This window comes from Danio rerio, chromosome 2, assembly GCF_052040795.2.
Source record: "Danio rerio strain M-AB ecotype USA chromosome 2, GRCz13ab, whole genome shotgun sequence".
Taxonomy (NCBI): domain Eukaryota; kingdom Metazoa; phylum Chordata; class Actinopteri; order Cypriniformes; family Danionidae; genus Danio; species Danio rerio.
Window position 1 is genome coordinate 58846265 of NC_141022.1, and position 72089 is coordinate 58918353.

Consider the following 72089-nt stretch of genomic DNA (forward strand, 5'->3'; position numbering starts at 1 on the left):
TGTTAGAGGAGCTGAACACGCAGCGCTGACATGAGTATGTGGTCTAGATGCAAAGATTGGAGAATATGAAACATCCAAGGTTTTTTTTTTTTTTTTCCCTCCCTCCTCGTTTCTTTCTGTTGCCCTTTCTAATATTCAGACCCATCATCGGAGTAAGATTCTGTACAGTAGGTGGCGATAATGCTTTTTAATGAGTTAGTCGCCATAAAACAGAAAGAAGAAGAAGAAGAGTTTGTGCGTGCGAAATTCTGTCGTGCTGCACTGCGAAAAGGGGCGGGATTAAACAAGATGATTAGACATTAAAAAGCGAGCGATTGCTCCATGTTTTAAATTTCTGTCCAGAGAGGTCATGTTTTAATCCTCGATTGGTCTCACGCAGTAAAGTGATGTGATTTCGCTGGTCAGAGTTCACCAAGCTTGAACTTTGCACCAAAGCAACCTGCGAAACTTGACGTTTGACCCTACGTTTCAGGTCTGACACATTCATGTGCGTATGAATGGAAGTCTATAGGAGGAAAAGCCCAGTGTGACCGCATCCCTACTGAAAAATCCAGCTTAAACCAGCCTAGGCTGGTTGGCTGGTTTTAGCTGGTCGACCAGGCTGGTTTTAGAGGGGTTTTGGCCTTTTCCAGGCTGGTTTCCAGCCATTTCCAGCCTGGTCTTAGCTGGTTAGGCTGGACGATGACCAGTTAAAGCCAGCTTGACCAGCCTAACCAGGCTGGGAGCCCAGCCAAAACCAGCTATATCCAGCCTAAACCAGGCTGGTCAAGCTGGTTTTAGCTGGATTTAGCTGGTCAGTTTCCAGCCTGACCAGCTAAGACCAGGCTGGAAATGGCTGGAAACTAGCCTGGAAATGGCCAAAACCCCTCTAAAACCAGCCTGGTCGACCAGCTAAAGCCAGCCAACCAGCCTAGGTTGGTTTAAGCTGGATTTTTCTGCAGGGAGCTTATACAGAAATAATGGGAAAGATGGAAAGAAAACGAAAGGAAAACTAATGCATGTTTTTAGTAAAACTAATATCAGATTTTAGTTTTTTTAAATTGTATGCATGTGCATGTAAAACAATATAACTAGTACAAAACAAAACAACAAATCTGCAATAGAGCAACTACACTTTTGGCAAACACTCATCACTACATCTGTCACCGACTCGGTCCCAGTCATTCCACTCGCTGGCCAGCAGAGGTCACCATCACCGGACTATTGACATTACAGCATCCACATACACTGATTGCAGTCACACCTGATCCATATCCCACAATCAATCACCACACACATATAAGCAGCTCTCACACACACCTAATTGCGAAGTCTTGTTCTGCCCTGGCTAACACTACTGAGTGTTCTCAGCCTTGCCTGCCTTCCCGTTGTGATCCTGCTTCTGATTCTGGCCCTGTCTTGCCTGCTGCTAGCCTTGATATCCAGCCTGAATACCGACTCTGATTCTAGCCGCCTGCCTTTGAACTCTAGCCTGCTTCCCGACTCTGATACTAGCCGCCTGCCTCTGACCCATGCCTGCATATTCATCCTGTGTTTACCAGCCGCCAACCCAACGACTACATACTACTGTGTTTGATGCGAGTTTGCGCACGCACAACATCTGTGTGCTATTGTTTATTAAACTGTGTTTAATAAAATACTGCAAATGGATCCCTCTGTGTCAGCCACTTCGTTACAACATCGTTCATCTCCCAAATGATGCATCATACTATGGTCGCACAGTTACAGGTTATGTTTGATAAATCATGCATCTTAAAGGGCACCCATGGTGAAAAATCTACTTTTCAAGCTGTTTGGACAGACATGTGTTAAAGTATAGTGTGTAGATCGTCATATTGGAGTGATATAAACACACACAGTCCTTTTTTTTTCAATTTAACAACATAGAAACGGTGGACCAATTGGAGCAGTTTTCAGACCGACCACAACTTTACGTAGGAAAGCCCACCAATATTGATTGACAGCCTCGCGTCACGATCATATCAGGGCTTTACATTTAACACCAGCCAACCCGCCAAATGTGGGTAGATTTCGGCGGTGGCGGGTAAGACAGACACTCCCACTAGCTACTTTGGCTGGTGGAAAATTATTTTCCCAGATAATAATTCTTAAAAGCAAGGTTCGACAATAAGGCTGGTCCAATATGCATGCAAAGGCGATCGAGAAGCAACACGACTGACAAAATTTCGTTCGCAACTTCGCGCGAGCAAAGAAGATAAATACCGAATGAGAATCTAATCACTCGCGCTAACAGCTGAGGTGATGCGCGCGACTGTTTATAACGCGTGCACGCTCCCTTTTCCTTTTGGGAAGCAACTGTGTCTAGAAACACAACTGATGCGATCAATTCTCTTTCAAAAAGGGAGGAACGTGCACACACAGGCTACAGTCTTGCTGCTTTCAAGAGTTCCAGAGTTGACTTATTGTAAGCAGCGCCAGTTGCTTTCGCTTTAACCATTCTTTGAAAAGATCATTTATGGGCCTATCATTAACCATGCGTGTGTGATCATCACACAGTATGTTTTTACCTGCTTTCTTTTGCATTAATATGGTTTAATTATCTTTTTTTTTACAATAACATTGCTTTAATGGGAGAATCACTCCCCATTTATGTGTAGTTAACAGGTGATCTGGGACCTTTAGCCAGGACATATTCTGTGCATATGTTTTGATAAATAAAAAGCATAGTATTCAGCTATATTTTGCATCTTTTCACACATTTAAAATGTGTGGCTAAGAAATAATTAACTGTTTATTTATGGTGTGGTCAGAGATAAATTGGGTAAATCCTTCCATTTTGGGCTCTGAAAATTATGAAAACTAATTGTAATATATGAAACCCTGACCCATTTGCTAATGATTATTGAGCAAGCTCATATACAACACACAAAAAGTGAAATGAGTGAGGACATGGGCCCGTAGCGGATGGGCCCGCAGGGCACGCACCGCGGGGGGGCCCCGCGTGATTAGGGGGCCCCACGTCATCGCGATATTCAATAACTGAAAATAAATCCAGAAACCGCAATAATCAAACTCTTGGGAACAACTGTGGTCGGAACCAAAGTTCACAGGTCTGTGTTCTCTGAACTCCTCTCAAGCGGTGGACTACTTCATTCTGATTGCTTGCCGCCGAACCGCGTCATAGCCAATGAAGACGCGCCGCTGTTTCTCGCCGCCGGTTCTCGTTAAAAATGAATGACTTCTGGCTACTTTGATGCTCTCGCCGCTTTCAGGTTTGTGATCGCTCCTCAGTTTGTGAAGGCTTCCCCGCGTTGTCGCTTCACCCCGCCTCCTTTCCCCGCTCCTCAATTTGTAACATAGATATATACACTAGATATCGCATAGGGACCCTGAGCATGCGTCTATAGCGCCGCCACATTGGTACAGTGCTCCCAGGACAAATGTCATTCAACCGCACTAGTCAACACAGTGTTATTACGTGAAGATGCGGGACTTTAGCGCTGTCGACGAGTGTAGTAACGAGCAAACAAAGAAAACAAAGCACAAAGGCAGAACATATCATAAGTAAGATTAAATTTTTTACCTTTTTGTATGTTCTGAAATTTGTGCTAATCAGGTAACGTTATTGATGATAACAGTCACTTACTGCATTAATCATGAGGCAAAGCAGCTCCAACTCGCACTAAACACTCGGCTTATGCTAGTTTTGTTGAATAAATCAGCAAACAATGCAAAAGAAATATGACAACGAGATGCTGCGCTGCCAGAAACTTGTGTAATTGTCGGCTAGTGTACGAGTCGTTCATAACGGAGATTTATTCACGAACAAATCGCTCCCTCCGTCAGTATGAGAAGTGAAAGCAGGAGAGCAGGTGTGTTTCAGGATATGATTAGATCAAATTTAACAGGGAAGGTTGTTAGCGTTACTATTGGATGTGCCCTCAGACTGTCATGTCATGTGTTACCTGCTTCCCATATTTGGACATATGCAAATAAATGTATTCCGGTTCAGCAGAAAACCGAGGAGAGACGTGAGTTATTTTACCTCCGTGTAATTAAGATTATATACCGGTTACCATACACGAAAATGGCTGCGCCAACAGGTTATGGGCCCAGAAGAGATGTGAGTAACCGATGGAATAGATTGTGTTTCGACGGAGATGAGAAAAACTATGAACTTTGGGAAACAAAGTTTTTAGGACACATGCGGTTGCTAGGATTGAAAGAGACGGTGCTATCAGAGGCCTCCGCACATGCTGATGATGATGAAGGACCTGATAAAAATGAAGAAGCGTATGCAGAATTAATTCAGTACCTGGATGACAAAAGTTTGTCACTTGTCATGAGAGATGCCGCGGATGACGGTAGGAAAGCTCTGCGGATTTTACGGGCCTACTATGCTGGCAAAGGGAAGCCGCGAATCATTTCTCTGTATACCGAGTTAACTTCTTTACAAAAGAAATCAAGTGAGAGTGTCACAGACTATATTATAAGAGCTGAAACCGCAATCACAGCACTAAGAAATGCAGAAGAAACCCTTAGTGATGGACTTCTAATTGCGATGATTTTGAAAGGTTTGCCGGACTCGTTTAAACCGTTTGCAATACATATCACACAGAGTGATACAGAAATAACGTTTGCTGAGTTTAAAACGAAGCTGAGAAATTTTGAGAGTACTGAAAACTTCCACAGTGTCGCCAGTGAAGATAACGTGATGAAAGCAAATGCCTCCCCCTCGGGACGCAAGGGGAGAGAAGGGCTCGCATACTCGGACATTACGTGTTACAACTGCCAACAGAAAGGGCACAAAATGCGTACATGCCCTGCCTTAAACTGCAAACGACAGTGGTGTAATTACTGCAAAAGCTCAACACACAAAGACGAGAACTGTAGACGAAAAAGGAGAGATGATATTAAACTGGCTAGCGACAAGAACGATGATGAGGAACACACATTTATCTTCAAAGCCAGTGACTACAGATCATACGAAATACAGGGAAAAGGGCTGATGGTCGACACTGGCGCGACCTCGCATATCATTACTGATCTTAAGAAATTCAAACAGTTTGATGACAAATTCCAACCGGAGAAACACTACATTGAGTTGGCGGACGGAACAAAGGCGAGTGGAGTTGCGCAGAGAAGAGGTGACGCAGAGGTGCACTTGATTGACAGCGCGGGACATAAAGTGAAAACGATACTAAAGAACGCCTTGTATATACCATCGTATCCACAAAACATTTTTTCTGTTAAAGCAGCAACAACAAACGGAGCTTCGATCAGCTTTCAACAAGGACAAGACAAACTGACTCATAAGGACGGTACAAAATTTAGCATACATGAGTACAATAGACTGTATTATCTGAACACTGCTAATGGAGATGGTGATACTGATAGTTGTAACTCATGTTATGATATCCAAACCTGGCACGAAATTCTTGGGCACTGCAATTATGAAGACATTTCCAAATTGCAAAATGTAGTGAAGGGGATGAAAATAACAGGGAAGATTGATAAATCTAATTTAAATTGTGAGATTTGTACACAGGGTAAATTTGTACAGAGCCGAAACAGGGAGCCTGATACAAGAGCTAAAGCTGCACTCGAACTAGTGCACACAGATCTAGCTGGTCCAATTGACCCAGAAGCAAAAGACGGCTTCAAGTATGCTTTAGCATTCACTGATGATTACTCTGGTGCAGTATTTGTTTACTTTTTAAAAGCTAAAAGTGACACTGCAAGAGCAACTGAAAAGTTCATTGCTGACACAGCACCTTATGGGCGCATAAAGTGTGTTAGGTCAGATAATGGAACAGAGTTCACAGCAAAAGAGTTTCAGTCTCTTTTAAGTAAGAATGGTATACGCCATGAGACTTCAGCGCCATATTCGCCCCATCAAAATGGGACTGCCGAGAGAAATTGGCGAACACTTTTTGAGATGGCAAGATGCATGATCTTAGAGAGCGGCCTGCCCAAGATGTTGTGGACCTACGCGGTAATGACTGCTGCAGTAATTCGCAACAGGTGCTACAATAGCCGTATACACCAAACCCCATACTATGCATTGACTGGGAAGGAGCCTGATCTCTCTAAAATGAGAATATTTGGTTCAGTATGCTACGCATACAAACACGACAAAAAGAAGCTGGATGCTAGATGTGAAAAAGGGATTTTTGTAGGATATGATAAAAACAGCCCTGCATATTTGATTTATTATCCAGACACAGGAAAAGTTCTGAAGCACAGACTTGTGAAATTCATAACAAGATGTGTGGCTGATCATCAGACACAGACAGAAATCACAATGTCAGATGATGATTCTCATAGAGAGAGATATGTATCTCCCCAGTCAACACATAACATTACTAATGAGACGCCAGAAAAGACAACTGAGACAGAGAGTCAGAGTAGTGCTCAAACTGAGAGTGGTGAACAATGCGCACGTTATCCTAAGAGAAATAGGAGAGCCCCACAGTATTTGACAGATTATGTATCTGATGTGGAGAGTGATGATCAGATTCTTACTAATGTTGATTACTGTTACAGAATGTGCGATTTACCACAGACTTTTGAGGAAGCTATGAATTCCAATGAGTCTAAGATGTGGGTTAAGGCCATGGAAGATGAAATTAGCTCACTACAAGAAAACAATACATTTACCCTAACTACACTACCAGAAGGTAAACATGCAGTGGGGGGTAGATGGGTCTACTCTATTAAGAGTAATATAGATGAGACAGAGACATACAAGGCCAGATATGTTGCTAAGGGCTATAGTCAAGTGATGGGTGTAGATTACATAGAGACTTTCTCACCAACAGCAAATATCACATCAATTCGAGCCTTAATGCAAATGGCAGCACAATATGATCTTGAACTTCACCAAATGGATGTGAAAACGGCTTACTTACACGCTCCAATAGATTGTGAGATTTACATGGAGCAGCCGAAAGGATTTGAAGTCAAATCAAACAGAGGTGATAAACTAGTCTGTAAATTGAACAAATCACTGTATGGTTTAAAACAATCAGGACGAAATTGGAACAAAATGTTACATGTGTATCTCACTGAAAATGATTTCATACAGAATCTGGCTGATTACTGCGTGTACAGTAAGCGAAGTGGTAAAGACAGGGTGATTATAATAATCTGGGTAGATGATCTCATCATAGCTGCTAGTGACAACAGTTTACTGAAGGATGTGAAAGAAATGCTGACATCAAAATTCAAAATGAAAGATCTGGGAAAGCTCAAACATTTTCTGGGAATTGATTTCGATCAAAGTAAGGGAACTGTAAGGGTAAACCAGAAAAGATACATATTGCGAATACTGGAGAGATTCAATATGTTAGACTGTAAACCCAGATCAACACCATGTGAGCTGAAATTGGATTACGACAGTGATAGTGATCCTATTGATCCTAAAAGGTATCGTGAGGCAGTAGGTAGTTTGATCTACCTAATGACATGTACTAGACCTGATCTAAGTTGGGTTCTTAGTAAACTATCACAGTATTTGTCCAAACCAAACGAACAGCTCTGGTCTACGGTTAAACATGTTATGAGGTACTTGAGGGGTACAATTGATCAGGAGCTATGTTACAAGAAAAGTGATGAAAAACTTAAACTTGTGGCATATTGTGATGCTGATTTTGCCTCAGATCTAAATGACAGAAGAAGCACAACAGGGTACTGTTTCAGCCTTTCTGCAAATGGTCCTTTGATCTCATGGAAGTCAAAGAAACAGTCCACAGTAGCTCTATCGACATGCGAGGCAGAGTATATGGCACTGACTGTAACCACACAAGAAAGCATGTACCTTGTACAGTTATTGGACAGTATGGAAAATGACTGCATGTATATGCCTGTACAGATTTTTGAGGACAATCAAGGTGCCATTGCACTATCAAAGAATCCAGTGTGCCGTCAAAGATGCAAACATGTGGATGTACGGTATCATTTCATTCGATCGGCACTGAGCGATGGAAAAGTGACTATTGAGTACTGTCCCACAGAAGACATGGTAGCCGATGTCATGACTAAACCAGTGACAAAGTTTAAGCTGGAAAAATTCAAAGGTTTTTTGTTTGGTATGTAAATCGAACATTTGTGTTACCATATACAGTTTGTATACTGTACAGTATGAGTGCAAGTGGGGGTGTTAGCGTTACTATTGGATGTGCCCTCAGACTGTCATGTCATGTGTTACCTGCTTCCCATATTTGGACATATGCAAATAAATGTATTCCGGTTCAGCAGAAAACTGAGGAGAGACGTGAGTTATTTTACCTCCGTGTAATTAAGATTATATACCGGTTACCATACACGAAAATGGCTGCGCCAACAAAGGTGAATAGTAAATTTCTGTACACACAAACAATATTTTTGTCAGGAATGCCCGTGCGATCAGTGATCCCCTCAACCCCCCCCCCACCCCCCCACCCCCCTCCTTCAACTGGGGGCCCCCTGGGTGATCCCTGCAGGGGGGCCTCCGCATTTTGCACTGCGCCACTGAGTGAGGAGGCATGTAGAGATAACGCAAACTCTAAATCAAATAATTTTAGCATGTCAAAGTCATATTTATGTGTATAAAATATATTATCCCAACAATAAAATTGTGGCTAGTGAAAATGGCGAGTGGCTAGTAATGTTGGAAAACTACTAGCCACATTGGCTGGTGGTCAGAAAAGTTAATGTCAAGCCCTGGATCCTATCCTCAGTTTCTTGTTTCACGTCCGCCATTTTCAGCGTGTGTCAAAGCGATATCACTAAAGGAACATCCTTGCTCTATTTTCAGATGAAAAGCTCATTGGGCTCAACACGAGATCAATATTCACCACATTATCGCTGTAATTGGAATTATTGCTTGTACCTTTTGCGTGGCACAGTTCAGAGTTCTAGGCGTGGGTTTCTGTGGGGGTGCACGCGGCGGAGCTTCGGGTTGGCAGCTCGGCGGCTGCGGCGCCGTTGTGTTTGCCCTGGTGGAGGCCTGTGTTTGGAGTTCTGGATTGCGTGGCGCAACAATTCGGGACACTTCATGTTTCTGCCGCGTCACTGAGAGTGTCTGGTATGTCGTGTCGCGGCGCATTCGGTGCCTCAGTCAAAGTTAATTCAGTGTGTGTGGTTATCAGTCTCGGTGTACAAGCTCGGCACTTGTACACCGAGACTATACAAACTATACAAAGACACAAATGATTTTGTACTATCTGCTTGGTCTGTCTTCCGAGTTGTACATGTACGGCTGAATGCTGATCCTAGCTTAGCTTAGCTTCTCTCTCTGTCTGTCAGCCTGTCTGTTGCAAACACAGAGCGTAGGAGCTCTTGGCTCCGCCCCCTTGTTACGTTGGGCGGGAAGCCGAAACTGTGAAGCAACACGCCCCTAAAACAACAAACTGTGTAAACGCCATCAACATGACACTTTTTAACACATTATATTAAAAACATCTGAACTGTGTGTTGAACTGAACCTAAACTGGCTCACTCAGAACAACCATAATATTAATATTATATCATAACAAAGAGGTAAACCATGTGCCCTTTAAACAAACAACAAAAATACTCTAAGTAGCATATTGTAGATTTGCAGAAATGTAGTCTTGTATTTCCATTGAGCAGTGTAAGATGTTGAGCTCAGACAGCTGACGGTGATGATGATGAAGATCTTTCTCCAGCTGGACCAGCAGAACAGCTGTTTAGTCTTAAAATAAGTCAGTAATGAAACGATAACATTTTTAAAAGCCTGCTACAACACCAAACACAACAACTGCGGTAATCCAGCAGGGGTGAGTGAGAGATCTGACAGACATCATCTGAACGAGTGATTCATTACATTCATGAGTAAGCATATATATATTCATATATACATACAGTTGAAGTCATAATTATTGGCGGTCTGTATGCTATTCCCCCAATTTTTGCTTAACAGAAAAATTTTCTCAACACATTTCTAATAATAATAGTTTTAATAACTCATTTCTAATAACTGATTTATTTTATCTTTGCCATGATGACAGCACATATAATTGAAACCAGAAGTTATATTGTTCTAAATTTCTTTATTGTCTTTTTTATCTTTTCGCACACACACACACGCACACACACACACGCACACTCAAATTTAAAGTAACACTTGAGAATACTTCTGAAAAAAAAATGAGTTTCACCTTTTATTTCCTATTCTCTGTTTATTTCTGTGCTTTTATGTTTGTGCATTAATACATTAAATATTCTTCATGCATTTGATACAAGAGTAACTCGTCTCCACATGGCTGGCCATATATCAACACACCTCCTTGAGGATTTCTAGATTTAAATAAACACATTTCAGACATTGCGAGAAGTGCAGCGGAGAGAAAGAAGGAGTGTGTGTTTGTTTCGGTCAAATGAAAAAAGATCCTCCCACAGGAAGCGCATCTACTCTCCTCATGGCCTTTTATGGTCAAAACACCCAAAAAAGACAGTGGGCGCCTTGGGAATAGACATATTTAATAGAGTGAGTCAAGAGCAGAGCCGAGGTCCTGAGAATCAACAGCAAATACTCTTATAATGCATTCAGATACATTCATAGTCACACACTCAGGACTTTTATACAGTATGCAAGCGCTGAAACTAAAACCCTTGATAAAAACAAATCTTTCACTACAGAAATGCCTTTCTTTCCCTGCTGAAAAATCCAGCTTAAACCAACCTAGGCTGGTTGGCTGGTTTTAGCTGGTTGACCAGGCTGGTTTTAGAGGGGTTTTGGTCATTTCCAGGCTGGTTTCCAGCCATTTCCAGCCTGGTCTTAGCTGGTCAGGCTGGAAAATGACCAGCTAAATCCAACTAAAACCAGCTTGACCAGCCTGGTTTAAGCTGGACATAGCTGGTTTGGGCTGGGCTCCCAGCCTGGCTTGTCTGGTCAAGCTGGTGTTAGCTGGTCATCTCCCAGCCTGACCAGCTAAGACCAGGCTGGAAATGGCTGGAAACCAGCCTGGAAATGGCCAAAACCCCTCTAAAACCAGCCTGGTCGACCAGCTTAAACCAGCCAACCAGCCTAGGCTGGTTTAAGCTGGGGTTTTTTTAGTAGGGTTGTGTTGTTTCTAGCCTAAATATCTAAAAAAAATCTTAAATTAAGAACAAATTATTATCAAATATATTATGTTTTTCGGAAATAATGTCAAAATTAAAGGAAACCTGTGATGAAAATCATCTTTTGTAAGCTGTTTGGAGAGAACTGTGTGTGGGTATAGTGTGTCCACAGTCATATTGGGTTGATATAAAGACAATAAGATAATAATTACAAAATTTTTTTATTTCCTGCATTGAAATAGGATCCAAATCCCTTCCATTTTGAAGCTGACCGCAACTTGACGTAGGAGTGCGGTTTTCCCACCCACCGAATTGATTGACAGCTGCGTTTTAACATGTCTAAGGCCCCGTTTACACTAATGCGTTTTAGTTTGAAAACGCATAAGTTTTGCTACGGTTACGCCATCCGTCCACACTACGCCGGAGTTCTCGAGCGCCGAAAACGGAGCGTTTCGAAAACGCTGGAGAGGCCGTTTTCATTCTGAAACGCTGCTGCTCCGTCTCAGTGTGGATGGGGAAAGACGGAGACATCTGAAAACGGAGGCGGGGCTGCAGACATTCGCCTCTCTGATTGGGGCTTTTCCTCAATATTAAGTAGCCTAACGTTACACACAGTTCAGTCCTGAATCTTCTCCGTGTAAGTTCAGACTTCGCAAGTTTGATCAAGGCTGCATCTCTTCTTCTCAGTTTGATATGGAAAACATACAGAGGACACGCGTCAATCTTCACAGGGAACAGTGTACTTTATAACTTCATTCACATCACCCTGGCTACGTTGTTTCACTTTCTCAACAATAAAATCTAAACTTGATATAAGGAACTGCCTATTTTTATTTTAATATTAACAACTAAACAGACAGCAGAAATGTTGAGGCGTCGTGCTGCACATATGAGCGTCATCTTCACTGTGTGCATATTTATAACAAAACGGAGCCTATAACAACTGCCTCCTTTCAATTTCAGTGAAAATACGAAACATACCCTCTCTCTTGCTGAATATCAGTTTTAATAATCGATAATGGCCATTATAAAAGTATAACATACAATAAGTTTATACATTATAGGAATTAAAGGCAAGCGATCAGTCAATATACAGAATGTAGGCTACGTGCTTACATTAATCATTAACTTATCTTTGCGCTCAGCCAAAACACGTTACCTGAGAACAAGTAATAGATTCCAATGACCAAAGTCAGGGAATATGTCGTTAGATAAAGAAAACAAGATGAATGAAATATCACTTTTAATAAATATAGTGAGATTAGATCCAGCGGGAGATGCTTGATGAGAAGTCCGACTAGCAGAGCTCTCATCTGGGTAGAAATGCTGGAGCGCTTGCCAAAGTGTGTGTGTGTGGTCACGTGTTGTGCGTTTTCAGCGTTTTGGTGTGGACGGAGAGCAGTTCAGAAACGCTGGGTAAAACGCGAGTGTGGACGCGGATCGTTTTCATTCTAAAACGCCGTTTTAAAACTAAAACGCACTAGTGTAAACGGGGCCTAAGTAGTAACCCATGTAATCATATCAACAACACAGGACGTGGACAAAGCAGCTGGGATTAAAAGATCTGTTGAGCGCTCTGTGATCATCAATGTGATTAAATGTGATCAAGAAGGAGTTTTAATACCTTTTTAAAACAGTGCTAGTTTGAAATGAATTACAGCGATTTTTCCGGCTTTACTTCACCACAGCCACAAGTCAGTACAAATATATAAAAGAAGACGCTTCAATGTTTGTGGTCATTAAAAGTTTTTTTTGTACATCAACATCACAGATATGCATACAGCAGTGGATATTAATGTGTGTCCGGTCACATTTTCCATGCAAAAACAGTGCAAAGTTAAACAAGCATGCGCTGTGTGTGTGTGCTGTGTATATTTGAACTATGTAATGACATTGTGTGTGACTCATCATTGCAGAAAGGCTTGAATTAACTCCGCAACAAACACATCAAATAATCATTGGGAAAGTTCTTATTGTAGTAGACGAACGACTGTCCGTCCGACTGGCTGAATCATTGACTGGGCGACCAGCCAATCGGCAGACCCACCCTCCTTCTCCTTCCACAAACCCAAGCAGTTTTACTGATTGACCCGCCCGCCCACTTACTTCCCTAAACCCAACCAACAATTTACAAAAAAAAGCCATCCAGAATAAGAAAAGCCTTCGTCTGATTTTTCGTTTTCGGATTTCACCACATTCTCACCCTGTTATGAACTATTTTTTGGATTCTGTTTTTGTCTTACCTGATTTCTGGAACCGCTTTTCCCCAGACTCAAACCCGGTCGTTGTTGTCGTCAGCTCCTCTATGCGTCTCAAGTCAGCAGACGTACATGACGAGCTAACCAGACCAACTGGTTGCGGTGGGAAAGCCCTCCACACGTCCCACCACACCGTAGCGTTCACTTAAAAAATTGAATGCAGCCATATGTACCTCCAGCTAGCCACATAATTCGCGGTCTCCAGAAACCTCCGTGGGATTACGTTTCTAGAATGAGACTGGGTTGGCTTGATTAGCTAGCCCAGGTGTGTCTGATTGGGCTTGGAACTAAACTTTGCAGAACACCGGCCCTCCAGGACCAAGCTTGGACATGCCTGTCTTAGGTCAAGTGATCAGAATTTTATTTCAGCTTCTCAGTCCAGACTGAAACGTAGAGGGGACAGAGCTTTCTCTGTGGCGAGTCCTCGGTTGTGGAACACCTTGCCCCTTGAGATTAGAATGGCTCCATCATTATCTATTTTTAAATCACTTCTTAAAACGTACCTTTTTAGCTTGGCTTTTTAAGATTATTTTAATAGTCATTTTCTACTGCTACATTTTTACAGACGTTTCTCTTGCCTTATTTCTACGTCTTTTTATTTTTACCTCGTCTTATGTACAGCACTTCGGTCAGTCTTGTGACTGCTTTTAAATGTGCTTTATAAATAAATGAACTTAAAAACTGGATTATTTTGAGCATATTGAGTATATTTAGAGTATTCAGCTTAAAGTGACATTTAAAGGCTTAGGTTGATTAGGCAAGTTAGGGTAATTAGGCAAGTTATTGTATAACAGTGGTTTGTTCTGTAGACTATCGGAAGGGAGCTAATAATTTTGACCTTAAAATGGTTTTAAAAAATTAAAAACTGCTTTCATTTTAGCCGAAATAGACTTTAGAAATAGACCGAAAGACTTTCCCCAGAAGAAAAAATATTATAGGAAATACTTTGAAAAATTCTTTCTTCTGTGGGAAATATTTGAAAAAGATAACAACTCTAATAATTGTGACTTTAATTGTATACATTTCTGCAGTGTGCGCTCATTTTATTTTAGTTGAGCAAAAGAAACCGTGTTAAAAGCTTTACACACAGCAGCATCTTATTATATCTGTGAGCTCATGAGCTTCCATCGTCCTCAGAGGAGCTTCAGATCCTTCATTCATTCAGGCTTAAAGTTCAGGGGTGAAGAGCAGGGCCGGAGTGGGACTCCTTTTCAGCCCCGGAGTTTCAAGCCTTAGACCGGCCCACCTCAGTTCACGACTATATTAAAATAAGATAATTTCCAATTCAGTTTCTAATTACACTATCTTCAAATGTTCAACAACCTTACAGTTTTATATGTCTTAACAATAAAAGTGAAAAAAAAAAAAAAAAAAAAGAATTACTCAGGTGAGGTTAGAACACTGATAGACAGCGTCGTAACACAACGTGCTGACCACTGGACCACAATGGTGCTGTTATGCTTGGGTGGCCGGAATGATATTTACATCAACATTAGTAACAACGCCCCTCGCGGCCAAAAACGGACCAGCCCACCGGGAAATCTCCCAGTCCAATCCGGGCCGGGTGGAGAGTTTTTCCTGGAGAGGCTCCAGACAGCTTCTGCAGCGCAAGATGTAAAGAGACATGAGCGAGGCCATATATCATTTATTTTATTTGTTTGTTCATTTATTAATTTATTTATTTTTTATTTTTTTGTATTTTTTGTATTTTTATTTCTTTGCTAATTTGTTTTTTAAATCTGTAAATTTATGTGTAATCATTTACAGAGTGGGCGAGGCAGTGGCGTAGTAGGTAATGCTGTCGTCTTACAGCAAGAAGGTTGCTGGGTCGCTGGTTCGAACCTTGGTTCAGTTGGCGTTTCTGTGTGGAGTTTGCATGTTCTCCCTGCCTTCGTGTGGGTTTCCTCCAGGTGTTTTGGTTTCCCCCACAGTCACAAAGGTGTGTGTGTGTGTGTGTGTGTGTGTGTGTGTGTGTGTGTGTGTGTGTGTGTGTGTGTGTGTGTGTGTGTGTGTGTGTGTTCCAGAAATGGGTTGCGGCTGGAAGGGCTTCTGCTGCGTAAAAACTTGCTGGATAAGTTGGCGGTTCATTCCGCTGTGGCGACCCCAGATTAATAAAGGGACTAAGCTGACATGATTTACAGGGTATAGCAGCTGCAAACTTGAAATAAAAACATGATATAAAAGGGTTAATTTATTGTTTACAATGCAAATCCAGTTTGAAACACTTGTTTGGTAAAAAAAAATACAGTAAGTCTTTCATATAATATATCTACTAAAGGACAGTAAGTATTAGCTACTTTACAAACTGTATTGTACATAAATGATCTAAAGGTTTGCATATATCCAGTGATCAGCGGTGTAAAAAAAAAAAAAACTAAATACAAATGCTTAAAATGTAATTGAGTAGTTTTTCTTAGAAATTGTAATTTACTGAGTAGTTTTATAAATGTGTACTTTTACTTTCCCCTTGAGTAAATTATAGAGTACTTTTACTCCACTACTTTCCTTCAACCTGCAGTCACTACCTTATTTTTTCGTGTCTCTGGGGATTTAAATCAGTCCTGTGATTTCTGTCCAATCGAATCACACATAGAAGGTAAATCACATCATAATGAACCACCTCAAGTCATGGGTTATTTATTCAATTCAATTCACCTTTATTTCTATAGCGCTTTTACAGTGTTAATTGTGTCAAAGCAGCTTCACATAGAAGATCATAGTACACTGAAACAGTGTAGTTCAGTTTTCAGAGTTCAAGTTAAGTTCAGTTTAGTTCAGTTCAGTCTCGTTAGTAAGCACTACCGAGAGTCTAAACACTGAAGAGCAAATCCATCGATACGCAGCTTTACAGATCCCGCCAGTGGCGTCAGCGGTGAGGAAAAAATTCACCAATTTGCGAAAGTGAAGAATTAAAAAACCTTGAGAAAAACCGCGGAGAGCGGGTTGCAAGGAAATCTAGAACTTTTTGTCAATTTGGGAAGTTTTTGTTTTTATTTGTTATTTTGGCCTTACCCTCTCATAACTATTTTGGTTAGGAGAATTTTCATTTAAGTATCTCTTTGTTTTTGTTTACCCTTTCTGGAAATGTAAATATATATTGAACTTTGTTAAACAGTGAATAAAAGAAAATATTTTTCTTTTGAAATCTCTTTTCAGAGTTTTTTTTTTATTATTATATCTGAAGTGAAAGTATGCTGGGATAGAGAAAAGGAGATTCTCTGCACACATTATTAAATATTAATTTATTATTAATCAGATCCAATTAAAATTTGATATTTTTTTTAATCCTAATTAATTATTTTTATTTTATTTATTTTTTTTTTTTGTTACTTTTGTCTCCGTACCCCTAGAAAAGGGACAAAATGTAACACATGTAAATGCATCAGCATTATACAGCGTAATACTCACTATACTCACTACTCATGAGTACTTTTGAAAGGGCTTTTTACTCCTACTTTGAGTAATATTTACAACAGATACTTCTACTCCCACTTTTTAGGCAATTAATGATACTTCTACTTGAGTATGATTTTTTAGTACTCTTAATATGGCGGAAAATAATAAAAACAAACTGAATAAATATTTATTTACACACATTGGCAGTTGAAGTCAAAATGAATCGCCCTCCTGTTAAATTTTATTGTAAAATAATCGTTTTATTTTTACTTAGTAATAATTTATTGTGGCTGGAAGAGCATCCGCTGCGTAAAACATTTGCCAGAGTTGTTGGCAGTTCATTCCACTGTGGTGACTTCTGGGACTAAGTCAAAGAAATATGCATGCACAATTTAATAATTTTAATACAATTCATTCCAATTGGGGCTCATAATAATGACCTTAAAAAACAATTTTAGGAAATACTGTAAACATTTTCTTGAAGTGTTTGAAAAAGAGTAAACATTTCACAAGAGGGCGAATGATTTTAAATAAATATATTAAATTATGTGCTCAGACTGTAGGGAAATCTGCATTTTTCCGCATGTGGGCCCAGACATGACTAATAAAATGTAAATGAAATCACTCTCACTGAAATCTCATCTGTTCTTGCTTCTGCTCTGGATGTTGTGAAATGGTGGCTAGAAGTGTTTGTCTAGTCCAGAGAAAGCCTTGTAAGGTGTTTTGTAAGCGGCTGTGATGTGAGTCAGTCATTCAGAAAGAGCTCTGAGTTCATATTACAGTAAAGCTGATGTGTAAAGACATGAGATCTGATGCCAAACACATCACACATACGCTCATACTTACATACTGCATGAGACCCGCATGTCTTTCACAAGCTGCTGATTAATCAACCTCAAATGAAGACTCAGGTTCATTTAGTTTGGTTTCTCAACTGTTCTTTGTGGGTCACATTTTATTTTAAAATTGGTTAAACTCCAGAGATGGTCATATATTAGTATGAATCTAAAAATATATATTTTCATTAGCTTTTATTTTATATACGGAAAGTTACGGAAAGTATTCAGACCCCCTTAAACGTTTCACTCTTATTGCAGCCATTTGCTAAAATCATTCATTCATTCATTTTCTTGTCGGCTTAGTCCATTTTTTAATCTGGGGTCGCCACAGCGGAATGAACTGCCAACTCATCCAGCAGGTTTTTACACAGCAGATGCCCTTCCAGCCGCAACCCATCTCTGGTAAACATCCACACACACACACACACGTACACTACGGACAATTTAGCCTACCCAATTCACCTGTACCGCATGTCTTTGGACTGTGGGGGAAACCGGAGCACCCGGAGGAAACCCAAGTGAACGCAGGAAGAACATGCAAACTCCTCACAGACACGCCATCTGAGCTGAGGTTCGAACCAGCAACCCAGCGACCTTCTTGCTGTGAGGCGAGGTTTTTTTCCCCCCTCATTGTACACACAGCAACCCATATTGACTGAAAAAACACAGAATTCTTGACATTTTTGCAGTTTTATTTCAAATAAAAAATGAAATCTCACATGTCCTCAGTATTCGGACCCTTTTCTCAGCGTTCAGCAGAAGCACCCTTTGAATCTAATACAGCCATAAGTCTTTTGGGGAAAGATGCAGCAAGTTTTTAACTCCTTGTTTTGGGAATCCTCTGCCATTCCTCCTTGCAGATCCTCTCCAGTTCTGTCAGGTTAAATGGTAAATGTTGGTGGACAGACATTTTTAAGTCTCTCCAGCGATGCTCAATTGGGTTTAAGTTAGGGCTCTGGCTGGGCCAGGGGAAAATTTAAGATTTTCATTTTAGGGAGGCTCAGCTCCTTAAAAAAGATATATATATACACACACACACACACACACACATACATACATACATACATACAGTTAAAGTCAGAATTATTAGCCCCCTGTTTATTTTTTCCCCCAGTTTCTGTTTAACAGAGAAAACATTTTTTCAACACATTTTTAATCATAATAGTTTTAATAACTCATCTCTAATAACTGATTTATTTTATCTTTGCCATGATGACAGTAAATAATATTTGACTAGATATTATTCAAGACACTTCTGTACAGCTTAAAGTGACATTTAAAGGCTTAACTAGGTTAATTAGCGTAACTAGGCAGGTTAGGGGATGTAAGCAAGTTATTGTATTGACCTTATTCTCCGCAGACGAGCGGGCGCTGCCATTTGAATCTTTTTGGCACGAGACTTCCGGTCTCATTCACTTCCATTCATTTTTAGACATTAAAAACTGCTCGTTTCGCTGTTTGATGTTGCAAACTGATACTTCCTTGTTATATTATTCTACTTGGTCTGTATAGTCATGCAAACATTTGTTTGTAGAGCAAGTAGTTTGACCGTTTTATGGCGTTTATTATTCCTTGTCATTTCTCCCATAGGCGACTGAAACAGAAGTTCTAAGACAATCGGGAAAACAGGCGCACTTCCACATTTTAGATTAAGGTCAATAACAGTGGTTTGTTCTGTAAATTTCCTTAAAGGGGTTAATAATTTTGTTAATAATTTTGAAATAATGTTTAAAAAATTATTAACTACTTTTATTCTAGCCAAAATAAAACAAAGACTTTCTCCAGAAGAAAAAAATATCATACTGTGAAAATTCCTTTGCTCTGTTAAACATAATTTGTGAAATATTTAAAAAATAAAATAAAATTCAAAAGCGGGCTAATAGTTCAATTCTGACTTGCTCTAAAGTGCAGCAAAAATAAAATTGTAAACTCAGCCAGATCTGTGCCTTGCCACAATTGTCTCTCTGAGCTCTTCAGGCAGTTCCTCTGACCTCATGATTGTCATCTGCACTGACATGCATTGTGAGCTGTGCGGTCTTATATAGGCAGGTGTGTGAATTTCCTAACCAAGTGCAATCAGTATAATCAAATACAGCTGGACTCAAATGAAGGTGTAGAACCATCTCAAGGATGATCAGAAGAAAAGAACAGCACCTCAGTTTAATATATAAGTGTCACAGCAAAGGCTCTGAAAAGTAGTACCCTGTAATATTTCATTTTTTCGTTTTTTTTTTTTTGTTAAATCTGTTTTTGTCAATATGTGGTGCTGTGTGTACATTAATGAAGCAAAAAATGAAAGTAGAAAGTAATTTGCATATTATTCAGAACATTTAAAAGTAGAAATATTCACAACTTTGGGAAAAAACAGGTTTGAATTAACACTTTGGAAAGCTTATATTGTAAAGCTTTATTTTGTTTTGTTTCTTATTGTCATCCATCTAATATTATTTATCTTCTTCTCAAATAATGCATCTAAAAATAAAAAAAAAATCAGTTTTTGATATTCTTGTACCTATTGTTAATCTGGATGGGGTATGCAGGTTGACGTTTTGCCCCCAAAATGTTTCCATTAATAAATTGAGGGAATTTTTTCCTCGTCAACGTGCTTCAAACAAATACATTTCATAGTTCTGGACATAACTGAAATAGTATGAAGTAGTAAAAGTATAATTACACTAAGCATGATAAGTCACAAAGAATTAAGATCTTGTAACGGGGAGACTGAGGCCCCGTTTACACTAATGCGTTTTAGTTTGAAAACGCATAAGTTTTGCTACGGTTACGCCATCCGTCCACACTACGCCGGAGTTCTCGAGCGCCGAAAACGGAGCGTTTCGAAAACGCTGGAGAGGCCGTTTTCATTCTGAAACGCTGCTGCTCCGTCTCAGTGTGGATGGGGAAAGACGGACACATCTGAAAACAGAGGCGGGGCTGCAGACATTCGCCTCTCTGATTGGGGCTTTTCCTCAATATTAAGTAGTCTAACACACAGTTCAGTCCTGAATCTTCTCCGTGTAAGTTCAGACTTCGCAAGTTTGATCAAGGCTCTTCTTCTCAGTTTGATATGGAAAACATACAGAGGACACGCGTCAATCTTCACAGGGAACAGTGTACTTTATAACTTCATTCACATCACCCTGGCTACGTTGTTTCACTTTCTCAACAATAAAATGTAAACATGATATAAGGAACTGCCTATTTTCATTTTAATATTAACAACTAAACAGACAGCAGAAATGTTGAGGCGTCGTGCTGCATAATGAGCGTCATCTTCACTGTGTGGATATTTATAACAAAACAGAGCCGATAATAACTGCCTCCTTTCAATTTCAGTGAAAATACGAAACATCCCCTCTCTCTTGCTGAATATCAGTTTTAATAATCGATAATGGCCATTATAAAAGTATAACATACAATAAGTTTATACATTATAGGAATTAAAGGCAAGCGATCAGTCATTATACAGAATGTAGGCTACCTGGTTACATTAATCATTAACTTATCTTTGCGCTCAGCCAAAACACGTTACCTGAGAACAAGTAATAGATTCCAATGACCAAAGTCAGGGAATATGCTGTTAAAGACAACAAGATGAATGAAATATCACGTTTAATAAATATAGTGAGATTAGATCCAGCAGGAGATGCTTGATGAGAAGTCCGACTAGCAGAGCTCTCATCTGGGTAGATGGGCTGCAGCGCTTGCCAAAGTGTGTGTGTTTGGTCACGTGATGTGCGTTTTCAGCGTTTTGGTGTGGACGGAGAGCAGTTCAGAAACGCTGGGTAAAACGCGAGTGTGGACGCAGATCGTTTTCATTCTAAAACGCCGTTTTAAAACTAAAACGCACTAGTGTAAACGGGGCCTGACACGGAGGGATCCATTATGCAGTATTTATTAGTCACACTTTCACTCAATCAACACGCACAAAGGTGCGAACATACAACAATAACAGCAATAAGGGTCTTAGGGCTGGCGGCTGACAGACACAGAGTGATTTACCAGGCATGGGTCAGAGGCAGGCGGCGTGATTCAGAGTCCGTGTTTCAGGCTTGGGTCGAGGGCAGGCAAAGAGTATCAGAGTCCGTGTATCAGGCTTAGGTCGTGGGCAGGCAGAAGACAGAGCAGAGTCAGATACGGGCTGGCGTAATACACAGGAGATCAGGCAGGATATAACACTCAGTAATGCTGGCTGGGGCTGAACAAGACTTCGCAAAGACTGAGTGTTTGAGTGCGGCTTATAAAGGGTACGTGGGTCATTAGCGGGATTCAGTTCAGGTGTGCTGGATCAGTGTAAGTGGATGATGTAATGCTTAGAAGTCCGGAGATGGTGGCCTCTGCTGGCCAGCGAGGAGAGTGACTGGGACCGAGTCGGTGACAGATCTCATCCCTCCCCAAATTTCCTCTCAATTTAATTTTCCCCATGATTATAGCACCTTGACATGCCTTGCTTTGTACTTTTTGTACTAGATTTGTGAAAACAAAATGATAGATATGGGAGTCCTAAAGGGAAAAGAACTTAGAAATGCAATCACTTCTCGTTGTAACCCAGGGGAGTGACACTGACAACAGAAGTAGGATCCAAATCCAGGTTTAATCAGTGGTCAGGCAAGCAATGGTCAATACAGGTGTAAACAGATAAATGCAACAATCCAGAATTGTAGTTGAATAACAGGCAAGGAGGTCAGAAGGCCAGCCCTGTTCCTGGAGAGACACCATTCTGCAGATTTCAGCTGCAACCCTGACCAAAAACACCTGTTTGTAATTATCAAGTGCTGCTTTAGGTACTATTAATTGATTCAGGTGTGTTTGATCAGGGTTTGGACTGAATTCTGCAGGAAGGTAGTTCTCTAGGAACAGGGTTGGTTACCCATGAGCTGGGCTAAGGTCAAAACACAGAGAAACAAGACAAGGAAAACGCGATGGATCTTGATAGAAGGATTAATTAACATTTCAGTTTCAAAAAAGTGAATATTCTGACTATTTATTCATGCGTGAGTTTTAACAGGGTTAAGAAATGTTAACCATTATACAATTTGTATAGGGGAATTTTTTAATCCAAATAGCCTATTATTTTTATTTTTTATCCAGCTGCAACAGATCAATCAAATGGTCAATGGAGGCGGAGGGGGGTATGATTTTTATTTAATAAAATACAATATTATACTCGTATAAAATGCTATGTGTGTGCTTGCGTGCGTGCGTGCGCGGCTGCTGCTCTCCAGTGGTGAGATTTGTAAACACCCACACTCTGATTCAATTGCACTCATCTCTCAGTTACAGGGATTTTAAAAAAATCGTCATTAAAATACTGTTAAAATAACATTGGTTACTTTTTTATTTTTTTTTAATAAATAAAATTAAATAAAAGCAAACCAGTTGCCTTCGCATTAAAACCAAGGGGTTTCTTCACTTTTTTAACTCTTGTGCATCCCAATAAAACAGTTTTGCAGAGGAACAAAATTGAACAAAATGTATTGGTCCAAAGAGATCACAAATATCAAATATTCATATTCATTCACTTTCACTGACGTCGATTTTTTACTAAAAAGGCATGTGTTTATGAAAAAAAAGGTATTTTCCATATACTACATTTTCTCTACATTTTTGTCTTGAATGTGTTAATGATAAACAATACCATTCATTTTGAGTCATTCATCTTGATTAAGTAGTGTTACATTTAAAAAATGCCATGCACTCGCGTCCTTAATTTGGACAAAAATACAAGATCGGAGGTGCATGATCGGAGCAGATCGGAGGTGCATGATCAAATGCCTTTTAATAGACTCACCTAACCACACCCCTACCCCTCACAGTGACGTCTCTAGCTCCATTGAGTGTACTGTGTCTACATCACTGAGATATGCAGTCTCAGTTTGCATCATAAAGGCTGCATCCAGATACGATGGTAGTGGAGTGAGAAAAGTGCATTAACTTGTCGACAGGGGGCGGTGCAGCACATGAACTGATCATATTAGTAGGCTATTGTTAATTTTAAAAAGTGGATGTGTGATGTTGAACGCTTTGAGGTCTGACAGAAACTCGTTTGCAGACATACACGATGTTTCTTTAAATTATGTTTGAGTCCTGGGCTTGATTTTTTATTAAATATATTTCAATAAATTTTTTTTTATGATTGGCTGCAGAACAAAACACTGTTGTCCAATGACTTGCCTAATTAACCTTTAAATGTCACTTTAAACTAAATACTAGTATCTAGTAAAATATTTGTTAAATATTATGTGCTGCCATTTGGGAAATAAAAAAAATAAATCAATCAAAAGGGGGCTAATAATTCTGACTTCAGCTATATATATATATATATATATATATATATATATATATATATATATATATATATATATATATATATATATATATATATACAGCTGAATGTATATACATATATACAGTTTAAAATATTTCATAAATGATGTTTAACAGAGCAAGGAAATTTTTTACAGTATGTTTGATAATATTTTTTCTTCTGGAGAAAGTCTTATTTGTTTTTTTTTCGGCAAGAATAAAAGCAGATTTAATTTTTTTTTTAAATTTTAGGGACAAAATTATCAGCCCCTTTAAGCTATACCTTTTTTCAACAGTCAGAACAAACCATTGATTTTCAATTACTTGCCTAATTACCCTAGTTAAGCCTTTAAATGTCACTTTAAGCTGTAGAGAAAGTGTCTTGAAAAATATCTAGTCAAATATATATGAGATATAATTATCAGGTGCCTGTAATTGCCTGTAATTATCAGGTGGTGTTCAGGTCCTAATTAATTGGTTCAGGTGTGTTTGATATGGGTAGCAACTGAAATCTGCAGGAAGGTGGCTCTCCAGGAACAAGGTTGGCCACCCCTGATGTATAGTATTTGTATACTTACACCAAGCATGTCCAAACTCGGTCCTGTAGGGCCAATGTCCTGCAGATTTTAGCTCCAAATTGCCTCAACACACCTGCAAGGATGTTTGTAGAAAGCCTAGTCAGAGCTTGATTAGCTAGCCCAGGTGTGTCTGATTGGGGTTGGAACTAAACTTTGCAGGACACCAGCCCTCCAGGACCAGGTTTGGACATGCCTGACTTACACCGTTGCGATGAGTGTCTGGCAGGTGGCAGTAGATCTGTGGAGAATCCCCGCAGGGGCAGACCTGAGAAAAAGGAAGAGAAGGAGAGTTAGCTTTTTTTAATGTTGTTACGGCCAGCTCGCCCCCGACCGTACCATAAAAAGGCTCAGATACACAAAAAGGTATATAAGGAAAAAAACATTTATTAAAGGAAATAATAAAGTATAACAAACTGTCTAGGGATTTGAAATAAATAAGAAATCAGATGAAATTATCTCAACAAAATACACAACAAAACATAAGACGGCAACACTAAAGAGTTGGAGCAAAATGACCTCTCTGTGGAATAACGGTCCACCAGAGGAAGTGCCGTTCTTCACAAAAAATTCAAATATATACATTCTCCACCCATAAATCAACTAATTAATGGTGACGTCACATTGCGAGGCCATCGAAAGGTAAGAAACACCCTTCTTTTCTGAACATGCAGCTCAACTCCTTGTTCAAGCTCTTGTTCTCTCCAAACTGGATTACTGCAACTCTCTACTAGCTGGGCTTCCAGCTAACTCTATCAAGCCTCTTCAACTGCTCCAGAACGCAGCAGCACGAGTGGTCTTCAATGAACCTAAACGATCACATGTCACTCCACTGCTAGTCCGTTTGCACTGGCTGCCAGTTGCTGCTCGCATCAAATTCAAAGCTCTGATGTTTGCCTACAAAGTGACTTCTGGCCTTGCTCCTTCTTATCTGCTCTCACTTCTGCAGATCTATGTGCCCTCCAGAAACTTGCGTTCTGTAAATGAACGTCGCCTCGTGGTTTCATCCCAAAGAGGGAAGAAATCACTTTCGCTAACGCTCACGCTCAATCTGCCCAGTTGGTGGAATGAACTCCCTAACTGCATCAGAACGGCAGAGTCACTCGCTATTTTCAAGAAACGACTAAAAACTCAACTATTTAGTCTCCACTTCACTTCCTAATCTGCAATTGCCTCTCTGAATATCACACTAACTGTACAAAAAAAAAAAAATTCTAATACTACTAATACTTCCCTTCTTAGACTTTACAGACCTGAAACTTGCCTACAGCACTTATTCATTGTTGCTCTTAGTTATGTAAATTGCTTCCTTGTCCTCATTTGTAAGTCGCTTTGGATAAAAGCGTCTGCTAAATGACTAAATGTAAATGTAAATGAAAGAGAAGACAGGATCATAACAATGTGAAAATGTAGCACTGTTGTTGTGTACGAAGCTCTAGCGATATCTGTATCAGATACGCTGGCTGAATAAAAGAACCCAAGTTCATCACAAGCTTGTTGTCTTCTTCAAGTGTGTTACATAGTGAACTTATAAACTGTATTATCCTGTACCACAAATCCAGACTTATATCTTAAAGCTATATTTGTTGGAATAACCAACAATACATTGTATGAACCTACTTGATTCTTACTTTATGCCAAATAATAAGTAGATAAGGAAATGTTTAATGAAGACATTTAGTTAATTTCTTACCCTAAATATTAATTGCTCACACTTTACAATAAGGTTCATTTGTTAATGTTAATTAATGCATTTACTAACATGAACAAACAATAAACATTACATTTAGTAGTATTTGTTCATGTTAGTTAATGAAAATACAGTTGTTCATTGTTAGTGCACGTTAACTCATGGTGCATTAACTAATGTTAACAAGCATGGACTTGGATGTTAATAATGCATTAGTAAATGTTTAATTATGATTAATAAATGCTGTACATGTGATGTTCATGATTAGCTCATGTAAGTAAATGCATTACCTAATGAACCTTAGTGTAAAGTGTTACCTATACATTCATTCATTCATTCATTTTCTTTTCGGCTTAGTCTCTTTATTTATGAGGGGTAACTTCAGTGGAATGAACCGCCAACTTATCCAGCATATGTTTTACGCAGCGGATGCCCTTCCAGCTGCAACCCATCACTTGGAAACATCCCATTCACACACATTCACAATTTAGCTTACCCAATTCACCAATACCACATGTTTTTGACTTGTGGGGAAACAAGAGAACCTGGAGGAAACACATGCAAACTCCACACAGAAATGCCAACTGACCCAGTCAGGGCTCGAACCAGCGACCTTCTTGGTGTGAGGCGATTGTGCTACCCACTGCGCCACTGTGCTGCCTGCCCTAAATATATCGAAAGTTAATTTTTGATTAGTAATACACACTGCTGAGAACTTCATTTTGACAACTTCAAATTTGAGTTTTCTCAAAATGTAAGTTTTTCAACACTCCGTTCCCAGATTTTCCAATAGCTGTATCTCAGGTTTTAAATGATTACATATATATGAATATTATGTGACCAAACAGGCTGATAATCATTCTAAACCCAACTAATGCAGTAATATCTAAAGGACACTTATAAGGGTGCCAATGACAAACATGAATTCTTCAAATTCCTGTTGACCGTTGCATAACCTGAAGGAGGACAGAAGACATTTCGACATCTGAGACTGCAGATATAAAGCAACAGCCAGACGCACTGCCAGCCTGAAATGCAGAGACAGTCACAAGGCGCTCGCTCTATCATGTTTACAAGCCTTTTTGCAATATATGCTGTTCTTTATCTGCACAACTCTGGTTTGCACTCATTTGCCCTTAATGTCATTTTATTGACATTAAGGGCAAATGCTTGCATCAAATTCAAAGCTCTGATGTTTGCCTACAAAGTGACTTCTGGCATTGCTCCTTCTTATCTGCTCTCACTTCTGCAGATCTATGTGCCCTCCAGAAACTTGCGTTCTGTGAATGAACGTCGCCTCGTGGTTCCATCCCAAAGAGGGAAGAAATCACTTTCCTGAATGCTCGCGCTCAATCTGCCCAGTTGGTGGAATGAACTCCCTAACTGCATCAGAACGGCAGAGTCACTCGCTGTCTTCAAGAAACGACTAAAAACTCAACTATTTAGTCTCCACTTCACTTCCTAATCTGCAATTGCCTCTCTGAATATCACACTAACTGTACCAAAAAAAAAAAAAAAAAAACACTAATACAACTAATACTTCCCTTCTTAGACTTTACAGACCTGAAACTTGCCTATAGCACTTATTCATTGTTGCTCTTAGTTGTGTAAATTGCTTCCTTGTCCTCATTTGTAAGTCGCTTGGGATAAAAGCGTCTGCTAAATGACTAAATGTAAATGTAAATGTATTGTTTACAAATTTTTATTCCTTTTGTATATTTTTAGACTGCATTTTATGTACAATTGTATATAATGTAAATTTTATTTTTCTTAAAATTCTACTTTTTATATTAACATTATATGTTATAGGCACCTAGCACCTAAATCTTTATATGTCCTGTACATGTGGCTGAATTGACAATAAAGCTGACTTTGACTAATATCTCTATTGTTCCTCTAAAATAACAATGAGCCTCCTGTTCTTCAGACTTATCTACAAAAAGGACTAATTATTATTAATAATTATAGTGAATAACGAATAAAAGCTGGCACTGACTGTCATTCAAAACAACCAAATAAATTACTAAATTAAAGTCCTTACTGCTGCTTGTGTGTGTTTAGATTTTGATAGGCTTAATATTATAATATAACTTTTTTTCACATTATATATAACGCCACAGTCTACCTGAGTATTGTTGCTGACCATGTCCATCCCTTTATGTGTACTCATCTTCTGATGGCTACTTCCAGCAGGATAATGCGCCATGTCATAAAGCGTGAATCATGTCAGACTGGTTTCTTGAACATGACAATGAGTTCACTGTACTCAAATGGCCTCCACAGTCACCAGATCTTAATCCAATACAGCACCTTTGGGAATGGGAGAATCGCATCATGGATATGCAGCTGACAAATCTGCAGCGACTGCGTGATGCTGTCATGTCAATATGGAGCAAAGTCTCTGAGGAATATTTCCAGTACCATGTTGAAGCTATGCCACGAAGGATTAAGACAGTTCTGAAGGCAAAAGGGGGTCCAACCTGGTACTAGTAGGTGTACCTAATAAATAGGCCCACACGGAATCTGCGCGCACAGAATTCCACAGATTTTCCACAGATTTCTGCAGATTTTTAGCCCATCATTAATTCTGTTTATTTACTTGAGTAAATGTGTAAATCTGAATTTGTTCAGTTTTTATTCAGTAATTTATTACTTTTTATTTCATATATTAAGGTTTTAGTTATGACACTCCACTGGATACCCCCAAAATAATTCCGCAGAAATCCGCAGATTTTTACCAAAATTCTCCCCAGAAATAGCAAAAAACGTCCGCAGATTCCATCTGGCCATACTAATAAAGTGAGTGTGTGTGTGTGTGTGTATGTATACATATATATATATATATATATATATATATATATATATATATATATATATATATATATATATATATATATATATATATATATATATATATATATATATAATAAAATGTCTTTATAATTCAACCATAATTCATTAAAAATTGTTTTTAATTATATAAACATTTAAACCATCTTTTAAAAATATTTATCATGCAAAGAAAAATCTTAATATGCTTTAAAAACAGGTTTAACTGAGTGGATTTAGGCTGCTGTGACCATAAGCTTTTTGCGTCACTCTCTTTAAATGTAAGTGTTTAGCATCACAATGTGTAAATCTGTGCAAAGCCAGGCCAACACACAAAAAGCCTCATTCATGCATATGCATTTGTTTACGTTACGCTTGTGATTAACAGTTGGCCGAATGTAAATCTCGCTCATTTGATTTGCTGATAGCGCCGCGCTTTGAGTTGATAACCACGCCTCTCGCTCACTTTCAACCAATTGCTGAAGGGCGTGAAAAAAACACTCATTGTTCGGTATAAAAGCCGTGAACAGCTGCAGGTTCACAATGATAAATAACACGCGGAGCTTCCGTTGAAATCATTCGCTTAACATCATTGCTAACACTGCTCTGCTCTATTAAAATTATTGATTTATTGTGTAACTTACTATGGGACAGGAAAGTTTCTGGCTGCTGCTAATGGGATTTTCTCTAATTGCGAGCGAACCAATTTTCAACTCCACTGAAGAAGCGTTTGCAAGTAAGTCTATCTACTATTCGACGTGTTTCTGGTTCATGTTTAACATTTAATGTACATTACAGCAAAAATTAATGCTCTATATGACCTATAGAAGTCTATCACACACATATACTGAGTGTAAGAAGCTTTTGGGTCTTTATATTAGCCCTCAGGATTACATTCCTACGTTTTAAACACAAAAACTAACGTTAAAGCTCCTCATTCGTGGATAATACAGCAAAATTAGCTTGACAAACTTAGTTAATTGATTTAAATGTATGTTATATATTTTTATTGAAATATTTGACAGCTTACTTTTGCAATAAGTGCATTGCTTTCAGCTGTAGAAATATGTAAACGTATATAAACAACGCAATAGATACATGTTTGCGTTTAAATTGTCAACTCGCAGGTCCAGGATCAGTGTGGTACTATTTAATAGGATTTACTTGTACTGGACATTGCATGTGGACTGATTCTGGATTAGCAAGATTTTATAAAAGTCATGTATTACAAAGAACAATGGCTTGGAAATCATAAATCTTAGCAACTATATTGTATTTTAATGAGAACTTTAACATGCACATACAGCAAATTAAATATTTAAATGCATATGCTAAGTAAATAGTTGTGATGTGAATGATATTACAAAGTGTTTACTTATTACTTTTTAGGTAATTTTACAGATTACAGTGACATTGAGTCTAAGTTCTCCATCAGAAGTGTTGAATTTCCAGACGAGGATCTTTGCTATCTTGTCCCGGGACAACAGGACTCCATTTCAGACTGTAACTTCAAAAATGATTCACAAACCTTCCTTATTATCCACGGATGGTCGGTAAGTTTAGTCATTTAGTCAGAAAATGCATTTATTAATTATGAATGAAGCATAACGTTGGTGCAATGTTTATTTATTTACATATTTTTTACTATATTTTCACCTTTCACTCCGCTTCGCTTCCCTATATGCATTCCATGTTGTACTTTAATCTTACTAGGCTTCTGCTGGTTGCAGATTTACTTGTTGTGGTTAGTTACCAAAGCTTTTATAATGGTATTATCACAATATTGACCTATAAGCTGCAAAAAAAACTGGTATAATTGCCCAAAAAATACTTAGTGTATTGCTTTACACTATGTACAGTACATGCTCATAATAAACACGTTTCAACCAAAATAAATTGCTAAAGGATTATAGTGCATAATAGGTAATGCTATACATTGAAATGCTGTTAGTAAGCATTAAGTTAATGCATTACAATCAGCAGTGAGAAATCAGCTTATTATAGTTACATGTTATAAGTTATATATAAATTAAAAACCTGTATTAATTAGTTATTTACTCTAATAAAACAATTACATATTTAGATTTTAGTTGTTAGACATTAGTTTTTAGGCACTATATTAGAAGTTAATCAAGTTAAACACAAGTTAATTACATTGACTTTAGATGAATTAACTGATAAATCAGCTATATTTATGCACTTACCGCTGTGTTAACTAACCACTAATACAACAACATGACTATTTTTAAGGGCACTCTAAAACTTTCAATTATAAATATTTATTTGCAATTATATTAGATGATATGCAAGTGATAAAGTACATCCAGGAGGTTGTTATCACAGAATAATGTCTGAGCAGTTTATCGGCAGCCTGATGTGAAAGACGGTTGGATATAACTGAAGGGTTTATTCTGCAAAAATAACCTTTTTGGATGTACTTTATCCCACTTATTACATGGCTACTCGCCACAAATCATAAAAATTAGACTTAAAAATTCTGCTCTGAGCCACAATATTTTATTAATTCTTTATTTGAACGCAAAGCAGAAACGAAAACAGCTGATGGAGTATACACTAACCTGTGCATTATTCAGACACAAGATGGCGCCAATCAGCCAAAAACACAAAGCAAATAGGGATGAAAACAGCTGATGGAGTATACACTAACCTGCACATTATTCAGACACAAGATGGTGCCAAACAGTCAAAAACGCAAAGCTGACAGAAACGAAAACAGCTGCCCAACGCAATATTCAGTCAAAAGATGGCGCCAAGTAGTCAAAAACACAAAGCAGACAGGAATGAAAACAGCTGATGGAGTATACACTAACCTGCGCAATATTCAGACACAAGATGGCGCCAATCAGTCAAAAACACAAAGCAGACAGGAGTGAAAACAGCTGATGGAGTATACACTAACCTGCACATTATTCAGACACAAGATGGCGCCAAACAGTCAAAAACGCAAAGCTGACAGAAACAAAAACAGCTGCCCAACGCAATATTCAGTCACAAGATGGCGTCAAATAGTCAAAAACAAAAAGCAAACAGAAATGAAAACAGCTGATGGAGTATACACTAACCTGCACATTATTCAGACACAAGATGGCGCCAAACAGTCAAAAACGCAAAGCTGACAAAAACAAAAACAGCTGCCCAACGCAATATTCAGTCACAAGATGGCGCCAAATAGTCAAAAACAAAAAGCAAACAGAAATGAAAACAGCTGATGGAGTATACACTAACCTGTGCATTATTCAGACACAAGATGGCGCCAAACAGTCAACAACACAAAGCAGTCAGAAATGAAAACAGCTGATGGAGTATACACTAACCTGTGCATTATTCAGACACAAGATGGCGCCAAACAGTCAAAAGCACAAAGCAGACAGAAATGAAAACAGCTGATGGAGTATACACTAACCTGTGCATTATTCAGACACAAGATGCCGCCAAACAATCAAAAACACAAAGCAGACAGATGAAAACAGCTGATGGAGTATACACTAATCTGCACAATATTCAGACACTAGATGGTGCCAAACAGCCAAAAACGCAAAGCAGACAGAAACAAAAATAGCAGAATAAAGCGACTGACCAAGTATTATTACAAAAACAGTCGCATGTCAGACAAGCAGATGCATATGAATGTAAAGGTACTTAAAGTATATAGATATGAACGTGTTTACTGACGGACAAGCTGATTCAAAGTTCCCAGATAAGGTGTTATTTAGCAGTTGTTATCTTAGAATAACAAACCTTGGAATGTTGCAAATCTGACCAATCAGATTTGAGCATTCCAGACAATCATATATTTTATTATATTATATTATATTATATTATATTATATTATATTATATTAATCCCTCTTATACTGTCTCTAGGTTGCGGGTCTGTTTGAGAGCTGGGTTTATAAGCTGGTGACGGCTCTGTATGATCGTGAACCCAGCGCTAATGTCATTGTTGTGGACTGGCTAGATCGGGCCAACAAACACTACCCCAAATCAGCAGAAAACACCAGGCTAGTGGGGGCCGACGTTGCCAAGTTTGTCAACTGGCTGGAGGTAGGCAGAGATTTGCATTGCTAGCATTGTACGTTTTATCGCTGTTGTATTTTTGTAATAACGTCATGACAGCCAAATATTACCTCAACCTTATGACACTGAGGTTGAGCAAAACCACATAAATTAGAGATAATCCTTCCAGGTAAAAATATATAAATAATACTATAATAATAATAATAATGATAATATAATTTAATAATATAAAATATAAATTAAATAATATTTAAAAAAATTATATATACATATATAAATTTAATTGAATAAGTTTTCTATTCTGATTTCATGGTAACTTCTAATTTTTACCTATGTATATATACTTTTAAAATAATAATAAAAATAAAAACAAAACAGTTTTAAATTAAATAAAAAAGTTAAGTTAAATTAAATTACTCACTCACTGTTCTTTAGCTTCAGGGCTCACCACAGTCTAATAAACCGCCTATAATTAATCAAATTTTAGCAATGTGACATTATTGTAAATTACAAACATCCCTATGATTGTTATTGTTAACTAAACTATAATAATTGAAAAAAAAAGCTGAAATAAAACGACTAAGTAAGACACTAAAATTGAACTAAAACTCAAACTGAAATAGAATAAGATAATAAGACCTAAACATAAATGTACAAAAAAACTAAATATTAAAAATGACCATATAATATCATAAAAAATACCAAACCTTTAACTGAAATAAGCTGAAATCATAAAATGAATTCAATAAAAATATATCAAATAAATTTGTGAATTTCGCAGAGATGGGTTGCGGCTGGAAGGGCATCCACTGCATAAAAACCTGCTGGATAAGTTGGCGGTTCATTCCGCTGTTGCGACCCCGGATTAATAAATGGACTAAGCAGAAAAGAAAATGAATGAATGAATGAGTAAATTTGTGAAAATACAGCAAGTTAAAAACATAAAAAAACATGCGTAAGGTAAACTAAACATATCAAAGTAACACTGATTTGTCAAAAAATATCTATAAATAACTCTGAAATTCAAGTTTCTTTATTCTAGTCAATGCTAAATCAAAATGGACACATTTTAATTAAATATAATTTATGTCTGACATGTTTATTACATTACCTAGAGATGGGTTGCGGCTGGAAGGGCATCCGCTGCGTAAAAACACGCTGGATAAGTTGGCGGTTCATTCCGCTGTGGTGACCCCAGATTAATAGAGGGACAAAGCCACAGGTGTCAAACTCAGTTCCAAAAGGGCCGCAGCTCTGCACAGTTTAGTTCCAACCCTAATTAAACGCACCTGATTAAACAAATTGAGTCCTTCAGGCTTGTTTGAAACCTACAGATAAGTGTGTTGGAGCAGGGTTGGAACTAAACTGTGCAGGGCTTCGGCCCTCCAGGAATTGAGTTTGACACCCCTGGACTAAGCCGACAAGAAAATGAATAAATGTTTATTACAAGGGTGGCACGGTGGCTCAGTGGTTAGCACTGTCGCCTCACAGAATGAAGGTTGCTGGTTCGAGTCCCGGGTCAGTTGGCATTCTATGTGGAGTTTGCATCTTCTCCCCGTGTTGGCGTGGGTTTCCTCCGGGTGCTCCGGTTTCCCCCCAAAGTCCAATCGCATGCGCTGTAGGGGAATTGGATTAACTAAATTGGCCACAGTGATAAGTGTGTGAATGTGAGTGTGCATGGGTGTTTCCCAGTACTGGGTTGCAGCTGGAAGGCATCCACTGCATAAACCATATATTAGAATAGTTGGCGGTTCATTCCACTGTGGCGACCCCTGATAAACAAGGCACCAAGCCGAAGAAAAATGAGTGAATGAATGAATGTTTATTACAAATGATTTAAAACACTTGATTAAAAATGACCAAGATCACATCTTGCATTTCATGCCTACTTGAAAGAGAAGTTAGTAAATATGACCAAGACATGTTATTGACGCATGTGTTTGTGTTTGTGTTGGAGAGGAGTTGGATTATCCGCTGGAGAAAGTGCATCTTTTAGGCTACAGTCTCGGTGCGCATGTCGCAGGAGTCGCAGGAAACCTCACCAACAACAAAGTCCACAGAATTACAGGTCAGAAATCCTCCATTTACTGCTCAGCTGTGTGCTTTTCAACAACAGCATGCAGATTTGTAAAAGTTAGGGATTACTTTTTATTTTTAGGTAATATACAAGGTGGGCATACAAGGTGGGATACACCTTAATAAAATGGGAATGGTTGGTGATATTAACGTCCTGTTTGTGGCACATTAATATATGTGAGGGGGCAAACTTTTCAAGATGGGGGTGACCATGGTGGCCATTTTGAAGAGGGTCATTTGACACATCAAACTTATTGGGAATTTCACAAGTAAAACAATGGCATGCTTGGTTTTAACGTAACTTTATTCTTTCATGAGTTATTTACAAGTTTCTGATCACTTATAAAATGTGTCCAATGTGCTGCCCATTGTGTTGGATTGTCAATGCAAGCCTCTTCTCCCACTCTTCACACACTGATAGCAACACTGCAGGAGAAATGCCAGCACAGGCTTTCTGTATCCGTAGTTTCAGGTGCTGCACATCTTGTATCTTCACACCATAGACAATTGCCTTCTGATCTGACTCCCTTAGACTTTTATCTTTGGGGTTATCTGAAGACCTTGGGGGCCGTTCAACTGGCCCACGACGACCAATCCACTTTTGAGGAAACTGTTCATCAAGGAATGCTCGACACTCATATTATGAGGGTGCACCATCTTGCTGGAAAAACTCAGGGAACGTGCCAGCTTCAGTGCATAAAGAGGGAAACACATCGTCATGTAGCGCACTTTCAAATATCCAGTGGCCTTGAGGTTTCCATTGATGAAGAATGGCCCCACTATCTTTGTTGTCTATGATTTTAAACACGGGCAAACACAGCAGCACGGATAGGCGATGTGGCTGAATGGTAACAAACCCAACTGATAAAAAACAAGGTCAGCCACTCTCCAATTTTCGTACAGCTCTCCTGACAAAAATGCTCGCTGCACACAAAACCTTCGCTGTATCGGCCTGGACAGCATCATGGAGAAAACATACAACAAACCTTGTGGATCATGGAAACAAACACATATTACCCTTCATTAATGGCTAAATACTGCGTGCCATGCGCAGACGCGGTCTCGCAGCTTGGCAGGTCTGCCTTGCCTTCGGAAAGCACGTGCTCTCAAGAATAATTAAGAACCAGGCTCTCCTCATACAATAAGAAAACTCAGCTATGATAGCTAAGGCTCAATTTTGATTATCGAATAAAAAAATGGAATCGTCGATGCTGCCACGCCCCCATGTCACGTCAGCTTGGCTTGCCAAGCAGGAAAAAAACAGGCTTGTTGAAGTGCTTGTTGAACTGCAGACGCAGGAGACCCGTCGACAGAACTTAAACCCTCTCCTCTTTCAATGAAGTTGCCGGTGTGGATTTCCAGTGAGTTATGTTGACAACGTTCGTGTTGTCGACAAAAAAAAAACACAGTTTTGCAAGCTCTGCTATGTACGCATTACGTACGATTCGTCCAATAGACAACACTGGCATCGCGAACCTCCGCCCGCCCCCGTTGCAAATCCGCTTGCGAAAAGTACACACTCAGGCCCTGTTTACACTAATATATCTTTGTTTTTAAATGCCATTTTAGAATGACAACGATTTGACATCCACAGTGGCGTGTAGCATTTCTGAGCAGCCCTCCTTCCATCCTCACTACCGCTGAAAACGCACATGTGACCACACACACACACACACACATACAGACACAGATGCACACACAGCCATGCGCTCGAGAGAGCAGGTCCAGGCAGTCAGAGGACTGCTTCAATCTTTTACTCACTTGTACTTAGTCATTTTAACGAACACCTCAGATACTGTTGGCTGGCTCCTGTTGGTTGTGCAACTTTTTTACCGACGCCATTATAACGACACAGATCACTGCCAATTCACGAGTCCCGCAGAAAAAGTGATTGACAGGTGGTAATTATGTGTGTAACTTGCCTTTATTCATTTACTGTATGATTTGTTTATGGGTAAAACAAAGACCATGCAGGTCAGGTAGTTTAAACGGTAGGCTACAAATAATTAATTGGTCATTAATTCATTAATTATTCATAATCGAAAAAATCGAATCGAACAGTGACTTTAGAGTCGAAAATGTAAACGAATCGAGGATTTGGAGGATTGTGACACCCTTAATGATTGCGAGAAACCGACACATCATCACTGGACAGGCAGATGAGCGCTACATCACCGATTTTGATCCGCCCCAAAATAATTTTAAACCCGGAAGATCAAATTAGCTGACAAAAGCTCAAAATTATCCAGTAGTCCCCACAATTAAAGCTGACAGGTGCTAACGTTGTTTTAATTGATGCTCAACACACACACATCTGTAAAATCTCAAAAGAAGTACTAGAGGGTTTCTTGAACTTTTACTTAGTTACTTATATGCTTTCCTTAAATACTAGGGATGTAACGGTATCAGAATTTCATGGTACGATAATACCTCGGTATGAATGACACGGTACGATATTTATTAAATAATTTACAGGAAAAACAAAACTATTGAAAAGACTCGAAAAAAGTGCCAAAAGTGTTTATTTACCTTAGCACTGAACATATCAATGACATACAGATTAGCCATCTATCTGTAATTTTTTGAAACAGGAACTTCAATTTTTCAATTTTAATAACAAAAAACTATTAAACCATGTAAATAAAATAAAGTTTCAGTTTAGTATTGTTGAAAACTCATCACATTCAACATTTAATCACGCACTCACTTAGATAGAGATGGGTTTTTTAAGGAAAATTATCATATAACTATAATCTGGTAAAAGCTGGGATCTCTGGGCATTTACAATGTCCCCTGCAACAGAAAAAACCCTCTCATTTGGGACTGAGGTTTCTGGGACAGAGAGATATGATTTAGCCAAGGTTGACAGCAGTGGGTAATATTGTGCATTGTCTTTCCTAACACTTGAGAGGACAAGCCATGAGTGAGTTAGAGGTCTCTTTGCGGTACAAGTCAATGTCTGCATCAATCTAACAAGTGTGCTGTGTTCTGCAGTCCCCATGACTGTTTTAGTCGTATTCCCCGACTTATATTTCACCACAGTCTGGCAGTGCCTGCATACTGTTTTTTTCTTTGTCACTTTTTCTCCTTTTCGTATCTTTTTAGAAAGAAACTGAAATGCTTCCACACATCCGATTTAAAACCCGCTTTAGGTTCGATCATTTCCAGCTCTTTTTCCTCCCCGCTACTAGCAACACACTTCATTTCCGCATTACTGGATCTGTAGTGACAACAGACCGCAAAGGATGATGGCCACGCCTAGGCTGATGGGAATTGTAGTTCCCTCTACCTCCCGTTCGCTTCACTCGCTCTAGCAAACTCTTCTCAGAAATATAGTTTTATTGAGTCATGCTCCTACGGTAATATTGAAAAAAATGACTATTGCGGTATGACGGTATTTACAATATTGTTACATCCCTATTAAATACTGTATATAAATTGAACAGTTTTGTTTAAATCCATTCAGAAAAGCAAAGTAACTGTATTTTTAGTGATTTTTAATGACGTTTTGTTGCACGTTATGTCCACACACAAACTTGAAGTTGAACTTGAAAAAAAGCTGAAAGGAGCTCTAAGTTGAGTGTTGTTTCATGTTGATATTTAATGACTTTTCTTTCCACGTTATGTCCACACATGTAGAGGCATGACAGTAAAGCTTGAGCATGGAATAGCGTAGTGAAATAGTGTTGTTGTTTTGTGCAGGTCTGGATCCGGCGGGCCCCAGTTTTGAGAATGCAGACATTCTGCGGCGTCTGTCTCCTGACGATGCCTCGTTTGTGGACGTTTTGCACACAAACACCAGAGGCTCTCCCGACCTCAGCATCGGCATCCAGAGACCTGTGGGGCACGTGGACATTTACCCCAATGGAGGAACTTTCCAGCCTGGCTGCAGCATTCAGCACACCATGAAGCTCATCGCCACATACGGCATATACAGTAGGTTACAGTGCTGCATTTCTACCACTGAAACCGCTGTCATATTATACGCTCATTTATTTTTTGCTTGTACAATAATATTTTGCATCAAGTTTTCACTGTATTTTAACTAATTTCAGTTTCGCTTTAGTGAATAATATTTTAATCCAACTTTTTTTGCAACATTTGGTTTACATTTTTTTTAATTGTATAATAGTGCAGGGTATCCGCTGGGTCTTAAAATGTCTTAAAACTATCTCAAAAACTAAATTTTAGGCCTTAAATAGTCTTAAATATAGGGTGCTTTCACACTTGGTTCAATTACCTGGACCGTACTTTAAGAGCCCATATTATGGGTTTTTAAAAATGCTTTTAAAAATGAAGTCAAATATTCAGCTAAGGCTTTATTCTGTAAGTGTACAGTGTTTAAAACTGTTGATTCATCTATAAAAGAGTCGATCATAGTGCTTCAAAGGAGTCATTAGGTGACGAGTCATTAGGTGTTTCGTTGACGTTACAACGGAGTTATTCACGCCCACGTGCAAACCCGGGAGATTTGAAACCATAGGCCCCGCCCTCTAACACAGAAACCCACACACAAACATGCGCGTTGCCGTCCGGAGGAGGGTTATGTGTGTGTGTGTGTGTGTGTGTGTGTGCGTGCGTTGTAGTCCGGAGGAGGGTTATGTGTGTGTGTGTGCGCGTGTTGTCGTCTGGAGGAGAGTTATGTGTGTGTATGTGTGTGTGTGTGCGCGTGCATGCATTGTAGTCCAGAGGAGGGTTATGTGTGTGTGTGTGCGCGCATTGTCGTCTGGAGGAGAGTTATGTGTGTACGTATGTGTGTGTGTGTGTGTGTGTGTGTGTGTGTATGTGTGTATGTGTCTGTGAAAAGAGCAGAGTGAGACAAGCTAGGAGATCTCCTCACCAGTTCTTGGAGTTTTTGCTCAATAAAATAGTTAGTCGTCGGTATTTTCAAGTCCATCATCTGTTTTTACATTCACCCACTGGCAGCTAAACTCCACGCCTACACTATCGAGTGTGTATGAACTGTGACTACTTTTATAATGTTGATTAGCTGCTGGGCATTTCATTCTGTCTCTCGCTGAAGGCAGTCAGTGTCGACCAATCGCAACAGACTGTCATCGGTCCAATCAGCGCAGATTAGCTTCGCGCTAAGGAGGGGTTTGGGAACAAATGAATCACTGGACGATTCATATGGGAGTCGCTGAGATAATTAGGTAAAAATAAATGCAGATTATTTACCATAAAAAGTGTTTTTTGACCTTGCATGCAAATTAGACTGTTGTTGGAGACCCTTACAACCAAAATATGACCCTATTTCATGTATAATAGGGGCTCTTTAAGTTCAATTGTCGCCCCTTGCCACCTTCTCGGATGGTTTTTGTTCACACTGTTTCTTTGCATCTGAACCCCGGTGTCCTTCCGTCATCAAGCTGCTGTTTTGTTTACGGCTGTTGCTAGGTGATGGTCATGAAAGCAAAGCGATGAAATTCGAAGAGGTCAACATATTGCGGTCATTCGCGTCCACGTTCAGAACATCACACAGTGTCTGCAGAAGCTGTTTTTGGAAGAGACAAGTAGAAATTATCACTGTTATGAAAACAATAGTTTGTTGTACTGTTGACAGTTCACATCCATTATTTGGCTGCAGGCACGTGCATACATAGGGCTCAGCCTGTGCAATGCACATGCCCTTTTTAGTCTTTGATAGAAAGTGCCCTTCTTAAATAATCTGAAGTGCCCCCGCGACGACCCCCCCGCCCCAAACCCCCTCTTTCGCTTTTCAGTTCGCGACAACCCAGACCACAACCCCCCCCACTGAGTGGTACGGTTCGGTTTGGTATGCTTTTATGGTCATTTCCACTGTTAAAAGGCGTACCGAACCAAACCGTACTTTACCACTTGTTCGGCACCCTTTCGAAAGGGTCCCAAACACAAGAAAGGGTACCAAAAGGCGGATCTAGACGCGCAGCTGCAAGCTATTGGTTTACAGAGATACGTCATTCGCTTGGGTAACAAGCCAGAATGTAAACAAAGGACCCGCCATGTTTGAAATACACAGCGAGAGATTACTTGCGTTCACTGCGCGTCTATATCTGAAATAACAAACCTCTTGAGCTGATAATAATAGTGTGCGCTTGATTATTGACAAGCTTTGGAAACCTGATCCTGTGAGAAGCTGACAAACGCGAGAATGACACATTCAGAAAGAAAAGGACAAATGCGAGAGTGGGGCGCAAAAAAAAAGGCAAAGCCAAGGAGCACCCTATTTCTTCAGCAAACGTGAACAAACTGCCTTGTTTTAATTTTTATCATCTTCTTTTGGACTAATATGAAATGGGAATAATGGAATGACTCTCTAACAGAGGCTACATGACATGTGCTGCTGAAGATTACAGACACAGATGAGAGTTTTTCACTGACTGTAGGCTATACTTTGTGTTGTTTTGAACCTAATTAAAGACGAAAGCTGCATCCCAAATGGCACACTATACACTATGCACTCATGCACTATGTACTTATGCACTTACACACTCAACAGGATAGTATATGTATGTAGTGTTGTCCCAAATGGCACACTAATGTTTTTTTACTAAGCGGAAATTCAAACCGTTTCCCTGATGACGTTTGACTGTTGCCAAATCAGTGAAATTAACGACTGAATTATCAAGTAATACCTGCCGTGAGTATTGCCGTATTTACCATCCGGAGGCGCTATAATCACTCTCGTAGGAGAATTTTGCTTTCACCATCCAAAATAAATAAAGTTATTCAACATGTGCGTCCGATAGCTCCGCCCCTTCCGCTACGTGAGCAAACCTGCGGTCGTTGAGTGCGTGAAGTGTCCATCATTACACACTTCATTTTAGCGGCTGAATGAGTGCATCATCCGGGTAATTAAAGTGCACTTATTATTTTGAGAGTTTTCAATGTGAACACACTACTTACACTATTTATACTACAAATTGGTGTAAAATAGTGCATAAGTATGCGATTTGGGACGCAGCTGAAATGTATGCTGTGTGTACTTTTTCTGTAGTTGGTAACATATCGGGGACTGTAAGTGTCTGTATGTGTTCATATATGTTCATTTATTTATTTATTTATTTAAAATAATTACAGACGTTACAGTAGGCTATTTCGCACTGCCATTGATCTGCAGTTATAACCACTCATGTTCATAGAAAAGTTGGTAATAAACATTTATACAGAAGTATTTATGTGTGTAAAGCGTCTGTTTTGTGAGAAGTGCTTTTCATATGATATGCGAGCGACCTGTGCAGCTTTATTGTAGACATTTTCTCGAGCGAGCATGACGTCGACTGAAACTTTGTCGTACACCACGCCCACCAAAAGAGTACCCTTGGTAGAGGAAACGCAAGCCTGATAAAGGTGACCCGAACCGTACCGTACTGTACCAGTCAGTGGAAACTAGCCATTAGATGACAAAGCGCCAAACTGGAAAGACTTCTGCACATACTGGTCGATTTGCTTTTACTGAATCTTTTAGTTTTGGACATACAAAAAGCGACTCGCGTCCATTTGCCTCAAATATTAGAAACATTAAGAACATCACACGGTGTCTGCAGAAGCTGTTTTCGGAGGAGACAAGCAGACATCACTCTGTTTGCCCTGGCTCAGTCCCGCTAGTCACCAAGGTACAATACGTGACACACACACACACGCATACATGAATGAACGTTTTAAAAACAATAGTTAGTTGTACAGTTGGCGGTTAACTTCCGTTATTTGGTACGATCGCATTCATATCAGAAGTGAACCGTACCAGAGACCTTGGGCCTCAAGTACAAGGACGTGCGATTTTTCGGGAGATTATCACTCGTTTGCGGGCATCCGGGATCTGTGCATTTGCCGAAGACTTGGGATGTCTGTTAAATGACCTCCCGTCCTACTGATAATTCTCTCTTCATATAGCCGTATGCCTATTACATATCCATAAAACACTATGATATAACCGGGCTCGGATCGTTTGCTTTCTCACTACAATCAATCCACTCCAGAGTTTATTTCAATCAAGCCGAGACCACCTCATTCAATCGATCTCGGAGCGATTGATTTGGCGCAGATCAGAGCGCGATTAGTGGTTTCACAAATGCCAAGCGAACCGTGTAACTGGGCAAATGAGACAAAAGTCTTGGTGTGAAAGCACCCTCAGAGCACCTTTAGGATGTGTTGTAACAGGAGATTTGCATCATGGATGTGCAGCTGACAAATCTAAGGCAGTTCTGAAGGCAAAAGGGAGTCCAACCTGGTACTTGTAAGTTGTACCTAATAAAATGGCCAAAAGGTGTACATATATACACATAAAAAAAATCTTAATATTAAAATCTTTCAAGGATTTAAGCTGCTGATGACCGTTAATTGGGTCCCAACAGACTTATGAAAAGGGTCCATTTTGGATGCGCACATTGCGATATGGATGCTGAATCTGTTTATTTCTCAGCTCTATATCTGACTGTGATCTCCTCTGTTTTGGTTTGTGTCAGATATGGACCAGATCGTGAAATGTTCTCACGAGCGCTCCATCCACCTGTTCATCGACTCTCTTGTGAATCAGGCGTATCAGAGCTGGGCGTTTCGCTGCGCCTCCAGAGACTCCTTTAATAAAGGCCTGTGTCTGAGCTGCAGGAAAAACCGCTGCAACACACTGGGATACAACGTCAAGAAGATCCGCAGCACCAGAAGCACCAAGATGTACCTCAAAACCCGCGAGATGATGCCCTTTAAAGGTAAGGGGGATATTTTGACTGTGAAACATACTGGGCTCAATTTTAAGGATCTAAGCGCAAAGTCTAATGCTGTGTTCACACCAGACGCGGAACGCGTGGATAAATCACGCTATTCGCGTGTAAATAGCCACGTGAACATTTGAGTTTACTCGATTCATTCGCGCGTCAAACCCCGCTTCATTCGCGTGTCAAATTCACTTCAGAACAGACGCGGATTCGTGTGATGGGCAGAGCCCATCGTTGTAGCTTCGTTGCTAAATGGCTAACATGGATTTTATGAAGAAAATAACAGTGTTTATGTACTTTATAAAGGCTGAAAAACAGTGTTGATACGTTTAGGGTCGTGTCTGAGTCCACTGCATGCTTTCAGAGGTGCATCCAGCTCTGTGAGCTCACAAACTCCTCCAGAAACTGAACCTGGATCATGGAGGCTTTCAACGGTGCTTCTGACTGAGCCAAGCCGAGTTTGATGAACTGTGGTCAGTGTCGGCTCGAGGATTTGCCCTGGGACACCATCAACAGGTTCTAGGTCACAATCACGCCCCCACAAGAGCAAGCTTCTGATTGGTTAACGCGGCACGAATGTCCACTAAAGTCCAGATTTTCGAACTCAAGAGATTCGCGCGAAACACACTTTAAGCGCGTCAAACGTGCAAAACGCTCAATTCGCCCTGCACCATTCTCGCGTATCACGTTATTCGCACCGCGCCTTTCGCGCAATTTGCGTCATTTGTGCCGCGTCATTCGCCCGTATCACGCCGCAGGATTTCTATTCGCACGTTTGCATTCACTTAACATGTAAATAACTCGCGATTGACGTGCGTTCCACGTCTGGTGTGAACGCAGCATTAAGCAGATGTTGCAAAAGCACTAATGGTGTGTCCGAATGCACTTTTGCTATTTTAAGAATGGGAAAAAAAACGCATCCAGCGCACTTTCTTTTTTTTTTATTAAATAATTAATTTATTTCATTTTAATTTTTCTTATTTGTGTGTGTTTAATATTGTATATCATGACGTATTTATTTATAATGTGTTTCTCTCTTGTTCTGTTGCAGTGTTTCATTACCAGATTAAAATGCATATGTTTAGTGATAAAAACATGACTTTGCTGGAGCAGCCGATGAAAGTGTCTCTATTCGGCACAATCGATGAGAGGAACGACATCTCTGTCATTGTGTGAGTTCAACTTACTCATTAATTTATTTTTATTGCTTTTCTTTTTACTATTTTGGTTACATACACTCACCGGCCACTTTATTAGGTACACCTGTCCAACTGCTCGTTAACGCAAATTTCTAATCAGCCAGTCACATTGCAGCAACTCGATGCATTTAGGCATGTAGACATGGTCAAGACGATCTCTACTAGTTCAAATCGAGCATCAGAATAGAGAAGAAAGGGGATTTAAGTGACTTTAAACGTGGCATGCTTGTTGGTGCCAGACGGCTGGTCTGAGCGGCAGTTCTGTGGGCGCAAATGCCTTGTTGATGCCAAAGGTCAGAGGAGAATGGCCAGACTGGTTTCCACTCCTGTCAGGAGACAATGGAAGATTGGAAAAGTGTTGCCTGGTCTGATGAGTCTCCATTTCTACTGCAACATTCAGATGGTCGGGACAGAATTTGGCATCAACAACATGGAAGCATGGATCCATCCTGCCTTGTATCAACAGTTCAGGCTGGTGGTGGTGGTGTAATGGTGTGGGGGATATTTTCTTGGCACACTATGGGCTTATTAGTACCAACTGAGCATTGTGTCAACGCCACAGCCAACCTTAGTATTGTTGCTGACCATGTCCATCCCTTTATGACCACAGTGTACCCATCTTCTGATGGCTACTTGTGTTGGTTTTTTTGAACATGACAATACGTTCACTGTACTCAAATGGCCTCCACAGTCACCAGATCTCAATCCAATATGGATGTGCAGCTGAAAAATCTGCAGCAACTGCTTGATGCTGTCATGTCAATATGGAGCAAAATGTTTGAGGAATATTTCCAGAACCTTATTGAATCTATGCCACGAAGGATTTAGCAGTTCTGAAGGCAAAAGTGGGTACAACCCAGTACTGGTAAGGTGTACCTAATAAAGTGGCTGGTGTGTGTGTGTGTGTTTGTGTGTGTGTATACATATATATATATATATATATATATATATATATATATATATATATATATATATATATATAGTTTCAAATTAAACTTAAATTTTAAAAGTAACCTCTTAAGATATTTGAATGTTAACAGAAAATATAAGGGTTTTACTTGTCTTCTTCTCTGTATTGTAATATTGTATATCTGAGTGAAACTGCTTCTGAAGCAAAAGCAAATGTAAACTGGGCTTGATTTTGTCCTTGGAGAACTGATTGGATTGTGGCTTGCTATTGGTGGATCTTATGTAATTAATAATTTGCCCCGCCCACCCACCAGTAATCACCAATCAGAGTCGAGATGTTGTTGAAGAGGGAGGGAAGTTACCTTGATTAAAGACTATGATGACATGAATTTAAAACATAATTCACAACGCTGTTTAAAATACGTACTGCCAATTAAAAAGAAGAGCTAATCTTTATTGATTTGATAGTGACTTCAGGTTAATGCAGTCCTGGACGAAAACTGTTAAATGTGTTGTGTTTGGCACGCAGGCCCAGCATGAGCACCAACAGCACCGTCTCCTTCCTGGTGACGTCAGACCGAGACATTGGAGATCTGCTGATGCTTAAGCTGCACTGGGAGAAAGACTCGTATCTCTACAGCTTCTTCAGCAGCAATCAGTTCACCATCCGCAGAATGAGGATCAAATCTGGAGAAACGCAGGCCAAGTGAGTCTTTCCAGCACACACACACACACACACACACAGCGGTTGACAAAGGGTCAAAAGGTTTTGTTTTTCATTTGTCAAAGATCATTTGTTAAATAATGCAGCATGGTGGCACAGGGGTTAGCACTGTCACCTCACAGCAAGAAGGTCGCTGGTTCGAGTCCTGGCTGGGTCAGTTTGCATGTTCTCCCCCATGTTGGCATGGGTGCTCCGGTTTTCCCCACAGTCCAAACACATGCGCTATAGGTGACTTAAATAAACTAAATTGGCCGTAGTGTATGAGTGTGTGTGTGTGAGACTGAGGCCCCGTTTACACTAGTGCGTTTTAATTTTAAAACGGCGTTGTAGAATGAAAACGATCCGCGTCCACACTCGCGTTTTACCCAGCGTTTCTGAACTGCTCTCCGTCCACACCAAAACGCTGAAAACGCAACTCACGTGACCACACAGACACTCTCGGGCAAGCGCTCCAGAATTTCTACCCAGATGAGAGCTCTGCTTGTCGAACTGCTCATCAAGCATCTCCCGCTGGATCTGATCTCACTATATTTGCTAAACGTGATATTTCATTCATGTTGTTGTCTTTATCTAACGACATAGGCCAATTCCCTGACTTTGGTCATTGGAATCTATTAAGTTACTTGTTCACGGGTAACATGTTTTGGTTAAGCGCAAAGATAAGTTAATGATTAATCCAGGTACATTGACTGATCGCTTGCCTTTATTTCCTACAATGTATAAACTTATTGTATGTTATACTTTTATAATTATCGATTATTAAAACTGATATTCAGCAAAAGAGAGGGTGCGTTTCGTATTTTCACTGAAATTGAAAGGAGGCAGTTGTTATCGGCTCCGTTTTGTTATAAATATCCACACAGTGAAGATGACGCCCATATATGCAGCACGGCGCCTCAACATTTCTGCTGTCTGTTAAGTTGTTAATATTAAAAAGAAAATAGGCAGTTCCTTATATCATGTTTACATTTTATTGTTGAGAAAGTGAAACAACGTAGCCAAGGTGATGTGAATGAAGTTATAAAGTACACTGTTCCCTTTGAAGATTTACCCGTGTGCTCGGTATGTTTTCCATATCAAACTGTGAAGGGGGAGACTGCAGCCTTGATCAAACTTGCGGATGTCTTAACTTACAAGAAGAGGATGCGAGACTGAACTGTGTGTGGGCTACTTAATATTGAGGAAAAGCCCCAATCAGATAGGCGAACGTTTGCAGCCCCGCCTCCGTTTTCAGATGTCTCCGTCTTTCCCCATCCACACTGAGACGGAGCAGCAGCGTTTCAGGATGAAAACGGCCTCTCCAGCGTTTTCGAAACGCTCGTTTTCGGCGCTTGAGAACTCCGGCGTAGTGTGGACGGATGGCGTAACCGTAGCAAAACTTATGCGTTTTCAAACTAAAACGCACTAGTGTAAACGGGGCCTGAGTGTGTATGGGTGTTTCCCAGTACTGGGTTGCAGCTGGAAGGGCATCCGCTGCGTAAAACATATGCTGGCGGTTCATTTCGCTGTGGCGACCTCTGAAATAGAGACTAAAGGTCTTTGCGCACTGAAATCCGAAATATTCCTATACGTTTGTAAGAGCCAGTTATGCATAATTCATTTGTGATAATAATTTAGTTAAAATGGTTTAAACATGATAAAAATGGATATTTACATATAATAAGAATTCATTGTACATAATTTAATAATTAATACAATTTTAAAACATTTACTTTGGTATTTTGGCTTCCGACAGCAATACGTCATGAGGTCATTAGTTCATACGTTTAAGTCAGATTGCAGTTCTGGATGTTGGAAGCAACACAGTTTTTTGACCGTGCTGATCGAGTCTATTGTAACTTTGTATTTTTGTTTGCATTTCTTCTGTAAACCTTTTTTAAAAGAACATTCGGTCTTACTCGCGTTTTTGCAAATACTGGTTGTTGGAATAGAAGCTGCAAAAGGTGGTACGTAAGGATTTGCACGAAAGGTGTGCCACTACAGCGTTATTTTTGTATTCATATGCGAAGAATTTGTCATGTAAACAAACCTTGCACACTGAGTTCGATGCGTATTATTCAATCCATTACAAAACAGCACAAAACATTTGAGTCAGTTTAAGCTGTAATACTGTTCTCCTCTCTCTTCTCCAAAGTAAAAACAGGAAGAGGAGAAGGCAGCATATTGTGTTCATCTAATAGAGAGGAAGAAGAGTTCAGCTTATTATCAAAGAGCTGCGCTGGATTATCCCGAAGTTTATTTCAGGAAATCAGTGGAATTTTGAAACTTTGCTTGTGATACTTCACACATTCACACACGTAAACAAATCCTGAACAGAGGCTGGCAGTATCTACTGAAATTATAATAGATGGTGGCCGCGTTGATGTGTCAAAGCAACAGACCGATAGTGGACCATCATTTCTATTATAATGTCTATGAGCCAAATGTCAAATGTATGGAGACACACACACACATCAAGCCGCAGCAGGTGAGAGGTGTGCAAGTCACGGAATCCAGCATGTATAGGGGTTCTCAACTGTCACCTTCTGTCTTTATATTATGCACTGTGCTTGTCATAAGGTTATCTGTAGCTTAAATGAAGGCATTCAGTATTTAGCTTTTCGCTTGTACGGTGGCTCAGAGCTGTCAAAACTCCATTTAAAACACTTTTTCGTATATGAAAAGCAGAAAAAAATCAAATAACGGATTTTATGACGGATGAAAGTTTCTGACGAAAGATTTACACAACCTGAGGTCAAATTTATTTTTTAACGTGTGAAAATTATGGACAAAAATTTCGGATCAACTTTAAGCTGCCGGAAAATGAATGAATGAATACATTTTAATTATACTTAAACTTCTTAAACATGTGGAAAAATTTTAATATTGCACAAATGGCAAAAATATTGTAACATCAAATAATAATAATAATAATAATAATAATAATAATAATAATAATACATATTTATTGATCATCAAATCATGAAATAATAATATTAATAATAAATATTTATTGATCATCAAATCATGAAATATAATAATAATAAATATTATTGATCATCAAATCATGTAATAATCATAATAATACATATTTATTGATCATCAAATCATGAAATATTAATAATAATAATATTATTGATCATCAAATCATGAAATATCATAATAATAAATATTTATTTATTATCAGTCATGAAATAATCATAATAATACATATTTATTGATCATCAAATCATGAAATATTCATAATAATAATATTATTGATCATCAAATCATGAAATATCATAATAATAAATATTTATTTATTATCAGTCATGAAATAATCATAATAATACATATTTATTGATCATCAAATCATGAAATATTCATAATAATAATATTATTGATCATCAAATCATGAAATATCATAATAATAAATATTTATTTATTATCAGTCATGAAATAATCATAATAATACATATTTATTGATCATCAAATCATGAAATATTCATAATATTTATTGCTCATCAAATCATGATACTGAAATGATGTCTGAAGGATCATATGACACTGATGCTGAATATTCAGCTTTCAAAGCAATAAATTTCACTTTAAAATATATTCAAACATTCATTAATTTTTTCATTTTCTTTTTGGCTTAGTCCCTTTATTAATCAGAATGAACCGCCGACTTTCCCAGCATTTGTTTTACGCAGCGGATGCCCAGCTGCAACCCAGTACTGGGAAATATATTCAAACAGATAAAACAGTAATTTAACTTTTCAAAATTTCATTAATTTGTCCCATATTTATCAGGGGTCGCCACAACGGAATGAACCGCCAACTATTCCAGCATGAGTTTTTGTGTGGGCCTTCCAGCCACAACCCATTACTGCAAAATAAACATTTTGATTTCACACAGACTTTAATGGATTTATTAAGGCAAATGTATTTCATCTTCTTCTTCTGCTTTTTAGAGTAATCTTCAGAGCCAAAGAGACCGAGTTTGCTTCTCTGGTTCAGGGTGGAGATCCAGTGGTGTTTGTGAAGTCCAGTGAAACTCCACAGAGCAGGAGAGAGGAGAGGTGTGTATGAGAGAATGTATGTCTGTGTGAGAAAGTATTTTGAGAAACTGTGGTGGAAAGTGATTTCATGGCTCCCGAAATATTTTGTTCATATCTAAACAAGGACTATAGATACAGTGTTTATTTTAAATGCACAAACCAGCACAAATCGAGCACAAACAAACTGCAGATTTGGAGCAATTTGAGCTAAATGTGGTGAAAAATTATGTCACAGGATCAAAAACAATAATGCTTAATAGACACCAAACCTACAAATGTAGAACAACTGAAAAAATTCATAAAAGAGTTTTTGAAATTGTTGCAAAGTTATTAAAAATAAAAAAGCTGAAAAATCACATGTACATCAGTATTCACAGCCTTTGCAGTGAAGCTCTAAACTGAGCTCACATTCTGTTTCCACTGATCATTCTTGAGATGTTTCAGCAGCTTCATTGAGTTCACCTGTGCTCAATTTAGTTGATTGGACATGATTTAAAAAGGCGTACACCTGTCTATATAAGGGCCCAGGGTTGACAGTGCATGTCAAAGCACAAACCAAGCATGAAGACAAAGGAATTGTCTGTAGACCTCTGAGACAGGATTGTCTTGAGGAACAAGACTGGGAAAGGTTACAGAAACATTTCTGCTGCTCTGAAAGTTCCACTGAGCACAGCGGCCTCCATCATCCGTAAGTGGAAGATGTTTGGAACCACCAGGACTCTTCCTAGAGCTGGCCGGCCATCTAAGCTGAGTAATCAGGGGAGAAGGGCCTTAGTCAGGGAAGTGATTATTAAACTGATGGTCACTCTGTCTGAGCTCCAGCGTTCTTCTGTGGAGAGAGGAGAACCTTACAGAAGGACAACCATCTGTGCAGCAATCCACCAATCAGGCCTGTTGGGTAGAGTAGCCAGACAGAAGACACTCCCCGCCTGGAATTTCCCAAAAGGCATCTGAAGGACTCTCAGACCATAAGAAACTAAATCCTCTGCTCTGATAAGACTCAAATTGAACTCTTTGGCGTGAATGCCAGGCGTTACGTTTGGAGAAAACCAGGCACCGCTCATCACCAGGCTAATACCATCCCTACAGTGAAGCATGGTGGTGGCAGCATCATGCTGTGGGGATGTTTTTCAACAGCAGGAACTGGAAGACTAGTCAGGATAGAGGGAAAGATGAATGCAGCAATGTACAGAGACATCCTGAATGAAGACCTGCTGCAGAGTGCTCTTGACCTCAGACTGCGGCGACGCTTCATCTTCCAGCAGGACAATGACCCAAAGCACACCGCCAAAATATCAATGGACTGGCTTCACAACAACTCCGTGAATGTCCTTGCGTGGCCCAGCCAGAGTCCAGACCTAAATCCTATTGAACATCACTGGAGAGATTTGAAAATGGCTGTACACCATCGCTTCCCATCCAACCTGATAGAGCTTGAGAGATACTGCAAAGAGGAATGGGCAAAAATTCCTAAAGACAGCTGTGCCAAGCTTGTGGCATCATATTCAAACAGACTTGAGGCTGTAATCGCTGCCAAAGGTGCATCAACAAAGCATTGAGAAAAGGCCGAGAACACTGATGTACATCTGATTTATCAGCTTTTTTATTTTAAATAGATTTTCAACCATTTCCAAAAAAAATTCTCATTGTCATTATGGGGCATTGTGTGCAGAATGTTGAGGAAATAAATAAAATTAATCCATTAGAGGTGTGAACCTATACTGGTCTCACGGTTCGGTTCGGTTACGATTATCATGCCTTCGATTCGGTTCAATTCGATATTTCAGTGCATCACGGTGCATTGACGATGCTTTCTATATACGGTGTTATATTTTAGAGGAGAGGCTATAACAAGCTGTCTCTATAAACACACAGAGACACAGCATCACACTGTCTCTCATTCAAACACAAACATAGACAGCACCAAAGAAACAAACATACATGCGCACACACACACACACACACACACACACACACACACACTTAAGCCCTCGCAACAGGGAGAGTTTGCAAAGAGCGGAGCAAAAAAAAAAAAAAAAAAGAAGCACTTTTCCGGCGGTCCCTTGCTGAGAGCTCCTCTCTGCGCGAGCTATCCCGGCTAAACACATATTGCGAGGGCTTAAACGGAGCAGTGCTCGTAGTGTGGAGCAAAAAAACAGAAAGACAGCTGTGAAACATAACCAGCTTTGTCTTTCTGTAGGAAACACACTTTAGATCTTTTAGGGTAAGAGGTTTTTGAGTTATTGCCGTCTATAACTGAATGTGTGTCAAGAATATCGAAAACAAAACCAACAGACCCGCGCTCCTTTCTGGCACCCCACTGGATATACAGCACCCTTAGCATTTTCCTATGGTGCCTATGCCACGGACCGGCCCTGAGTTGGCTGAGTGTTGTAAATACCCGCACTCACCTCCCTCGCGACAGAGCGCATAGGAGATAAATGACGTCAGTACATAATAAAGGGTTATGATTATTACTGAACCGATACCGAATTGTCCGCGTCTGCATCGCGGTGCACCAAAGAAACAATTAATTTTGACACCCCTATAAATCCATTTTGGAATAAGGCTGCAACATTAAAAAATGTGGAGAAAGTGAAGCGCTATCAATACTTTCCGGATGCACTGTATGGTGGCGTTCAGTTGCTGCTGTGTTCATACTGCATGATGGAATCAGTGACAGCAGGATACACACTGCAGGACTGTAAATGATAACTCTGACAACACTGGCTTACAAATGCATGCAAGAAGTGATAAGCTTGCAGAATGCCTTATTGCATATTGACACTTCAGGCACAAATCAGCTGTTCAATCACTGAAGCGTTTGTCTCTCTGTCTATTTCTGTGTGTTAGGAAGCACCGACTGAAACATCACGGCAGCTTCTTCAAACAGGGCATCAATGAAGCAACAGCAGATCTGAGGAAACCGCCAGCAGCGCTACACAACAATCAATCAACTGAGATGACAACAACAGCTAACACAAGTCAGGTCAACACAGAACACTGGACTGGGATTTAATGTACAGATATGGACTAAATTGTTGGTGCCTTTTTATTGAGTGAAGTTTATTCATAAAAACATTTCGAGAGGAGCACACGCTTATGGTCCTCATTAGCTAACGCATGATCCACCAATCAGACGATTCCTAAATCACCCTAAATAATTAGAGTATCTAACCTTCGCCATGTCACTGGCTCAAATTTTACCTAGCTAGGTCGGCATTTCTGTGTGTTTGCATGTTCCTTCCGTCTTTGTTTGGGTTTTCCCGGGCTCTCCGGTTTCCTTCCACAGACCAAAAACATGTAACATAAGCAAATTGACAAAACTAAATCACTAACAAGCACTTAATGCAGCACACACTCTCCATAGATAATTCATAATTTGCATTTACCATCATCAAGCAGGGGAGTTCTCGAGACCTACCTGAGCTCAGACTCCCCTCTCACCCTGCAACGGGAGGGAGCCCCAGGCTCGAGGATCTCATAAGCTCAGGGCTCTCTCCCGGGACAGCATGCCAGACACGCTTTATAATTAATCATCAGCTAAGAGGGAACTCTTGAAAGAAAAAAAATGAAGTGTGTGTGTGTATCATTGCATTTTTGTAAGAAATCAAGAGTGCGTGTGTGTGTGTGTGTGTGTGTGTGTGTGTGTGTGTGTGTGTGTGTGTGTGTGTTTGTGTGTGTGTGTTAATCTGCTATCTTTCTCATCTGTTTTTCTCCTCTGCCTGCGCTACATTGAGCAGTTAGTGCTAATTTTATTCTCTGGAGTTTATATTTGACTATATTTTGCACTTTGGTCAGCTCCTGCTGTTTTAAAAGTGCTTTATCAATATGAAATAAAATAACCCCAACTGAACTATACTAAACAGTGAAGTGGTCACTGAAAAAACTTGAAATTTAAAAAAAAGTAATGATTAATTAAAGAGTACTATTACACCCAAAGTCTTAAGGAAACCAACATGGCCATAATAAACTGAAAAACCAATGTGTTGGGGTGGTGGATTTCCCAAAACAAAACAAAAACTTAATGCAAAAGATCCCCTTCGGTTGACTATCAAACTTAGACACTCATTTGAGAGTAATTGATTAGATTTATTATATAAAAATAGTCATTTTAAATGAGCATCCTTCGTGGTGGCCACAGGCCAAAATAACAAACACAAGAATCTATAAGTAAAAGAGCTAAATTTCCTTTAAATAATTAAAGAAAAATACGGGAAGCTTACCTTTCTCCCTAAACATAAACACAGTCAAAAGTAATCAAATAAATAGGTAAGCCACCCCTACAAGCTCAAACTCTCAAAAAAATGGTACAAGATTAAATGTTGGCCATTGGCCGGAGGGGTAAGGGAAATCCAGCAGCTCCAATCCCAGCAACCGGCGCAGCACAAATGAGCTCCACGAACCCTGCCGGAAGTTCCTTTTTATAGGTCTCCGCTACCAGCAGCCAATCAGAGCACGGATCACGTTAGAATGGGAGCCTGTGGAAAAACAAAAAACAACACAAGAAGGCGGGATAAAGAAAAAGACACATGCAACACGCAATAAAAAATAAATAAACAAACTTTAGTCGTAACACTCCTGAAAAAAAACAAATGGAAATCAGGGGTCCGTTCTTCGTACCTCGCTTAAATTATCTAAGATGATTTGGCAGATCCTGGATCTTTTAATCTTGATAACTGATCTCTCGCTAATTTGGTTCTTCAAACGAGTTTGCGAATCAGATTAGAATGTCTGGATAAACTGATCTGAGATCGCTGAAGGACAGATCTATCGATCCTCGAAATCATGATCAGCAATGCAACGATTGGCTGACGGCACAGCAGCGTAATGACATCATCTGATTAATATTCAATTATCCATGTGAGCAAAATGACATCAAATTAGCAGTAAACGGCTTGTTAAATATGACACGCAATAACCTTCCACATTTGTTGTGAGCTGCAGGCTTTCCACTTTCATGTGTCAAGTGTATTCATCATGTATTTCAATGCAAATCAGTGTATTTAGTTCCACATTTAGAAAATATTTTCTTTATTATAGTAGCCGTTTTTTAATCGGTGTAAAGAATAACTGGTTGTTTACAAAAGTATTTTCATATTGGTAAAGGCAGCTGCAACTTTTGTGAAGCATCAAATCACTGGAATATTAACTGTCAAGTTTATGACTGCATAAATGTATTATTGCTTTAAAAAGTCACATATTGTACATTTCTATTATACACAATTTGTACTAAAGCGATCTAAAAAGTTCATATCAATAAGTTTTCTCTTTGCACCACCAGGTGGCAGTCTTTGTACTTTCATTTCGAGGGTGCAGATTGCATACGTTTTATTAATATGTATAACTTAATTTATTTTATTAATGACTATAACTTTATATATATAGTTTAAAAAATATGCACCATTTTCCCAAGTGTATATAACTACTACTGTAAGAAAATATCAGAATTCGGAACATACTTTCTGTATTATCTTTGCTTGAACCGAGCCGATCTAATCCTGTTTATATGATTTGAACCTGCTCCCGATCAGGTTTGACCTAGCAGAACTGTTGCTATGACAACAACTCTCGGATCAGCTTCTAAGAACGAAACGATCCTGGATCGTGTCAAATCGTCAACATCCAAATCCAGCTAATTGAGTAATCCACGTACGAAGAACAGACCCCCGATTTTGCTCGTGAATTGTGGTTTAACAATAGAAGCAATAGAAAGACAAACTAATAAAACTGGACTGAGCACACTTGAAGGAGACCAACAGTTTTGTCCACTTCTGCGTGCTCTTAGCATTGAATGTTTTTATCTTGATGTATTTTGGTTTACTTGTGAATTCCACAAACTTCCAGCTTGCATTTAATCCCCCCCAAAAATCAAAAGAAAAGAGAAATCTTGTGTCAGGCATTCAGATTTTCTTTACCCTCACTGTGATTCACGTTCTGTGATACTCTCATTTCTGCTTTATTCGTTAAAGTATAAACTCTTTTTGTTTCATTCAATAGTAAAATGTTAAATTTTTAGCCATTTTTTTAGTATTTTGAATTTGAGCTCAAATATAATCATGCTCTTGACAATTTTTGTAAGATTTGCCCAGACACTGTAGATGAACGAGGGAAAAACATATATATATATATATATATATATATATATATATATATATATATATATATATATATATATATATATATAAAACACTCAATGGCCACTTTATTAAGTACACCTTACTAGTATCAGGTTGGATCCCCTTTTGTCCTCTGAACTGCCTTAATTTTTCGTGTCATGGATTCAACAAGGTACTGGAAATATTCCTCAGAGATTTTTGCTCCATATTGACATGATAGCATCACGCAGTTGCTGCAGATTTGTCGGCTGCACATCCATAATACAAATCTCCCGTTCCACTACATCCTAAAGGTGCCTGTGGAGGCCATTTGAGTACAGTGAACTCATTGTCATGTTCAAGAAAAACCAGTCTGTGATGATTCACGCTTTATGACATTGTGCGTTATCCTGCTGGAAGTAGCCATCAGAAGATGAGTACACTGTGGTCATAAAGGGATGGACATGGTCAGCAACAATACTCAGGTAGGCTGTGGTGTTGACACTCAATTGGTAATAATGGGCCCAAAGTGTGCCAAGGAAATATCATCATGGACTGAACATTGAGTTGCTGCCATGTGATTGGCTGATTAGAAATTTGCGGTAACAAGCAGTTGGACAGGTGTACCTAATAAAGTGGCCGGGGAGTGTATATAGTCTAATATTGTTTAATATATATTAGTCACCTTAGTAAATTCAAATTTAATTGAAATTGAAAGTTGAAGTTTATTTTATTTTGCTTAATTTCAAGTGAATAGTTTTGGTGTGTGTTTTATTATGCTTTTATTGTGGCAAATGCTAAAAAAAAAATTGTATAGAAACAGTTAGCACTTAGATATTGTGTGTAAATTTCACAATTAATGACAATTAACAGTGAATTAAACCTCATTTTGAATGAGAGAATACAAAACATATTTTCTTGTAAAGCTATTTGTTTTGCTCGGGCGACATGGTGGCTCAGTGGTTACCATTGTCGCCTCACAGAAAGAAGGTCGCTGGTTCAAGTCTGGGTCAGATGGCATTTCTGTGTGGAGTTTGCATGTTCTCCCCGTGTTGGCGTGTGTTTCCACCGGGAGCTCCGGTTCCCCCACAGTCCAAACACATGCTCTATAGATCAATTGGATCAACTAAATTGGCCGTAGTGTGTGTGTGTGTGAATGAGTGTGTATGGATGTTTCCCAGTACTGGGTTGTAGCTGGAAGGGCATCCGCTGTGTAAAACATATGCTGGGATAGTTGGTGGTTCATTCCACTGTGGCAACCCCTGATAAATAAGGAACTAACCCGAAGGAAAATTAATGAATGAACTTGTTTTCGCATTGCACAATTTCCATCCTCTATTTAGTCTGCCCAATGAAATTACAAATTACATTAAATAAAAATTTGTATGATATTTTTATAGTGCACAAACAAATGTGTGTATAGCCGAACTCTCCTCTTTAGTGACGTACATATTTTTTATTCACTGTTTCACCTAACAAAATACTGAAAGAATTGTTTTTTCATGTAACATGCTGAATGTATCCGCTTGTTAAGTGTGACATCACGCGAAGCGGCTTCCGGGTCCAAGCGCTCTATTCAACTGAATGGGGAGACTCATGAAATGGTAATAATAAACATTTACAAAACAATTTAAGGCTTTCGACAATCACGATCGCAGTATAAATGTCCATGCCCAATATCTGATGGCCAGAAAGTGATTCATTGTTTTTTAAATTGTTAAAATTTTGGTATTTGTGATGCAGCAAGCCCAGAGATTGTTGTGTACACTATGACCTTATGTAATATTAACTTTAATGTGTGATAGGAATAAAAAGTGATCATAAACGAATGATTTCTCCACTCAAATGAGTGGCGGCTTGGACCCGGAAACAGTATTACATACGTCACAAACACGTCACCACTTAACAAGCGGATGACTTATTAAATGCATATAGAGTTTGTTAATTATCATAACTAGACTTATTGTGCATCTGATCACACGCATATTATATGTAACGTGGATTAATATGAATTTTAGAAGTACTAAGAATTGCTTTTAATAAGTAGCACAGAAAAATGATTCAAGCAATAAAAACGCTTCTTTTTAAATAGTGTTCTGTGGTTTGTTTTACTAAAATTGAAAGGATGCATTTACAGTTAGTCGGAATCATGCTTTAAAGTAGTCGAGTTAGGCGATGCAGTGGCGCAGTAGGTAGTGCTGTCGCCTCACAGCAAGAAGGTCACTGGGTCGCTGGCTCCAGCCTCGGCTCAGTTGGCGTTTCTGTGTGGAGTTTGCATGTTCTCCCTGCATTTGCGTGGGTTTCCTTCGGGTGCTCCGGTTTCCCCCACAGTCCAAAAGACATGCGGTACAGGTGAATTGGGTAGGGTAAATTGTCCGTTGTGTATAGGTGTGTGTGTGGATGTTTCCCAGAGATGGGCTGCGGCTGGTAGGGCATCCGGTGCTTAAAAACGTGCTAGATAAGTTGGCGTTGATAAGTTCATTGTGCTGTGGCGACCCCGGGTTAATAAAGGGACTAAGACGACAAGAAATTAAATGAATGAATGAAAAAAATGAATGCAATGACTATATTATTCATTCATTCACACACACACTCATACACTACGGACAATTTATCCTACCCAATTCACCTGTACCACATGTCTTTGGACTGTGGGGGAAATCGGAGCACCCGGAGGAAACCCATGCGAACACAGGGAGAACATGCAAACTCCACACAGAAACGCCAGCTGAGCCGAGGATCAAACCAGCGACCTTCTTGCTTTGAGGCGACAGCACTACCTACTGCCCCACTGCTTTGCCCAACAAAATTATCATGCAACATATAATGTAAGGTATTTTATAGAATAAGTGTGACTTTTTCCACTTATATCCACTTATTTCTATCCTGTGGTAGAAATAAGATTTTATCAGCATCAGAACTGAATAAGCCATTTAACAGACGTTTTAGCGTCCCCTTGTGTAAATTACACACTCTACTGGCTTGGCTCTATTAATAATTAAAATTAAATTTGGTCCCACTTTATATTCCACTTCCTGCTTTGCTACTGTTCGGACGTCTTTGCCCACTGCTCCGCTCTTCGCACTCTTGCTTTTATATCTTATACCCTAATTTTAACTTGAGCCTATCAGCACAGTGCTCAAACAACACGGCTTGAAGATCAGCATCGATTCTACAAACTTTCTGGAATATAGCTTTACTAACAAGAAAGGAATTACCGTCTAAACAATCCTCCCGCTATCAGCTATCAGCTGCTTACATTCCGGAGACGGGAAGACACGGCTGTGAAAATGCCTCTGGATCGGATTAATTCAGATTCTCACTGCTGTACAAACTGCCACAAACTTCTACAAAAGATTGCAGTTCTTGAAACGAAGTTGCTTGCGATCCGACCAGAACTTCAGCTTCATTGTGGATTCTCTCAGCACACAGCCGGTGAGTCCCATAAATCTGTTCCTGCTACTGTTTTGAGCACAGAAAAACAGAAAAGAACTGTTGAAAATGAGCATTGGCATAAACAAGGTGCGAGACCAAAGGGTACTCGAGGGGTCAGATCATACGCTGCCGCATTAGCGTCTTCTACCCCAAATACAGCTCGGACTCAAATACAGCTTCAGAACAGATATGAAGTTTTGAGTAATATGGGTGAAGAATCCCCAAATGTAGTCAGACAGAGATCGCATGATTCAGCAACTAATTCTGCATGGAACAGAGGCTCAAGGCCGACTAGACAGCGGCATTCTGCTCCGATCACACCTGAGATAAGAACACTAGTCGTAGGAGATTCAATAATCAAGAATTTCAGGAGCAGATCTACAATGACATACTGCTTTCCTCATGCAACAGTTTCTGATGTAAACAAAGAGCTTGAGGAAATTCTGAAAAAGCACAAGACGGCAAAACGGATTATCATCCATGTGGGGAAGAATGATATTCGGAAAGAACAGTCAGAACTGCTCAAGAAAGATTTCTGTGAGCTCTTGGAAACAGCTGAAAGATTGAAGGTTCAGGCGTTCATAAGTGGACCACTCCCTGCAAGAGGGACAAATATGTTTTCACGGCTTCTTGGTCTAAATGTATGGCTACAGAAAACATGTAACAAGAAAGGACTGAATTTCATCGACAACTTTAATCTCTTCTGGAACCAAAGACAGCTGTTTACATCAGACGGCCTTCATCCAAACAAACTTGGTGCAAAGGTGCTAAAGGACAATATTTTTTTCTCCCTCAATCATCCATCAGCTGTGTATGCCACTGAACTGAATTGCAAACACACACCTAGCAAATGTTCGGATGACCACAGGACTTCAAATCAGCTCCTGAGTGGACTTGTGGCTGACGAATCACCCAAGGACAGTGATAATGCCACGCAGCCAAAACACCCAATGTTGATAGAGACACTATCAGTTGCCCTCTGCTCAACACAGGCAGACTGTGACGCATCAGAACAGCATCAAGTCTCGTCACTCAAAAATGATCCTCAGGAAAACATATTTCTGCAGACAGAATCTCCAGATGCACAGCCTCTGTCACCGGACACGTTCTCATTGTCACAATGTTCACCACTCTTGGGTTTTTCAAAAAAGATGGAGGAACTGGTATATGCTGGAACTAAACTTTCACACTCCATTGCCGCAAGCCCCCAGTTACCAACCAAAAAGCGGCCTGCTCCACAACCACCTATGAGCCCACCTGGAAGAGCCCTCAGATCACACCGCCAGGGCCCAAACAACAACGCCCCATCTTCAGCTGGTGAACACAAGAGCTGTCACTGATGTGTGTCGGGGGCCTGCTTAGATAACAGTGTCTTTATCAAATGTTTTCAGAACAAGCAGGAACCCAGTGTGTCTGTAGCTTTCTCTAAGCAGATATGTGTTGTGTTAAGTGACAGAAAACCAAAGACTTCATCAGGCCGTTTAGCAAATCATTCAAATCTGGTGTCTATTAAATGTAGATCTGAGACTACTATAGAAAAAACAGCTAAAACTGTTAAGTTAGCGCTTTTAAACATCAGATCGCTCAACAATAAGTCTCTTTTAGTCAATGATTTTATCAACACAAATTGCCTTGATTTTATGCTTTTAACTGAAACTTGGCTAGATGACAGTTGTAGTGCAGCAGTTCTGAATGAAGCAGCTCCTTTAAACTTTGACTTTTTGAGTGTTTGCAGAGCTAATAGGAGAGGTGGAGGCATCGCTGCCCTGTTTAAAGATGTGTATGAATGTAAACAAGTGTCATTTGGTGACTATCTGTCTTTTGAATATCTGAGTATAGCACTAAAAGGTGCTCCACGCATCTTACTAATCATTATCTACAGACCTCCAAAATATTCTCCAGCTTTTATTGAGGATTTTACAGAGCTGTTATCAATAGTAACCTCTGAATTTGATTATTTTAGTATTGCTGGGGATTTTAATATTCACATTGATAATCCAGAAATCAATGCTGTAAAAGATCTGATGACTGTTTTTAACACTTTTGATCTGACTCAGCATGTTCAAGGACCCACACACAATCGTGGACACACTCTTGATCTACTTATAACTAAGGGTTTACACATTTCATCAACTGTTGTTAAGGATGTGGCACTATCTGATCATTTCTGTATCTTTTTTGATATATTGATCACTCCAGCTATTAAAGACAGATCTGTCTCTGTCAGAAAGAGATGCATAAATGAGAACACTAGTGAGCAGTTTATGAAGGCCATATCACTAGCACCAAGTATATCTGCAGATTCTGTTGATTCTCTCCTTGATTTGTTCAATTCTAAAATTGAGAATGTCATAAATGACATCGCTCCTGTTAAAGTCAAGAAGATGACTGGCAGGCAAAAGGGATCTTGGACAAGGTCACCGAGAGTACAAATGATGAAAAGACAGTGCAGAAAAGCTGAGCGAATGTGGAGAAAAACGAAACTAGTAGTCCATTATAACATCTATAAAGACAGTCTTCATGCCTTTAATATGGAACTAAACACTGCTAGACAGACTTTCTTTTCAAGCCTTATAAACAGCAACTTAAATAATGCTCGTACACTCTTTGCAACGATAGAGAGACTCACAAACCCCCCCAGTCAGATTCCCAGTGAGCTCCTCTCTGAAAGCAAATGTAATGAGTTTGCTCATTTCTTCACTGATAAGATTAATAATATCAGAAAGGCAATCAGCTCATCCAATCAGCCAAGTTGTGTCGATATCAAACAAGCTCAACCACAACTTAAGAAATCAGACACTATGTCTGATTTCATGGCAATTAACAGCAAAATCTTAGAAGAGACTGTGCAAGCTATGAAAACATCAACCTGCAGTCTTGACACGCTCCCCACATCATTCTTCAAAACGGTGTTTACATGTTTAGAAATGGATCTTCTAAAAGTGGTAAATGCTTCACTTCTATCAGGGGTTTTTCCAACCTCACTTAAAACTGCAGTTGTTAAACCCCTCTTGAAGAAGAGCAACCTGGATAACACCCTATTGAGCAATTACAGGCCAATCTCAAATCTCCCTTTCATTGGCAAAATCATTGAAAAAGTTGTTTTTAACCAGGTCAACAAGTTCTTAAACTTCAGGGGGTGTTTAGACAATTTTCAATCGGGGTTCAGAGCACATCACAGTACAGAGAGCGCTCTTATAAAGATAATCAATGATATACGCCTAAATACAGATTCAGGTAAAATAACAGTGCTGGTATTGTTGGATCTCAGTGCTGCATTTGACACTGTCGATCACAGCATACTTCTGGATAGGCTGGAAAACTGGGTCGGACTATCTGGCACGGTCCTCAAATGGTTTAGATCTTACCTAGAAGGTAGAGGTTACCATGTCAGTATAGGTGACCATAGGTCGAGGTGGACACCCATGACGTGTGGAGTCCCACAAGGCTCGATTCTGGCACCTCTCCTGTTCAACCTTTACATGCTCCCTCTAAGCCAAATAATGAGAAAGAACCAAATCTCCTACCACAGCTATGCTGATGACACTCAGATCTACCTAGCCTTACAGCCTAATGACTACAGCCCCATTGACACCCTCTGCCAATGTATTGATGAAATGAGCAATTGGATGTGCCAAAACTTTCTTCAGTTAAACAAAGAGAAAACTGAAACTATTGTGTTTGGAAACAAAGATGAGGTTCTCAAGGTAAATGCGTACCTTGACACTAAAGGTCAAACGACAAAAAATAAGGTCAAGAATCTTGGTGTGACTCTGGAGTCAGATCTGAGTTTCAACAGTCATGTCAAAGCAGTCAGTAAATCAGCATACTATCATCTCAAAAACATAGCAAGAATCAGATGCTTTGTTTCTAGTGAAGATTTAGAAAAACTTGTTCATGCTTTTATCAGCAGCAGGGTGGATTACTGTAATGGACTCCTCACTGGCCTTCCTAAAAAGACAGTCAGACAGTTGCAGCTCATCCAGAACGCTGCAGCCAGAATTCTAACCAGAACCAGAAAATCAGAGCACATCACACCTGTCCTCAGGTCTTTACACTGGCTGCCAGTTACATTCAGAATAGATTTTAAAGTATTATTACTGGTCTATAAATCACTAAATGGCCTAGGACCTAAATACATCACAGATATGCTCACTCAATACAAACCTAACAGATCACTCAGATCTTTAGGATCATATAAACTAGAAGTTCCAAGAGTTCAGTCAAAGCAGGGTGAATCGGCTTTTAGCCACTACGCCCCTCGCTGCTGGAATCAGCTTCCAGAAATGATCAGATGTGCTCCAACATTAGGCACATTCAAATCAAGACTGAAAACACATCTGTTTAGCTGTGCCTTTACTGAATGAGCACTGTGCTGCGTCCGACAGATTGCACTATCATGTTTTTCTCTTCTTCTTCATTCTTTTATATCACATTTTACCTGTTTTTATGTTTTGTTTTGTTTTTATGCATTTTTATTATTTGTTTTTATTTTTATTTTACTTGTTTCTTTTATTCTTGTTTATGTAAAGCACTTTGAATTGCCATTGTGTATGAAATGTGCTATATAAATAAACTTGCCTTGCCTTGCCTTGCCTATATTAAGTGTCCTTAACTACTATGTACTTACATCAAAAAATAAATGCAATGTACTTACTGTGTTTATAATGTATTTGAGAGCACTTGTGGTGCTTTTGAGTTGGGATAGAGGTTGGGTTATGGACAGGTTTGGTGGTATGGGTAGGTTTAAGGGTGGGTTAAGGTGTAAGGGATGGTCAACAGTGTATTTACAAATGTAATTACAAAAGTTAATTACAGATGTTATTACATACATGTATTTAATCAAGCATAAGTACACAGTGAATACATGTATTTACACAAGAAGTACATTGTAACAAACTATTAATTCCTATGTAAGTACATATTAGTTAAGGCCACTTTATATAAAGTGGGACCTTAAATTATAATAAATTTAAATATTCTTTTTTATTTTCTAATAAAATTAAATTATTAGAATTTTTTAAAAAACATTTTAATCCTTTAATTCTTTTTCATTTCTAAAGATATTTGTGTATTGCTGTACATCCTGTGTGTACTTAGCAATTTGTACGCGTTTAAGGTGCATAACTAACACGCTCTGCGCTGAACTTGTTGGTCAAAGGGTCATGAAACACCAAAACACATTTTTTGAGCTGTTGAGTCGTATATGTGTCCCACACTGCTAAAAACACTATCAGGACACCTATATGTCACTAAAAAGTGAAAATTGGTTGTTTTTGTGTTATTTTGAGCAAATTCGTACTTCCGGTCTGAAATGAATTTTTGAAGCTGCGTCACGGCCATGAGATCTTAGCGTGTATTCCAGCATGTAGACTGGACGTCTGTACCTGTTTGTGCCTTATTATGTCTCTGAGTGTGCTGCATTAATGCATGAGTAAGACTAAGTTCAAAACAATCAGCGCGCTTTATTGTGCAACTTCATTAATATGCATGATAGTAACAGTGTTCAGATGGCAGTGTTTAGAGAAGCCGCGTTGTATTGCCAAGCGGGAGAAGAAGAATTGTAACTCAAGCTCATTCTGGAAACGTAGCCCCGTGGACGTTTTTGGAGACTACGATTTACGTGGCCAGAGGTACGTACGGCCGCGTTTAGTTTTTCTCGAGCGAACGCTGCGGGGCGGTGCGGGCCTCTCCTCCTCTTTGCGCTCGCCGGCCGACGGCTCGCCTCCGAGTGGAGGCTACCAGTTTGTCAGCTTAGCTCGCAGCGTTACGTCGGCGGAGCGGAGGCCCGGAGGAGGAGGAGATGGCCGCGGGGACGATCGGGTCCGGGGAAGAGCGATTCCAGAAATCAGGTACGATGAAAAACAGAATGCGAAAAATATGGGCGAGAATGCGGCGGGATCCGAAAACACGGACGAAATCGAAAACGAGGGCTTTTGCTTTTTTTTGGACTGCTTTTGCAAACCGTCGCTTGGGTTTAGGGAAGGAGGAGGAGAGGAGGAGGGTGGCCTGTCGGACGGATGGTCGCTCCACAGCGGCCTCCGGCAGCTTTTCGTGCGGGTCCGAGAGGCTCTCAATACGCGAAAAAGCGTGCACAGCGGCCTCTCGCGGATCCGTGAAAACAAAAAACGCTCGAATACGTACCACCCGGGACGTATTTTGCGGTCCGCAGAAACGTCCGCGAGGCTATGTTACCACAATGAGCCCGTAAGAGAGAACTGGATATACGGGTTGTCAGTGTTGCTTTTATAATGTGCTGCAGTGAAGGTTTTGTTTTCATTTTCCCTCTATGAGAGTGCAGCTGGACTACGCGGGGAGCGATCACAAATTGAGGAGTGGGGAAGGGAGGCGGGTTGGAGCGACAACGCGGGAAAGCCATCACAAACTGAGGAGCGATCCCAAACCGAAAGCGGCGAGAGCGTCAAAGTAGCCAGAAGTCATTCATTTTTAACGAGAACCGGCGGCGAGGAACGGCGCGTATTCTCCTATTTGGGCGTCGAGAAGAGTTGAAATCAAGTCAACTTTATGGTAAGCAATCAGAATAAAGTAGTCCACCGCTTGAGAGGAGTTCAGAGAACACAGACCTGTGAACTTTGGTTCCGACCACAGTTATTCCAAAGAGTTTGATTATTGTGGTTGCCGGATTTTCAATTATTGAAAATCGCAACAACGTGGGGCCCCCTAATCACACAGCCCCCCCCCCCAGCGGTGCATGCCCTGCGGGACCCGTCCGCTACGCCACTGTTTGGCAAGTGAGTGATCAGTGGTCTTTGTTTGTTTATTCAGAGGCAAAGCTAGTTGTTATCATCAGCAGTACTCTTTCAGTGTTTAAAGACGGACCTTAGTCAAATGATTTCTGTTAATAAAGTTTACAGTACGTTAGTATCACTACAATATTATGGACTGAAAGATCCGCTGTAAATGCTGCTCTCTGAGTGTAAACATGTAAGCACCACAATCAAACTTACCGTCGTGTAGGATTTTCACCGCATTTTGTGACAGGAATAACACACACGGCTTTCTGACGCTACCTACCGAGTGCATCTAAGTTACAGAGAAATGCGGTGGGTTATTTTCTCTCATTCACCGTGCGGTAACAAACATTGCATGAAAGATACAAGCTTCCAGCAATTTCTCGAATTAAATATCTCGTTTGTCACGAGGGGCATGAATGAAATTCCTGAATGAAAGAGCCAAACTGCAGTAAAAGTCCACCATTTAATAATTTGGTAAATAATTCGATTACTGATGTACTGTGTCTCTGGCTGTTTCTCAATATGCGTTCTTCAGCCGTCTTGCGTCCTTGTGTTCTCGTGAAACGTCATCATCAGCTGCCTAAGTTCAGTTCCAATACTCAAGACCGCAAGTACGGAGGACGCGTGAAACTTCCCGGATGTGATCTTGATATCGAGGACGCACTGATGCAGACTTGAGCACTGAACTTGCTCTGGAAGTCCCAGAAGTCATTGCGACTGGAGGTGGGAAGCGCTGCATTTTATCTAGATTTATTTTTAAAGTTCAGAGATGAAACTTATTTACCTCAGGAGTTTCTCTAAATGAAACGGTGAAAGTAAACATTAACATGGACATCTTAATAAAGGAATAAACACATTAAGGGTGTTTGTTTGCTGAAATTCGTATTAAAATCTGTTTTATTTATAATGTGCAACATATATTTATAATGTTTTTATGCAAAGTATATATTTTGAAAAGGGGAAAAACAATAAATCGTTGTATGAAGGCTGTAATGTTTAAATAATTTACCATTTAAAACACGTGAAGGTCATGTGACCATCAGGAAGAATGCAGCATCTCAATTCTCACAGGACGCGTTCTCTGCCCTCGCGGTCTCCTGAGTTCGTTCTTCCGAGGACACCTGGCAAGACCGCTCTCCACAAGAACACAAGTCCGTTCTCTGCGTTCTTGGAATTGAGAAACAGCCTCTGTCTTCAAATCTTAATTGACACTCCCTTTTTAATGCAAATCTTTACAGACCATGCCTTTTTTTTCCTCCTCCAACACTCCCCCCTAAACAGAGCTGGACACGCCTGCTTTCCTGACTTTTTCCATAGCAGAGGTGTGAAAAAAACGTGAAACAAGGGGTTTCATGGCCCTTTAAGGGTGCGGTCTATTTTAGTTCCTCAAAATAGCAACACTCCAACAATTAGTGATGGGAAGTTCAGAGTATTTTACTGACTCGGATCTTTGAGTCTCGTTCATCAAGATGAACGAATCTTTTTTTCGAGTCATTTCGTTCATCTGGTTCAATTTGCCAAAATATTATTCAAATGTTACGAATTGCTTCCAAACACATCTACAGCTAGCCCAAAATGTTGATTGCACGACAAATAAGTCACAAATAGAATATAAGAAGGAGAAAATAATAATTTAATGTTTACCTGCTCTTTTGTCTTTGAAGGCATTGTTGTCTCTTTGCTCAGCTCACCTCTTCATATCTTCAAATGTCAGGGGTTCATTCACGTTACACTGACAGTCACATATAATCTTAATCAATGCAGTCTAAGCCGATAGGACCATGATCGTTCATTCGTCACGTGACAGAATGACTCAAATCCCGACTTTCCGGCTCTAAACGCGTATGATTGGCTCGTGAGGAACGAATGACTCAGACCCGATAGAGGACTCGAGAGGTGAGTGGATCAATTCTTTTTCCGGCTCTAAACACATATGATTGGCCTGTAATGAACGAGTGATTCAGACCCGATAGAGGACTTAAGAGGTGAACGAATCAATTCTTTTTCCGGCTCTAAACGAGTATGATTGGCCTGTGATGAACGAGTGATTCAGACCCGATAGAGGACTCGAGAGGTGAACGGATCAATTCTTTTTCCGGCTCTAAACGCGCATGATTGGCTTCTGCCAATGTGATGAAGACTTGAAATTAACGATACTGCCTGCTCAAAAGTGCGCACGCGCGGATGAACAAATCACGCCCTCAGAAGACTCGTAGTTACCGAGTCATATTGAAGATTCGTTCAAAATGAAGGAATCGTTCATGAACGACCCATCACTACCAACAATGCACCTTAACACACCTCCTTTATAGACCAGCACACTCATGAGTCCACAAAGCAGTGCAAATGATTTACCATTTAAACAACGTGGCGCAAAACGGGAAAATTACAGTTGCGCTGGTCTGAAAATAGCAAAAAATTCGCGCAAAACAAATAGCAAAACACGTCTTGTGCCTTATTGCGCCGGGTGTATGATAGGACACAAACTCTCTCAGATAGAAATACACACACACTCATACTCTTCCACATGCACACTCTTTTTCACACAGACACACACTCACACACAGCTTTTTAGTTCAGGTGTTTTACAGGTGTCCTTGTAAACCACCTTACTGCAATAAAGTACTAAAAACTTACTCATCGCCATGTCATTATACAACATTTTGTCCCTGTAAACCACATAATCCTGTTCACACACACTCACACAGACACACACACACAGTACTCTCATGAACTTTCTCCTATATTCTGAAGGACAGCTCTGGGTTCATCTAGACCGTCGGCGTGTTCAGCATTTATGAAATATGTCTGCACATCACGGAAAGATTTATTTTGGTTCCAGTTTTCTTGGAAGACTGCAGTCTGGGGGGGGTGGGGGGGGGGGGGGGGGTTGGTGTACTGTACACTCCCCCAGCCGGACCTCAACTAAACCTGACTAAACCCTCATCTGTAACAATCAAGTGTTAAAATCCAGCAAATCATCTGTAGAGGGTCTTAGGTTTACAGTATTTATATAATAATGTAATAATCAAAGAGTTTTAAAACACATTGATCTGATTCTTTGGCGACACGGTGGCCACAGCCTCACAGCAAGAAGGTCGCTGGTTCAAGTCCCAGCTGGGTCAGTTGGCATTTCTGTGTGGAGTTCTCCCCGTGTTGGTGTTGGTTTCCTCCGGGTGCTCCGGTTTCCCCACAGTCCAAACTCATGCACTATAGGTGAATTGATGAACTAAACTGTATGGAGTCAGAAAAGACACAAAAGAAATTCACGCAAAAGTGCGATGTACACATGCGTAGCCAAATTCACGTGCATAAAATCAAATTCACGTCCGGAAAATATTTATTTATATTCACAAAAAAATTTCACATGCACAAAATAAAAATACATTTAACATAAAATACGTTTCACAAATACAAAACACCATTTGCAAAAGTATAAGTGTAACGACTGGGTGGAGTGACAAAGACAACTGGAGGTAAGATCCAATATGCAGGTTTATTCAGCGTCAGGCAAGCAGTGGTCAAATCAGGTGTTAACAGGTATAACAGGTCATGTTTATCTATCCCTGTACATATATTCATATATTGTTACATATACACTTGTAATCATGTTTATCTATCTGCACACTACTGATTATTAATAGCAACCTGCACATATATTCATATATTGTAAATCTGCTCATAGCTTATCCAACCTGTATATAATGTTCACAGTACATCCATCTGTAAATATCACCATAGTTTTCTATAACTGCACTTTATAACTTATTCCTGTATCCTGCACTTGCTGCTATTGCACTGCTGGTTAGACCTAAACTGCATTTCGTTGCATTGTACTTGCACATGTGTAATGACAATAAAGTTGAATCTAATCTAAAAAATATGCAGGCAAATCCATAATCGTAATCGACATTCAGGTAATTGGTCATAAGGCAGGCGGCTAAACTAGAGAACAAGGGTAAACAAGGCTAAGGTCTAACACGGAGAAACAAGACAGGGACACGCGTCACAAAATGCAAACAAGACTCGGCAAACTGGAAGGCTGAAAGAGTGGCTTATGAATGGTTTGTATCAGTCTCTGACAAGGTGCAGCTGGTGATTGTAATCAGGGTAGATGAATGAGCAGGCGTGCGTGTCTGGGAGAAGTGCATGTATGAATGTGTAGTCCTGGGGAATGCGGAAGTGTAGTCCTGAGAGTTTGTGTGAGAACCAGCGATCTTTGGAAAGCGATCGCTGGTTGTGTGACAAGAGTGTACAAAAAGTTTTGAATGTTTAAAACTTGCGAGTTCATCCTGAATGAGAATGTGCAAATCCTCTTTCACGTACGACTCCCACTGGATAAGTGTGTATGCATTTTTGAGACTTTCCTGCCACAGGCAGGGCAACTCATACCTTTCAGCCAGCGGCGGACTGGCCATCTGGCAATTCTAGCAAATGCCAGAAGGGCCGGACCATTTTTCAAATGTGAGCCGGTATGCTATTTTTTAATTATTATTATTTTTTGTATGTATTGTTTTTACATGCAGGCAGCTTTTATCTCTTGCAAGATGTGAATATTATGATGATGATGATGATGATGATAGTAATAATAATATTAAATGTTAAGCATTGGCCCAATCGGCAATGGCCGGCTGGTTCGAGATGAGCTGACCCAAATTAGAGGTTATGCGGACGTAATCAAAATCTGGCAAGAATGTCAAACAAACAGTAAGTGCAACACAAGCTTATTGTCAGAGAGGGACGGTAAAAATGAAAGCCGGTGCCGAAAAATTCAGAGAAAGCAAAAAATTGCTCTAAAAGTTTGCTAAATGCAGAAAATTCACTGAAATAGTCTTGAAAGTTGGTGTTTCTGTGTGGAGTTTGCATGTTCGCGTGGGTTTCCTCCCGGTTTCCCTCACATGTCCAAACAAATGTGCTATAGGTGAATTGGGTAGGCCTAATTGTCCATAGTTCATGTTTGTGAATGTGTGTGTGTAGGGGTTTCCCAGTGATGGGTTGCACCTTGGAGGCCATCCGCTGCATAAAACATATGCTGAATAAGATGGCGGTTATTCCGCTGTGGCGACCCCTGATTAATAAAGAGACAGAATTTATTTGTTAGAAATGGGTTGTTTTTGTTCCAGTCACATACATTAAATGTTTAAATATCTATTACATATGTTACAGCTTATATTATTTTTACCATCTGTACACCAATATAAGTAGTGAATGTGCGTGTCTGTGGAT

At 39.7% G+C, this 72089-nt stretch overlaps 1 protein-coding gene across 1 annotated transcript; it reads left to right on the forward strand.

The window, feature by feature from the left end:
• Positions 1-29460: 29460 nt before the first annotated feature.
• On the forward strand, positions 29461-56463 carry lplb (lipoprotein lipase b). The gene is made up of 11 exons (XM_087241715.1): positions 29461-29654; positions 30308-30471; positions 32803-32982; positions 34915-35023; positions 38734-38967; positions 43476-43718; positions 44776-44896; positions 46362-46538; positions 50489-50596; positions 53429-55183; positions 56241-56463. The coding sequence occupies exons 1-10, from the start codon at positions 29564-29566 to the stop codon at positions 53592-53594; spliced, it is 1593 nt and encodes a 530-aa protein (XP_087097841.1). The 5' UTR covers positions 29461-29563; the 3' UTR covers positions 53595-55183; positions 56241-56463.
• Positions 56464-72089: the final 15626 nt, after the last annotated feature.

Bases quoted from the DNA above. Each gene is read 5' to 3' on its own strand.
- lplb (XM_087241715.1), top strand. From the start codon at position 29,564: ATGGGACAGGAAAGTTTCTGGCTGCTGCTAATGGGATTTTCTCTAATT. The intron at 35,024-38,733 runs GTCAGAAATCCT...TGTTTTGTGCAG, and splicing joins CAAAGTCCACAGAATTACAG to GTCTGGATCCGGCGGGCCCC. The intron at 46,539-50,488 runs GTGAGTCTTTCC...TCTGCTTTTTAG, and splicing joins TCTGGAGAAACGCAGGCCAA to AGTAATCTTCAGAGCCAAAG.